The sequence below is a fragment of the Ruditapes philippinarum genome, unplaced genomic scaffold, assembly GCF_026571515.1.
Source record: "Ruditapes philippinarum isolate M1 unplaced genomic scaffold, ASM2657151v2 ctg1705_1_1_1_1, whole genome shotgun sequence".
NCBI classification, from domain to species: Eukaryota; Metazoa; Mollusca; class Bivalvia; order Venerida; family Veneridae; genus Ruditapes; species Ruditapes philippinarum.
In genome coordinates, this window is record NW_026860104.1 from 119,972 (window position 1) to 185,000 (window position 65,029).

General features: G+C 33.0%; 4 protein-coding genes and 2 long non-coding RNA genes across 6 annotated transcripts; 3 read left to right on the forward strand and 3 right to left on the reverse strand.

Annotated features, from left to right (window-relative positions):
• Window positions 1-7,273: 7,273 nt before the first annotated feature.
• On the reverse strand, window positions 7,274-9,296 carry LOC132758913 (uncharacterized). Its single transcript, XR_009629641.1, has 3 exons — window positions 8,553-9,296; window positions 7,938-8,133; window positions 7,274-7,427 (listed from the first exon to the last, which is right to left on the reverse strand). It is a non-coding gene; the product is annotated as an uncharacterized LOC132758913 (long non-coding RNA).
• Window positions 9,297-10,359: 1,063 nt separating this feature from the next.
• On the forward strand, window positions 10,360-23,090 carry LOC132758907 (eukaryotic translation initiation factor 3 subunit G-like). Its single transcript, XM_060750616.1, is given in 11 exon segments — window positions 10,360-10,391; window positions 10,479-10,525; window positions 13,120-13,214; window positions 15,220-15,279; window positions 16,246-16,323; window positions 16,325-16,354; window positions 16,849-16,985; window positions 18,754-18,911; window positions 20,829-20,962; window positions 21,712-21,818; window positions 22,975-23,090. Coding segments are annotated over 11 exon segments (882 nt in total). The 5' UTR covers window positions 10,360-10,374; the 3' UTR covers window positions 22,994-23,090.
• Window positions 23,091-28,948: 5,858 nt separating this feature from the next.
• On the forward strand, window positions 28,949-32,223 carry LOC132758914 (uncharacterized). Its single transcript, XM_060750619.1, has 2 exons — window positions 28,949-29,285; window positions 31,649-32,223. Exons 1-2 carry the CDS (start codon window positions 29,157-29,159, stop codon window positions 32,003-32,005), a joined length of 486 nt encoding a protein of 161 aa, XP_060606602.1. The 5' UTR covers window positions 28,949-29,156; the 3' UTR covers window positions 32,006-32,223.
• A 3,258-nt stretch (window positions 32,224-35,481) lies between these two features.
• On the forward strand, window positions 35,482-44,960 carry LOC132758915 (MATH and LRR domain-containing protein PFE0570w-like). Its single transcript, XM_060750620.1, has 5 exons — window positions 35,482-35,565; window positions 39,633-39,751; window positions 39,986-41,202; window positions 41,557-41,799; window positions 43,278-44,960. Exons 1-5 carry the CDS (start codon window positions 35,552-35,554, stop codon window positions 43,743-43,745), a joined length of 2,061 nt encoding a protein of 686 aa, XP_060606603.1. The 5' UTR covers window positions 35,482-35,551; the 3' UTR covers window positions 43,746-44,960.
• Window positions 44,961-48,849: 3,889 nt separating this feature from the next.
• LOC132758916 (glycosyltransferase family 92 protein F13G3.3-like) lies at window positions 48,850-51,890 on the reverse strand. The gene is made up of 2 exons (XM_060750622.1): window positions 51,750-51,890; window positions 48,850-50,120 (listed from the first exon to the last, which is right to left on the reverse strand). Exon 2 carries the CDS (start codon window positions 50,108-50,110, stop codon window positions 49,208-49,210), a length of 903 nt encoding a protein of 300 aa, XP_060606605.1. The 5' UTR covers window positions 50,111-50,120; window positions 51,750-51,890; the 3' UTR covers window positions 48,850-49,207.
• A 3,619-nt stretch (window positions 51,891-55,509) lies between these two features.
• LOC132758917 (uncharacterized) lies at window positions 55,510-58,621 on the reverse strand. The gene is made up of 3 exons (XR_009629642.1): window positions 58,213-58,621; window positions 57,114-57,193; window positions 55,510-55,926 (listed from the first exon to the last, which is right to left on the reverse strand). It is a non-coding gene; the product is annotated as an uncharacterized LOC132758917 (long non-coding RNA).
• Between the last annotated feature and the right edge of the window lie 6,408 nt (window positions 58,622-65,029).

The following is a 65,029-nucleotide window of genomic DNA, read 5'->3' on the forward strand; positions in this document are numbered from 1 at the left end:
GGTTATTCCAGCACATGTATAATTGCCTTAGATTATACATCAGATCTTCAAGATTTCTATAGATCTATAGATACATCCCCTACTACTGCATAGCCTGGGCTTTGGTCATTTCTAGACTCACAAAGTAATTATTTCTTACATTTCTCATTTAATTTATATGAGTATTTCTTGAATGTGACAATATTGAACATGGCTTCAAAAAAACTTTATAAACTTTAGTCTTTACTCATTGTAGTGTACTGTTTATATACAGTAAAATATCTACATGCATATCTGTCTTTAAAAAAATAAATTTTGGGTCAGGTGCTGTAATATATTTGACGAAAATGTATTGTTGGTCAAACGTTGGCCCAACATCTGTTTTAAAGTACATATTTATCGTTATTGGGCCAATGCAGAAATATCGCTGGCGTAAACTTATGGTTGGTTCGACGTTGGGCCAACAGCTGCATTTATAGTACATGTTAATTAGAGTTGGGCCAACCATGGCCCAACAATGATTTTCCTATGACGATTTTCCGTGGTTGGCCCAACCACTGCATGTTTACAGGGTAGTACGTCAGTCACCATTGGTCGATAATTGATGTTCCATCATTGCACCATATATTAGACTTCCTGTTGGCAAGGCAACTTGTTGCCACATCAACTTAGACGTAAACTAAAAGTACTATGTCATAAATGTTTGTGTTAGACATTTACAAACACATGTTCTGCACAAAAAGTTTTTTTTATTAATATAATTCATAATCTTGAAATAATGTATATAAATGCATTGTTTGCATATAAAAAACAACTTAATTTCCATTGATTACTTTTTATTTCATTTTATTTCAATTACGCGGAACTGTACATTTTTATATAAAGATTTCATATTTGAGTTATGGGTAAAGGGTTAATTCAGCATATATCTAAGAATATAAATTGTTTTACATTGTATTTTGAACATCGGACTTATTAACAAATGTCGTACAGTGTCGTAGAGAATCAGATTTTTCGATTATCATATGAAAACCTTATGAAACTTTACAAGATGTTGTACCATAAGTAGCAAAACGCAACTTCCAACTAAAAATTACACATGGTTTGCTGAATTTCAATTTATTTCTTTACTCTTTGATTATCGATGTTGTTTTTTTTACCGGTTTCACGAAATCGCTTCCTGTATAAACTTTGTTTTTGCAAATAAAGTCATTTTCTCACCCAATTTATTTCAAAGACTCCCAAATTTGCTAAAAATAGACATTATTGAAGAATTTAATGTGATTTGTGATTGAATGAAACTTCAGTTTTTGACATTATAGTTTAACATGGATCTTACGGCAGTTGCTATACAAACATCTTAGTATTTAGTACAAACCTATCCATTTTAAGTACATCAAACAGGAAATGGAAGCATTAAGATTCGTTCAAGTTTTTTTTATAACTCATTCCAAATTATGCATTTGATTACTAAATCGTCATACAGTATACACTTTGGCAATCTCTTTTCTGTTTTATAACAACCGCGCTGGTATATATTTTTCTGGCTTAAATTTTAGACATAATTTTATATCTCTCCCAGATTGATCCATAAAAATGATATTACATTTGTTTCATAAAAACTTTAAATTACTTGCCCTGTTACAGTTACCGAAACGTTATTCATTTACAATATAGCGGAACCATCTTTTGTCTATTTTGAATTATGGAATTAAGGGCATATTTTGTATAGAAAAAAAAACAAGAACAACTTCATTTTGCTTCCTTTTTGACAGACTATTTCATAAAATCGCTGTTTTCTTCATTTTTAACAAGTCGGCTCTAAATCCATAATCTAAAAGTTTGCCCTTTTTAAAAAAACAACAACAACAAATGTACTTATTTCTGAAAGGTGATGTACTTTTGAACAACTTCATAAATAATAGTTAAAGTTGGAATGTACTTGCGTTTAAGTTCGTGCACTCATTTCTACAACATAAAAGTGCATTTCTTGTCCGGTCTCCAATCTGTTACCAGAACACTTTTCGCATATGATATAATTATCTTATTTTATTATAAAACAAGCAATAAGAATATGCCAATGTAAATTCAACAATTTATTTATTTACAGAGCATTCTGTGTCTTTTATAACTATTGATACACTGTCCATTGACCAAATCTTCCATTTTCAATGGACGTACATGAATTTATATACTTATACATGTATATAACTAATCTCTATATATTAATTATTTAGAGATATTATAAAACACTTTATAAATGCTTTAGTCAGAGTTATACGTGCATCCATTTAAAGTGCACCACGTAACGTGAAGACAACAGGTCTTAAACAGTTCTTAAACACATGAACTGTGTAAAAACTGGACTTCATTAATTGTCAAAAATACCGTAGCACATAACATGTCAAAAATACCGGATCATATAACCTGACAAAAATACCGGATCATATAACCTTACAAAAATACTGGATCACATAACTTGACAAAAATACCGGATCACATAAACTGACAAAAATACCGGATCACATAACCTGACAAAATACCGGATCACATAACCTGACAAAAATACCGGATCACATAACCTGACAAAAATACCGGATCACCGGATCACATAACCTGACAAAAATACCGGATCACATAACCTGTCAAAAATACCGGATCACATAACCTGACAAAAAATACCAGATCACACAACCTGACAAAATACCGGACCACATGACCTGACACAAATATTGGATCACATAACCTGACAAAAATATCGGATCACATGACCTGTCAAAATTAAGGTTCTTATGACTAATTCGGTTTAGATCGAAAGGATACAATATTGATTGGTTCAATGTGATACTATTAAAAAACGCGATATAAAAATCAGCGTTATGTTTGCATGTTTGATAAGTAATTTCATAGTGTTGTTTTTCGGGCGACGTCTGTCTGTTATCAGTTTGACCTCCTGTAAAATTATTAGGGCAGGACTGAACACAAAAAGAATTTTCATTGGTCATTTTAGAATTGCAAACTGAAATCGGTGAATCTCATTGATCATTCTTAAATAAAAGTAAAGGATTGTTCTAACCATTCTAAAATAAAAAGAAAAGGGTAGTTCTTATCATTTTAAGATAAATTTTTAAGGACAGATCTATAATTTGTTAATGATTAAAAAAAATGTTAAGTCAAACGTAAAGCAAGTTTAAAAGACACCTAAAATAGAAAGTGTCCTTCTTTGAAAATTATCGATATAAATATGCTATAATTTAATTTCAATGTTTACAAAATAGGCATTTTCTTAGCTACAAGAAATAATTATTATGTCATTGTAGTATGTTTGTTTCACTGACAATTCAAATACTTTTGTTTTGTTTTTTGTTATTTGTCTGCAAATAATAATGTATTAAAATAAGTGTTAGTCTTAAAAACACTTCTTAATTCATAAACAAGGGTGTCTGTAATGGCTTTATCTCACCTCCTGTCTGGAGTGAACATTTAATATAATTTTAAATACATACAAATTTTATTGTATAAATATGATATATTCTAAATTACATAAATAAGTTGTTTCATCCCGATGTTTTGATAATCACTACAGACCAGTTCATCTATAAATCTAACCATGAGTGATAAATGATTTTGTAAAACCATTTTTTATATTGCGTGATAGTGCTTTTATTACAAAATTTAGTACTAGTATTTTACAGTATAATTTCTTATGGCAGTTTTAAAGTCAAGGTCAATAGAGGCTATCAAACTTTTAGAATGTAAAATGTCTATTATAATTTTGCAATTAAATGTCTCAAATGACTTTTAAAATAATGACAATGTGCAATTATGTCATCATATTGCAATTGATTCATATGATGTAAATTACGTAAATAAGGGAGGTAATTCTTCAGTACATATTATACATTTGTATGATATAGATATTTGTGGAGTTATCCCTCTGCTTTGGATTAATGTTCCTGATTTCGAGGTGTTACATGCTCAAATTTAATATTTGAAAATACAGATAACTGGCATACAGTTTTTTTAATTGTAAAATAACAATCTTTTGAGTACACACATAGCACATATGTTACATTGTAAACTTTACATAATTCATTATATGTACTATCTGTGAACACAGAATGAATACATGTATATTGCTCTCATTAAAATAGACTGGCCAGGGTTTTTTTAATTCTATTTTTATTTTTTATATTAAGAAACTTAATTGGCTTATTCTTTGAGAAAAAAAATGATGACCTTTTGAGGCCGTTCAATTAATTTTATTTTTTTTCTTTAATTACTTTGTAGGTTTCTATGAATTCCTATTTTGATTAATGTATAATGACATTCCGTCCGTATTTTCACGGTTGTCCTGTTATGTTATTTGTCCGGATTGGCTCCTTACCGGTGGTCTTGTGTTGAGGGATTCCCGCCCTTCCTTGTTGATCTTATTTTTCATATCTTTTATTATTACTAAACAAGACACTCAAACAAATTTAGTTGCCCGAATAGGGATTCGAACCCCGAACCTCTCACGTGATAATTGAGCGAGAGTTACTCCAGGACCATAGACTTCCAAAATAGTTAATAAGGAAAACGACATAAGCAAACCAAATGATTCTAATTATAGAATTTCCATCAGGGTTTGTAATCCTTTAATCTGGAAATTTATTAAATTCTTTGGAACATGTTCCAACTACAACTGACCAGGTCTTTAGAATATCTGAAAGCCATTTGAATAGCCACTTCAGACACACTTTGTAAGCCATGTAATGGTGTAAATCATTTAAATATTCTTGATTACAGTGCGAAACAATTCTACAGCATATACAACTGTTTTTATTCAGAATATAGTAAAATGTCTTCTATTTTAATGATCCACACACGTTGTAAGAAACATAAATGCGCATTGATGATGGAAACATACACTACTATGAAATAGAATTTCTCTCAAGAAAAGCTTGGTATACTGGTAGTTGTGAAAACTTTTGCTGCATATAAAAACAGAAAATGCATGCCGAGTCAGATTTCCTAGGTGTCATCTCGACAATGATGACATTGATCAAATGAATAATTCTTGATTGTTGATGAAATCAGTTGATATGATCATATTTGATCTCTGCTATAATACTGATAATATGAATGATGATAATGACAATGCTGCAACTGATTAATGGATTGCTGTTTACTGCTGTGCTAATTATTTTTGATAATATTTTTTATGTTAGTGTACAGGATGACAAATAAAAATATGTAAGTGTACAGGATGACAAATCAAGATATGTTAGTACTGACGATGGAGAAGCGAGATATGTAAGTACTGACGATGGAGAAGCGAGATATGTAAGTACTGACGATGGGAAAGCGAGCTATTTAACTGATGAGCATGACAAAGCAAGATATGTAAAAAAATAAAATTTATATATTTATTAGGCCTATTTTTGTGTTGTTTGGTATAGGTTTGCTTGTATTAACAAAGAACTCTACACCGATGTGCTGGTCCTTTTTAATAATTATGCGTTCATTTTATAATCAACCTGGGGAATAACTCGGGATCTGATCCTTAGAGAAGAATGAAATATATTCTGAAATAAGAACAAAATATTGAACTCTTCTATCCGATTTTAACTTTGTTTTCATATCGTGTTATCATGAAGTACAAAACATGTTATATATATTCTTAAGTAGTGCGAAATTCCTAAACATGTCAATACATTACAATATAGCACTAAATAATAATAAATTCAATGCTCTTTTCAAATATACGAACGTAAATTGTAAGTACAGTTTGTTCTATCATATAATTATGAAATTAAAATAAAAATTCGTTAGCAGAATATTTTTGAATAAATCATAACTATCCAAATACTAGTATTCTATGTACTTCTAAGAATATAAGGATACACAAAAATAATGAACACTATGGACAGATTTTTAATTTCCCCTGATAAGAAGAATTTTAGCTTACCTGAAATAAGAACAAGTATTGATCTCCGCTATCCGAACTGCGGTTTGCCAGATGCGGGCTCAATATGCGGTTTTCCGAATTTTAGTGAATTTGGGGGGAAACGTTGTGATGCTTGACCAATGATAAGGTACGTCCTGATGTTAGAAATGTAAACACTATCGTGGTTATTATGTCCGGTTTGTACATGTATGTCGATTTATTATTAGTAGAATCATGCATAGAATCATACTTTATGCAAAACATCAAATTATGTCTTCTAAACATTCATTCCAAAGATGTTCAAAATATTAAAGTTGAAGTTTAAAAAAAAGATATTTCAAGTGATAGTATGAAAGATTTTTTTTTGAAATTTCACAATATCTACTATGCTGCAAAGAATTATCAACCTTGTTTACATTAAAATATTCATTTTCTAATAAAATCATTCTAAAATGGAATCATCGTCCTATATTTTTCACACTTGGATGCAGCACTCATGGATTATGAGTTTGACCTCATTGCATCCAGTTTTAAATAAATGCATCATGGAGCTACAAGTGTGCCCATGCAGTTTAGCTGAAAATCTATCCTTAGTACTGCCCAACAAAAAAAAGATAGGAATGAATCAGTATAATAAATGATAAACAAATTTACCATTTATTCCCAATTTATTATAGATGGAAATGACATGCAAATGAGCCAATGCATTATGAATAAATTGTTAATAAATCAGTGAAATGAATTGGTAATGAATTGGGTCCATTTACCAACCTATTATGAATTGTTAATAAATCAGGTTAACAAATGGGTAATGAATTTGGTCCTTTTCTTGACTTAGTCAATGAATTATCAACAAATCAGGTTAATCAATTGGCAATAAATTAGGTTCGCTGACCAACTGATTCATTAATGAATTGCAAATAAATTGTTAATGAATCACTAATAGTAATAAATTGTATTTTTTCTTCTTCCATAAACCGAAATTCAATGTATTTTATGAATCATTAACAAATCAGGTTTGCCTGCTTATATTCATCTAATGGATTTTGAATAAATGCAGGTTCCAATGATGGTGTCAATTCCGGAGAAAAATATGAAAATAATAATAATAATAATAATAATAATAACATATCTTGATAAATTTTATTCATTTTTCTTTTATATTTTACAAACAAAAGCTGACTAGATTAATCAAGAACATACAACAATATTAAAATTTGTGAAAAAATCTATGCCACCACATCATAACATTGAAAACTCATAATGTACGTGCATAGCTAATTTCATAAATATCCCTGCAAATAAAACAGGTAATGTCAGGTAAACAAGTAAAGGGGAATAATTCTGGAAATATTCGTGCTTGTTTTATGAATATATTTCTAGTTTTAGAAACTAGGGCTTTATGTCAGTCTGAAAACATCTTTGCCTTCCTTTTCAGTGTCTGTCTGGAGCTACGCCTTTTTTATTCCTATAATCATTAAATGTTGAATCTCTATACTGAGGCAATGAATGGCATACTCTGAAATAGAAAATAAAATTCTCATAAAAAGTATCATATTTATAAATAAAATATCAAAAATTAAACTTAGACTTCTGACATATCACTCTGAAAAAAGTATAATATATTTTTGTTCTATTTGCAATACAATCTGAATTTGAATTTCAACTCGAGCCAAATACACTAAAGGACTCAACCACTTTGGACTGTACATGTTCTATTGAATAAAAACCAGCAGTATATTTCACAACGTCTGATGGTAGATAAATATTTTGTTGATAAAACAAACGGGTGAATGTTCGACATTTTCAACAAAGGAATGAACAAATATTTTGTAGCAAGTCCAGTTTTTTACCATTTGCTTCAATTAAATTTAAAACGAAATTGAAAGGCTATGACATTGAATTACTATATGTACATGAACAAAATTCAGATTGAAAAGCATTATTTTTTATCATTTACTAGTACTTAATATTTAAAAAGCACATTGTCGTTTTAAAATGATAAATATATATGTAGCCCTATACTTACGCTTCAAAGACTCATATATGTCATTTCCTTGGAATGCCCTCGTCCCATAACTAATAGCAAACTCTTCACGATCAAAGAAGCCGTCCATCTGCATTTTATTATCTCCCGTTCATCTGCTTTTTACCATCTCATCAGAGTTGCTGATTTTTACGTTCTGTCCTTTCTTTGCTGCTCTTTTCAGTTTTCTGCGAGATAACTAAGTAAAAGAAAAATAGTCTTCTGAAGTCACTTAAAATAAAAAAGAACATCATTTTTCATCGCATTCAAATGTGCAGATGAGCTCAGTGTGAAACAATGCAGATTTATGTTTTTAAAATGGGCTGTACATAGATATCCTCATAAACAATGCATGTACATGCGTGCATATTTTAAAACTTGTATCTTGTATCATAAATATTTTTCAATCCAAATCAAATGAATAAAAAAATGTTTAATTTAAGGTGGTGCCATTAGGGTGGGACGAATCGTCACTAAAATGGGGCGAGTCGTTATGGGGCGAATCGATCGTTATCCTAATCTGCACATTACTCCAGTAAATTTTATTTTTTGCCAACTTACATATATGATCTAGATCTATAGACGCTATGTAGAACGAAAAGAAAATTTTGAACTTACCGTCTATCAGTATACCATCTATCAGTAGTCTAAATGCCTTGATATTGTTTTTTATCCATATTTTTGTGTAACACCACAAGTTTTCATCCTCCAAAATAACCGCCTTTTTCCTATGCATAGAATTAATGCAAACGAAATGTTATTTCTAGCTACTATAGTATTGTATAAAGTTCCTAATTTTGCAGCTGCAATGACAAAATCTGTTGTAAGTTAGTTTGTTTCTGACATTAGTTATATCCAAAAGAAAGAAAACTGTTTGTATGGTAAGATATCTTTTTTCTGAAATGGCAAAAAAATTTCGTTTCCTATTAATCTTGTTCTGTTGTCGGCTGATAGGGGGCGCTCGGTAGGCTGCAGTTCCCTGCAAGATCTTATCGTTTAATCGTGCGGCTGGGAGCCATGCTGTTCAAAACAATAAACTAACAACAGATGTTAAGTCCGAGAGAATTAATTACGTCGCTTTTTTACGACATTTTATCTTTTTACGCATATACTTTAATCTATTCGACAGTTTTTTTACTGATAATGATAGATCTAATCATAAAAAGCCGTGGGTATGGATCAGATTGCGTATCAACAATAAGAAAGACAAAAACTGATCTTGATCACTCAAAAATAAAATCTACATGCAAATTAGTTAAACATATTTAACAGTAAAACGAGTTTGTATAATTGACTCTTTTTTTACGTTTTGCGCTGAGCATGGAATTAATAATATGGTGATGCTTAAACTAAGAGACTTGAAAAACCCATATAATATATATTTTCCAGTGACTGTTTAAAAACAAGTACGTACGGTAATGAGTAAAGGGAAATTAAAAAAAATATATTTGTATAGTTGAGAGGGGTTTAATTGTTATGAACAGTAAAACAAAAGGACCTACATCAATGAAAATTTCTGTTATAATTCAGCAAATTATGAACATCTGAAGTACAATGAATATGTTATGAATTGTATTGAATAAATCCTGGAAAATCTCTGATTTTAATTAATCATGAACAACTTGTGAATATCTCAGAACTTTAAAGTGTAATGAATTTGTAATAAATGGTATTAAATGCAGTCGGGAAAAGTTCTATTTCCAATAAATCATGAATAAATTGTATACATTCCAGTTCAAGTGTAATGAATTTGCAATAAATTGTATTGAATATATCTCATGTTTGTAATCAATGGTTAATAAATCTGTCTTTTGTAATGAATCTATAATAAATGGGGTCTTTTCTTTCCAGTAAAAGCACAATTTATTTATGATTCATTTAATGAATCATGAACAAATTGTATTAACAAATCAGGAAAACATGATTTATTCCAGATTTATTCACAATTTTGATATAATTTGTTGATGTATTTTTTTGTTTGGGATATATATATATGCATGAATGTTTATTTACGGAAAACTGATCTAACTTTTCAAATATCTTTTAAATTTAATGATATCACGATTTAATTTAATTAGTTGGTGAAACTCGTCCGTTTTTTTATATTTATTCAGCACCTTTTCCCTGTTTTGGCCACGTTTAAAATTGAAAGGAAATTAAAACTTTATAACAAAATTATGATTTGACAATTAATACAAATTCTTATACTATATTTCAGAGAAGGCTTATAAAAGTTCTTGACTGTGTGAAACTGAGATGGACTTCTCGTCTGTACAAATATTGGGTTTGGTTTAGAATGCATTTGATATGTTTTTCATGTTATATGTATCAGAAACAATGGGTTTAATTTGATAAATATTTGAACTAAATTCCTTTTGTTGTTTTGGTCGTTGTCGGCTATTGTAGGAAGTATTTTAAACCGTACCGGAAGTAGACAAACATGCCGACCATGGAAGAGTAAGTTAAGCGATGATTTTTACATTTTCTGTTACTTAAACTTTAAGATCTGGATTGAGATGTAAAATTTCTACTTTTTAATTTCAGAAATAAACCAATTAGCTGGGCGGAACAGGTTGAAGCTGGAGAAGATCGTAAGTAAACAATACAATATGGTTTACTTTTTATATTCGCACTCGATGAGGTTCGTAACTTAGCAAAAGTTAGGTGTTCGGCGCGTTGATTGGTCACTACCACCGTCCGCCCATTCTACAACTCTCCTACCTCTCTTAACCATGTAAACTGCAGTATTTTTCATGTGAAGCATTTTTTGATATAGGGTTTATGCTTTTAATTAATTTTCCTTCATTTCCCACAAAAAAAATTAAAAAATTGATAGACGTCTACATTTATATTTAGAAAAGGTATGCACCATTGATATCTGTCCAGACACACGGGACTGTAGTGTAGACAATTTATGTAATTTTGATACCTTCCTTGACGAGCCTCATAATTATATAAGTGTCAATAATATCAGAAATAAACAAACTAATTTGTTAGTGACATACATGTAAGTTAGGAGAAGAACCTAGCTGTATTATCACTGTGTCAAATTTTCATGTCTCTAGGTTTTAAATTATGAAATCTGCATGGAAAAATGTTCTAAAAGTGACCTACCAGTAAAGACTAAAGGTTTTATTTGTAAAACCTCTAAAGGTTTTATTTGTAAAACCTATGTGAGCCTCAGTAAGTGTACCATTTGAATTTCGTGACCTTTCAGTTTCAACCTGTTATGACACAGTGCCACCTATGAGCTTAAAATATATGCTTTACCATGAGTCGTGGGCATTTCTAAAAATAGACCAGTGACGTGTGATGACGTCACCTAAAGAAGCATGGAAATTACATGAAGATGTTTTACTATTTTTTTTGTGTACTGTGATGATCTTCTGTGCATCTCTTTTAAAAGACTTATTTCCGATTATCTAACTCAATCTACATGTATATAGGTACCATTTTGCATACACATGCATTTTGCTTTTCCTTGAGTCGTGGCTAACATGTATGTCAACAGTATTGAAAGAAAACATTTGTCATATCTCACTGAACTATTTCAAGTTACCTTATCAATTTATTAAACATCATTATATGGCTTGGGCCTCCTATCTTTAGCGATTTAGAGTATGATTTTATTAATTTATTCGTACTTAAAAGTCCTCAATAAGATCTATTAAAGTTTGTAATCAAACTAAAATTAAACACCAGGGCATCTTTCATTCTGCCTTCAAAATCTTTTATATATTAACAATATTGTAGCAGCAATTGCAAATGATATTTTAATTAAGCAATGTGGTTTCAAATGCCGATTACACATAATTTGCTTTTTTAACAAATATAACTGATTGCAAAAAGATGGAGATACAACAAATGATTTCAAAATTTCATTCAGATGAAACCCGTGGCCCAGTGCTAGTTTATATTTCAATTAATAGTTCAGTGAGATTTACTGGGGCCCAATTTTGGCGCAAAATTATGTCGCACCTGTTCCAAACACGGAAACCAGTCGGTTGTTGTTGTTTTCAAAAAATGTAAACAAACCCTTCATATGGCCAAATGATTTGATTATTACAATATTTACAACTTTTTAACAACAAATTATTATAAATACTAACTAACCAAATACATTTTTAACCATACAACCTACCCATGACTCGAGGAAAACCCACGACTTAAGGAAAAGCAGCCATATACCAGGGATTATCTTAAAGTTATTTTGTACTGTCAAAAAAGTATGTAGACATTGATCCAATGTTCTTAAAGATCCTGTAACTCAATTTTTTATGGTTTAATCATAATGATCAAATGAAGATTTATCAATATTGTAAGTTCCGTTAAGGGAGGTAATTAGAAATTTATTTTCTATAAAGTCTAAGTAAAATTTTTAAATAAGAAATGAATGCATATATTTTAATGCTTACATATAATGTGGACAAATATTTGCAGTACATGTTTTACATATTCTTCGATGTTTGAAATTTGTTGTAGAAGCATGATTATATACATATATAAAATTTCACTCTGATGTTTATTCTCGCCCATATGGTCTCTTTCCGGTGGCGAGGGTAAACAAATCCAAACACACACACATGGTAACAACCTTTGTTACTACATAAAAGATCTTTAAAAGATTTCCAAATAGAAATTATACATTATGATCTTAAGCCTACCTTAGTTGCCAATATTTGTTACTAATATTTGTATGTTGTAATTGTTGCCTTAAATAAGTTTGCATTGAAATCTCATGTGTCTTTATTGGCATTCACATATCACAAAGAAAAAACGAACTAAACACAAAGGCATGGGAAGTACAGTAAAGATTTTATGAGCCATTACAGGGCCAAAAAACCCTTCTTTGTAGAGGTCGAATATAGGCTGCTTCCCCAACCAAACTAGCCTCTTTTTTTCCCCAGTTTGGTCCTCAAAATTCCCTAGTCTTGAAATTTCTCATAGAATGTAGAACAAAATAAAATGATGGTGTTGAATTAATGTCTTTTACTGCCTTATTAGTATTTCCCAGTGTTTTTTGCTTTCCTATTTTGAAGAAAGTTTGTGTTAAATTTGAGACCCCTTATCCAAAAGTATGTCAAAATTACGAATATTTTCCCCAAGATAAAGGCTGAGGCCCCTTCCCCAAAAATGGTGTTTTGGCCCTGCATTATGTTTATATAAAATAATGTTTGTTTTAAAGGTTCACTGCCACCAGCCTCTGAAGATTTTGATGAGCAGAATAGTATTAAAACTATCACAGAATACAAGTTCAATGATGATGGTAAAATAGTCAAGGTATTTTGTATTCTTACCTTCTTGTCTTTTTATGGTTGCAAGTAGTAGTACCTAAATTTAATTTCTAACAGCCTTACTGATATCATTTTATAATTGTTAAACAAAATTTATGTAAATTGGTGTGTGCATTATACTATAAACATTAAGTTAAAAGTTTATCTGTGTTAAAAAATAAATTTCCTTTTTGACTTGTGAAATCCTTTTTATATGCCCGAAAGAATTTCGGACATATTATGTTATACCCCCTGGCGTCCGTCCGTCCGTCCGTCCGTCTGTTAGCAATTTGGTTTCCGGAGCATAACTTAAGTTCCATTTGGCCCACAATATTCAAACTTCATAGGATGATTGCCCATATTGGGTAGAAGACCCCTATTGATTTTGGGGTCATAAGGTCAAAGGTCAAGGTCACTATGACCTTAAAACTGAAAACAGTTTCCGGAGAATAACTTAAGTTCCATTTGGCCTACAGTGTTCAAACTTCATAGGATGATTGTCCATATTGGGTAGAAGACCTCTATTGATTTTGGGGTCACAAGGTCAAATATCAAGGTCACTATAACCTTGAAACTGTAAACAGTTTCCGGAACATAACTTAAGTTCCATTTGGCCCACAGTGTTCAAACTTCATAGGATGATTGTCCATATTGGGTAGAAGACCCCTATTGATTTTGGGGTCACAGGTTCAAAGGTCAAGGTCACTATTACCTTAGAACTGAAAACAGTTTCTGGAGCATAACTTAAGTTCCATTTGGCCCACAGTGTTCAAACTTCATAGGCTGATTGTTCATCTTTGGTAGAAGACCCCTATTGATTTTGGGGTCACAGGGTCAAAGGTCAAGGTCACTATTACTGAGAAATTGAAAAAACAGTTTCTGGAGCATAACTTAAGTTCCATTTGGCCCACAGTGTTCAAACTTCATTGGATGATTGTCCATATTTGGTAGAAGACCCCTATTGATTTTGGGGTCACAAGGTCAAGGTTAATATTACCTTTGAATTGAAAATAGTTTTTGGGGCATAACTTAAGTTCCATTTGGACCACAATATTGAAACTTCAAAGGAGGACTGTTATTTGAAGGAGGTAATACTTTGTCTTACAAATGCTTCATCTTAAAAAAAAAATCACTTTCGGGCATATAATGCTCCGCCTAGCGGTGCTCTTGTTGAATATTAAAGTTTCAATTAAAGAGACTCCACTGAGGTTTTTTGAAATGATGGAACTGAAAATTTTTTTCCAGATAATGTGCCATTTGATGTAGGTTTAGACCACTAATCTTTGTGCACAATTTCAGGTCATTCGCGCACTTCGTTTTTTCCAGAACAATTATTCAAATTGTAAATATATGACCAAAAATGAAAAGCGTTTAAACGCTTTTTACACAAATCGAGCTAAGAAAAGCATTCAAATACGATTTTCAATTTATTTCGAAGTATATTTCTTGACTATCTTTGCATATATTTCAGTTTAAAGTGCCCCAGCTCATTTATGTACGAAAATTCAAATTTTATGTTCTTTGGCTTTTAAACCTCAGTGGAGTCGCTTTAAGCCTGTATTTTCATTAGACATACAGTCAAACCTCGATTATTTGAATTGCTTGGGATAGAAAATTTACTGGTTTGAATAATCAAAATCCTAATATATATGTATATATAGTGATAGATGACAACTATTTAATTTTGCTTGGCATAAGCAATCATAGCAATGGTAGCATTAATAATAAATTAATCAATCAAGAAAAATAAATAAGCAACAAAGGATGTGCAAACAAAATTTTTTATTGGTAATGAAGACATATAAATTTTACATTTGTAATTTAATTTAACATGTACATAAGGTTACCTGTAGATCATTTTAGGTATATGTACAGAAATGAAACAGTGGAATGAAAAAGTTCCACATAAAAATCTTGCATACAGATATGCATGCTCTTGTTTACGAGCACATCTGCACAGTGGGGGCATCCGTGTTCTTTGGACACAGTTCTAGTTTAAAATAATATTGCAGGTGGTAAAGACCTACAAAGTTGAAAAAAGAAGGGCTGCAAAGACAATTGCAAGAAGAAAGGTATGGTTTTATTTTATTGTTTTTCTTTTGTTTGATGATAAAATATTTTGAAGTTGGCCAGTCATCAAATTTAGCACTGGCCTGGTGGGCCATGGCCAATGAAAATTAGTTCGGGAGAGTGAAAATTTTAAGAAATTATAGTTAAATATATAGTAGAATAAATTCAAAACTGGAATTCGGGCTATTAAATTCAAAATCTTAAATTCATTGACTGGTTAACAAAAATTTATATTGTTCATGACTCAAATGGATTCTAGAAGATTATTTATGGAAATTACTAATGGTCCATGTAGACACATCCTAGAAGCCAGGGCTGTGCTAGTGCTTGTGAAGAATCTGAAATCTTAAGTTCATATTTTTATTGCAAGGAAAAAAGTTTTTTCAAGTTTAATTTTTTTTTTGTCACACTTCCATTCTTTGAAAGTTGTAAGTGGGTATACTGGTTTGAGGCTGTCTATCTGTCTGGTTGTCTTGCCATATTTGTTGGCCTTCTGTAAAACTGCTCAACAAAATTTTCAAAATTAAATTTCTATAAAAATTTGCAAAATCTTTTTTATTAATGAATGGATTTATTCTTATTACGCTATAAGAACGTGTTGGACCTTCATGCGATGTAACACAAACCTTCTGCAACCATTATTTTTCTTGACCATACATGTATAAGAAGACTTATCTAAAGTAAAAAATTAATTGATCCTTAAGGTTTGGTTTTTTGACTTCTTGAAAATTTGCTACAATTTTCTTATGTTTTAGGAATAAAAGCTGTTGTGTGTGTGTGGGAGGGGTGTTATGAACATTCATTTATAGTTCTAGTTTTTACTGAAACGTCAATTCAAAACTTTATAATTTTTTCTAGTTATAATGCTTCTTTTTTTTGTAAAAGAATTAATTATCGTGTTATTTAAAAACTTTCCTTTAAGATATCGTATTTTTAGCACCTCAATTTTTTTTTTATATTTCTCATAGAATTGGAGGAAGTTTGGTGCTGCTGAAAATGATCCACCAGGTCCGAATCCTGCCAACACCATCGTACAGGTGGAGGAAAATCAATATGCAGATCATTCTAAACAAAGAGGTACATATATATATATAATATCTTAAAGTGATATTAATATGCCAAGGGTATATAATTATGTGTAAACAGGTGATAGTCGAAATAAGTTTACATTTTGCCATAATAAAATTCTTTAAAAATTTTATGATTTAATTTGCATGAACAATAAAATAACTCACAGAGCCAAAAAAAAATTTTTGTAAATAATATCTAGCAAACTAACCTGTAACTTTATAAAAGGAACGGGACTTTTCCTTTTTATTTTAGGCAGATTTATATATTTTTTTATCATAAACATAAATTTTTTACATATTCCACCATTATAACTGAAATCTGTTTGAAATACATAGTCAATTCAGCTCAACTTGACCATGAATAAAAAAATTCAAGCAGTTTCTTGGCAACTGTTTGTTTACGTAGAAGTATTAACTAATTTCCAGTACATTGCAATTGGTAATCTATTTAATACTTGTTTGGTTTTCTTTTTGCAATAAATTCTTGTTCCATTAATGTAGAATAAAAACCAGGAACCAGAAGAAGATCCCCTGGCTAAACTGAAGACACAGAAGTTGGTATCCTGTCGTATTTGTAAAGGCGACCATTGGACCACAAAATGTCCCTACAAGGATACCCTAGCACCAACTACAGGTAAATAAACCATTATTCTACTTAAAGATACTGGCCCAGTTGTTCAAAACTTTTGTTAAATATTTAATAATGAAATCACTGTAAAATTAACAAACGATTGTTAATTTCTGTGTGAAATTTTTGTTGTAAAGCAATCTTGTTGTTCAAACATTGTTAACGCTAAATATGTGTTAAATTAATAAAGTGTTGTTAATTACTTTGTTAAATATGTTTGTTAAAAAAATCAGTTGTTAAGAAGAAATTAGTGTTATTTTTTTTGTTAAAACATAAAAAATGTAACATGGAACAATAAACACCTTTAATGATGGGCTTTAATAAGTGTGTGTCAGTTACGATAAGTGCGAAAGTCCAATAATTCTATCATCGCATTAGCTCATTGATTGTTGCACGTGTGTGTCATGCGTTATATTTCATTTTTCCTTCTCTCAGAAAGAAAAATCTTGTCTGTGCATTATCTAATTACATACAAATCTTTTTTTCATGAAAGATCTTATTTCATATGGACATTATTTTCATATAGATCCATATTTCGTATCATTCTGATACAAATATTATTTTAATAGAAATACATTTGTATTATTTCGGTATAGATCTTAATTCCATAAGGATATTATTATCATGCAACTTTCATATTCTCAGATCTTATATTTGTACAAATCTTAGTAGTCGAAAACAGACATTATTTTTATACAGATCTTATTTTCGTATACGACATGTACAAGTAGATCTTATTTTTGTGCAGATGCATCAATTCATACAGGTATTATTTTCTTACAGGTCTTATTTTCATATAGATCACATTTTGAATAAAATCTTATTTTCGTACAAATATCAATTAACACAGGTTTTAATTGTTTATAGATTTTAATTTGGTATATTTTGTTTTGTCAGAGTTATGGCCCTTGACTTAATAAAAATTTGCAATTTTCAACTTGTGTTGCAGGTAGCTCAAAAAGTATTTGACATAGGGTCATGATACTTTACAGGAATGTTGATCAACATGTGAAGTTTAGCATCTGGGATTTTGCTTGTGAATTAATATGTTTTTTCAGAGTTATTGTCCTTGACTAAGTGAAAATTTGCAATTTTCAATTTGTGTCATGCGTAACTGAAAATGTATTTAACCTAGAGTCATGAAATTTAATAGGAATGTTGGTCAGCATATGTAGTTTTGCACCTTAGATTTTGCTTGTGGATTTATCCAGTATTACCCTTGACTTAGTATAAATTTGCAATTTTCAACTTGTTCATGCATAGCTCAAAAAGTATTTGACCTGTAGGCTTGAAAGTGTACAAGAATGTTGGTCAGCATGTGTACTTATGCGCCATGGGGTTCACTTGTGGATTTATTCAGTATCTGTGAAGTTCTTGCCCTTTACTTAGAAAAAAAGATTTTTAGTTTTCAACTTGTGGCACATGCAGCCCAAAAAAATATTTGACCTAGAGTCATAAGATTAAACAGTAGAGTGTGGGGGCACCCGTGTCCTGGACACTTTTCTAGTTTTACTTGTCATGCATCAAGTTCCCTTAAATCCTGATTGTAATTACGAGCAGATGAGTGGAATTTTCGATCTCTGCTTGCTTAGAGAGGCTCTAATGAGCTAATAAGAACACTCCACCAGGAAAGCTAGAAAGAGCCTGAACATTGCCAGTGTGACTTAACAACCTCCCTTCTCCTGCCCCAAACAAAAGAGACAAAGCTATGACAGGTTATAATTTCAAGTTTACTTTAAATACCATTGATATACTAGCTCTTGGTTATTTTAGGAAACATTGGAAGGTGATAAGAAGAAACCAGAAGAGCCCGGTGCTCCAGTGCAGGCACCGTCCACACCTGCGGCAACCAAGCAAACAGGTAGTAAATATGTGCCTCCCAGTATGAGAGATGGGGCAAATAAAGGTCGTGGTGAAACGATGAAGTCTAGCAGAGGTAATTTTATATTTTGCTGATTTTTTTCAGATGCTTTATAATTGGTAAACTTTGCAGTGTTGATATGTTGGCGATTATAGTTGGTAAAAGTAGAAAAATAATATGAGGAAGTGAAAAATTAAATCAGCCCCAGTACTTAAGTCTTTCAGTAACCAGATGGATATCTATAACAAGTTATTTACAGGACAATTTTGTTGGTAGTAATCTAACTTGAGGAAATCTGACTTTATATCCTTGTCACCTGGGTTTTGGGGGGGGGGGGCGGCTTATTTTATAGCCGTTATTTAGTCATATTCCCAATTTTAAAAATAGTATATTATTTTTCCAATCCAAAGAAAAAAAGTCCCAATTGAAAGTTACAAAATAGAAATATTGAAAAAAAAATCTAAAATCTTTGCAAACAAGGGCTTCTTCACTGTAATAGTGCTTAAATGTGTGAAGATGCCATCATAGACAGTAATTGTTTGCACCCATTTAAATACTGCAAAATTTCAGTCATGCATTTTTCCCAATTTTTAACAAAACACGGCTGAAATTCCCAATTCGATGTGTATAGGTCATGTTTCCCAAATCCTGAGAAAGAATCCCTGGTCACAGATACCTGGCTTTCTAAAAGTGGTACTTATTGGAATACGCATTATTTGTACTAGGAACCACAATGTCATCTTATGAAAGCTGCAAAATTCAGCTTGCCCTGATGTCACACTGGCATCAAGTTTTATGCGTTTACAGTACATTTATGGAGCTCATATTTCATCAGTGATTTTTTTACAAACTCATCGGTGTGGGTCCTAGGACTCACTGGGCTATAAATCTATGAGTCCCAAAATTTAGCCAACAAATCCAAGTTACAAGGCTTACTATTGCTTGAGTGATATGAAAGGTATATTAACAATGGAATGAAGAAAAAATGAATTTGATTTCCATATTAATTACAATGCTTCTGATACTGAAATTATTCAAAACTGTCAAATAAATTTGATAAGTCTATTTCCATGAATTTAGTTTGAGATTAAGCAAAACTTCATTTTCCTTAATATTGTTTTGCTTATCTATAGTATAGCACATTATTATTTCTAATCTGTAGAAGAATTAGACCTAGAATATAATTGACATAACTTGAACACAATTTGGTATTTACAATGTATTACCAAATTCCTGTCGGACAGGACTTCCTACTCAGAAAAAGTATGCATCCAAAAGATGCACATTATTTGAAACTTTGCATCCACAGCAAATTCAATGAGTTCTGGACTCAGGATGCAGAGGTAAAAAAATCACTGTTTCATATATTAATATTTTTGTTTTGAGAACAGGAAGTTGGCTTTTCCACCATCAGGATATACCATTAACTATACTATGATGTTTAAATTTTATCAAAGAAGCATTAGCACAGTATATAAACAAGTCTACGTCCTGTTGTCATGAGAAAGGTTCAAGTTGAAATATATAGGCTCCCAAGAAAGGTACAGTGATCGAAATAACATGTGCTTGTAATCGCAAGACAGGGTATGCATTGAACTGTATAGGCTTGCAAGACAGGGTACAGCGATTTTGTTTATATACTGTGATAAGGATGCATCAAATGGTGTTAGGGGTATTCTTCTTGTTAATTGCTTATTTGCTTTATTTCAAATTAATATGTTATATATAATTGAGCCGTGTCACGACAAAACCAACATAGTGCGTTTGCGACCAGCATGGATCCAGACCAGCCTGCGCATCCGCGCAGTCTGATCAGGATCCATGCTATTCGCTAATAAACCCTATAACAAGTAAAAAAACTGATAGCGAACAGCATGGATCCTGATCAGACTGCGCGGAAGGGCAGGCTGGTCTGGATCCATGCTGGCCGCAAACCCATTATGTTGGTTTTGTCGTGACACGGCTCATATTTGCATTGTGTCATCATTTCAGATGAGTCAGCAACTATCAGAGTGACCAACTTGTCTGAAGATACACGAGAGTCAGATCTGCAAGAATTGTTCCGACCTTTCGGACCTATACAGAGAATATACCTGGCAAAAGATAAAAATACTGGTCAATCAAAGGTTTGTCAAGTGATATTTCATACTTGTAAAGAAAAGAGAATAATTTTTTACTTGTTTGTCTGTTTTGAAGACTTCAAACCACTTGCCTCTCACTGCTGAAGGTTTGGAAGGTTTGGACCTTGCCAGCTAGCTTAACCCATTACTTCATATAGATGACTTTTCACCTTCCCCCCCCCCCCCTTTTGAGGTCTAAAAATATTGAAAAAATGCCCTAGTTATACCCCAAACACTTGTTTGTGTGAGAGATGGTGTTTAAAAAAGTGATGACTTTTTCGGGGCCATCCCCTGTCAAATAGATACATCAAGGTGGTGCCAGAGGGGGGATGTGCCCCCTTCTGCTAAGAAATACTTTGTTCTATCAACAACTGATTTGCACATGTTTGTAATGTCCATATGTTTTGCATCTGAAATATACCTTTACCAATGTTGCTGAAATAATATTATTAATGTCAAAACTTAAAAATTATACCAATAATAGGCCTTTCCCATCATTTTGATGCTTCCGCCAATGTTTGTTGCAAATCTCCTATTTGATAATGTTTGCCATTTAGAATATCTTGGTGTTTGGAATGTCTTCTTTAATTGACTTGCTAGACATTATGTATATAAAGTCTTGATATAAATAAGCTCATTATTTCATTGCCATGTCGTAATAATATTTGGCTTGGTTGATGTGCGATCAATTTATTTGCATGGCCTTTTTCTTTTATATATTTAGATGTATAACAAACATTAATGTTTTATTTCAGGGTTTTGCTTTTATCAATTTTCACAGAAGGGAAGATGCAGCACGTGCTATAGCTGGCGTGTCAGGGTTTGGATATGATCATTTAATTCTCAATGTTGAATGGGCCAAGTAAGTGAAATTATCTTTATTATATATTATTATACGCAAGCATGGAAGAATATACTGGTTTGAGGCTGGTTGTCTGGCTGTTTGTGTGAGTGAACTTCTCACCAATTCTAATGATATTTGAAGGAATAATTATCATGATATCTTCATGCATCTGTCACAATAATTTAACATTCACTCATAAGTGACTTTGACTTGACCTAAATTTGCTTAAATTGGCCCCTCGCCATAAACCATGCCACTTTTCCTGTAAAAGTGGGGAAAAAATAACACTAAGCGGATGTCTTCACACACAACACCTGGGTCAAGGTTATACTTGGAGAGAAAAAAAAGTCATGTTGTGGGAGCATCCATGTTCTATGAACACATTTCTAGTTTGAATTGAAAACCCTTGTCTTGACAGTGACTTTGTAAAAATTTCCCCTGCCCTCCAAATACCTCTGATCTGGGGGTTTGACATTATCCCTGTAGTGTACTTGACCACCACTGTAACTAGGTAGTGAGGGGGACAGTTGGAAGGTGAAAACCATTTTCCCTGTCTGTTCCCGTTACTGGTTATCCACCCACCAGCTGCCCTCTGAATAGTAAACCACTGTTACAGAAATGAACCACGTCATGACAAAACCAACATAGTGCGTTTGCGACCAGCATGGATCCAGACCAGCCTGCGCATCCACGTAGTCTGATCAGGATCCATACTGTTCGCTATCAGTTTCTCTACTTGTTATAGAGTTGGTAAGAGAACAGCATGGATCCTGATCAGACTGCGCGAATGTGCAGGCTGGTCTGGATCCATGCTGGTCGCAAACCCATTATGTTGGTTTTGTCATGACGTGGCTCAAAAGTGTTAATTAAATATTTTTGTGTGTTCAAGTTGGATATTAATTCTAATGATATAATATATAGTTAAAAACATAATTTATTGTGGTGTGTGGAAGATACATCATAAAGTTTTAAATGAAAATTGTAATGTATTATAAACCTGAATAAGAATTTGGAAGAATCTCTTCCATTTCAATGCTGGTTTGTAAGGAGATATTAGAAATGCTTTGAATATTTTGTGTAAATTTTTTTTAACGTATTTATATTAATAATAGTTATATTTATTCTGAGAAATGAAATCCAGACTTACATTTGTCTTTTGTTATTTTCTTTTCAGACCATCTGGCACAGCCTAGTAAAAGTCTGGGAGAGACAACATTGTGTATTTATGATTATTAAACAATGTCGGAAATTAACTTAATATTAAATAAAATTACAGTGAAGAGAGAAAAATTTTGTTAATTGTTTCTTATTCAATGGATTTTTAAATTTGTGTTTTCTCTGATGTTTTGTCAGTTATAACACATCTTTTTTTAGATATATCATGATGGTTGATCAATGTTGTAATGATGCTATTAAGCTCACCTGAGCATGCTCAGGGTGAGCTTTTAGGATCGATGATTGTTCGTCGTCCGTCCGTTCACATTTTGTTGTTACACTCTAGCGGTCACATTTTTGCCTCAAGCATCATCAAACTTGGTCAGGATGCTTATCTTGTTGATACCTCGGATGAGTTTGAACATGGGTCATCTCGGATGAAAAACTAGGTCACAAGAGCTAAAAATAGAAAAACCTTGTTAACACTCTAGAGGTCACATTTTTGCCTCAATCATCATCAAACTTTGTCAGGATGTTTGTCTAGGTGATAGCTCGGATGAGTTCAAACATGGGTCATCTCGGATGAAAAAGTAGGTCACCGGAGCTAAAAATAGAAAAACCTTGTTAACACTCCAGTGGTTACATTTTTGCCTCAATCATCATCAAACTTGGTCAAGATGCTTCTCTAGTTGATAGCTAGGATGAGTTAGAACATGGGTCATCTCGGATGAAAAACTAGGTCACAAGAGCTAAAAATAGAAAAAACTTGTTAACACTTTAGCGGTCAAAATTTTGCCTCTATCATCATCAAACTTGGTCAGGATGTTTGTCTAGGTGATAGCTTGGATGAGTTCAAACATGGGTCATCTCAGATGAAAAAGTAGGTCACCGGAGCTAAAAATAGAAAAACCTTGTTAACACTCTAGCGGTCACATTTAAGCATCAATTCTTATCAAACTTTACATCAGGAAGCTTGTCTAGGTGATAGCTCGGATGAGTTCGAACATGGGTCATCTCTGATGAAAAAGTAGGTCACTGGAGCTAAAAATAAAAAAACCTTGTCAACACTCTAGCGGTCACATTTTTGCATCAATCATCATCAAACTTGGTCAGGATGCTTATCTAGGTGATAGCTTGCATAAGTTCGAACATGGGTCATCTCAGATGAAAAACTAGGTCACAAGAGCTAAAAATAGAAAAACCTTGTTAACACTCCAGCGGTCACATTTTTGCCTCAATCATCATCAAACTTGGTCAGGATGCTTATCTATTTGATAGCTCACATGAGTTCGAACATGGGTCATCTCGAATGAAAAACTAGGTCACAAGAGCTGAAAATAGAAAAACCTTGTTAACACTCTAGTGGTCACAATTTTGCCTCAATCATCATCAAACTTGGTCAGGATGTTTGTCTAGGTAATTGCTCGGATGAGTTCGAAATCGCATGTGAAACTAGGTCACCGGAGCTAAAAATAGAAAAATCTTGTTAACACTCTAGTTGCTACTGTTTTGATCCAAGTATCCTGGAAATTGGTCTGAAAGTTTGTTTTGATGATTTCTAGGTCAAGTTTGAATATTGGTCACCTGGGTAAAAAACTAGGTCATACTGCTTAAATATGGATAATCCTTGGTCACATTTTTGACTCACCTGTCATGAGACTTGGTCAGAATGCTTGTCTAGATAATTGTTTGGATGAGTTTGATGGGTCAGGTGAGCGATCTAGGGCCATCATGGCCCTCTTGTTTGAATAACCAACTAATATTTAATTTCTTGGCATGTGACCTACTAATTGTCAGGGAGTAATTATCATATGCTTTACCAGAAGATGGAGGTAACTAATCCAATGCTGTTCTGATTGAGCCAAGAGAATGTACAGTTAGTGAACATGGCTGACTAAGAATGACTTGTTCTTTGCTATTACAAGTTCAAATCTTCCTAAACACCTGAATTTTATCATGTTAGAAGGCTTTCATGCTTTCTAAAGGAAGGTTAGTGGTTCTACTTTAGTGCCAGCTTGTAAACAAAAGAATGTAAAGAGGGGAACCCTAGGTCTTCTTCCACCAGTTTAGCTTAAAAGCTGCCATATGGCATTACAATATCCTTTTGACTGGAACAGCCAAATTAAAAGAAAGAAATTTCTGTAATATTTACAAGAAGAACAGCCACTATGTAATGAGCTATTCAGTAATATTGTTTATTTAGCATATGATGATAGGTCATTGCAACAATTTTAAGATTAGTCGTAAAAATGACTATAATACATCACATTTAAATGATTTTTCTGTCTCAAATCAATTTATAATTTTTATGCTTCCAAGGACAGGTATAGAATGATTGGAATGTATGTATGATCTTTCATAATATTAAACTTTCAAGATAAATTAGACAATTGCACAAAGGCAAAGAACAAAATATTTGCAAATTTCATGACTGACATCCGTGTTTTCCACTGTTACAGTATCAAGGGAAACAATCCTAGCACAGTAAATACTGTATATTTGTTACAGTTATAGAACATTTATCCATAGAGACCTCTATGCACGTTGTTGAGAGGCACAGGCCATTGGCAGAGATTAGAAGAACTCGAGATGCCGACAATAGATAAATAAACACCGATTCCCTGACAGAAGCCAGGGGAGTTGCCCTACAAAGTAGACATGGACGAAGAGGAAGGGGCTATAGCAACAACAGCCCATATAAGGGCTACCTCATTTTCACATTGTCTCGGGTCACTGTAAATTAAGGTGCTCATTGACCGCTGAACAGTGACCTACTTTCGATTTTGCTGAATACTCCTAAGAAATTGCAGGAATGTAAATTATCGCCATTTTGTGCTTCAAAATTAACCCTTTAAGTGCCTGCCTATCGACATGTCCGGTGTCCATACTCAATGGCGAAAGCTGCTCTTTGTACCTTAATGTGCGGATGGAACCTCATTAGGCATAGACTGCACACAAACGATCCTTGTAGAACCGTCCGGTTAGCTCAAGAGGTAAAGCGTTGAATTGTGATTCTCGGACCGTGCACGTCACTTCCGTTGTGAAAGATCACGTCTACGGTCATTCGCATTGAACCCTTGCGAAAGTGAAGGCAACTAGTAAGGGTTAACTGTTTCATCGCCTGCCTAGGAGCCACTAAGTGGCTGAACTGTTCTCTGGTGCATTCAAAGTGACCTACTGTCGTGATCCGGGGTGTAAACTACCACCACCACCAAACAAATTCTTGGACCGGTGACACCAGGTATTTTGTGCAATAAACGTGCAGCTTAAATCTGTCTTTATTCTTAAATTTACACGCAACTAAAGCCAACAAAATAACACTGAGTTATCCCCTGTACCCTGTATAGTTGCCTAAATTTCTCTTTTGCGCTTAAAATTGGTAAGGCAAATTGGTATCATTATATGTAACTAGAACTTATAGCTTTGCTCTATGTATATCAAGTACAAATCCATCGAGTTCTTCAAAGTTTGAGGTTTATTTTTTCTAATTTCCTAAGGGTTTCTCTGGCAAGTTAGATGTAATATAACAAATGTATATTTTTATACGCCCGTTTGAAAAACGGGTTGTATTATTATTTCCCTCCTGGCGAGCGGCTGGGCGTGCGGCGTTCATTTTTTGTCTGACCCCATGGAGGAATTTTAATGAAACTTCATAGATTGTTCACCACTATGAGAAGCCGTGTCGCGCGCATGAACCAGGTTTCTAGGTCAAAGGTCAAGGTCGCACTTAGAGGTCATTGAAAAGTGCTTGTCCGGAGCAAAACTCATATACATGCATAGAGGGATTTCAATATTACTTGGCACAAATGTTCACAATTGTGAGGCGGAGTATCGTGTGCAAAATTTAGGTCTCTGCGGCCAAGGTCAATATTGAGGAACTGAAAACACAAATGGTCATTATCATGAGTACTGTTGTAAAAGATGTCTTTAGGTTTATATATGCAAGGTCAAGTCATTAAAGATGATAGTCAATGTCACTAAAGATGATAAAATATCATGACTACAAGTGTGACACATGTGAATTAGATTAATATTTTCAAGGTCAAGGTCACTAGAGATGATAAATATCCAGATATTTTCCGGAAATTGCCCAGAACATATCTCCTATATGCGTATAAATGTATCTTTTATGCCCACATCTCTGTCAAAAGCAATTTGTGACGGGCGTATTTTGCGACAATTCTGCCCTTGTTTACATTTATAATAATACACCAAAGGTCATATTCTAAACAACTCTTCCGTGATTTCTCATTGACAATTTATCCCGGACATTGAGTTAAATGGTAATTTTTCTCGCCGTTTTTGTCGTCGGTCTCTTGCAGAAAAATTAGTAAGGTCAGGAAAACCGGTAAAGTTAAGCCGCCAAGCTACTGACCATAAACTGTGTTAAAATCACCATGAAATAAAGAAAAAAAGTCAAATTACAAGCTAGTAATTGCGACTTCTATTATTCCCGGTGATCTCCTTTTTTTCTAAATTTGAAAGTTCTTTTTCGGCAAGTTTGGTAATGTTCATATTGACGGTGTACACGTATTGTATTTTGTAACAAACGCTAGTATACAAAAAGAGATGAAAACACCCAAAAAGGAACAATGTAAGATAACTATAGCGCAGTAAAGTCATACAAAGATTTGGTAGAAAAGTTGGAGTGACGAAAGTGACTGTTTAGATATTTGAATAATATGTTTCCGTCAGATTTAATATCTCATTTTGTAGTACCGAGGCAATAACCAAGCAGTCGTATTTAACATGGCAAATGTTGTCCTGTGAAAGTTAAAGTTATAATTTTTTTTTGCTTAAGGTCAAACATAAGGATGGAACAGAAATATGAGGTTTTAGAATAATTCGGGTTTTACAAATATTAACCACGGTACATATCCTTCAGTGTACAGTTCGTCACATGTGGTAAGAGAATAAACAGATATCGTACTTCGTCGTATTATTTCATATTTTCCCCCATCTTCATAGTTTTGAAACAGAATAGATAAATATATCTTATACATACAATCACATTTATTATAGTAAAAGGAGAGTTGCTCGTTTGGGTTTATTGCGCATGTGTTCAAGAGAAGAGATTCCAGCATGGCGTCAAATTTGGGATTTGAAAGGTTATGCATGTCCTGTAAAATGTTAACGAAAGAATTGAGTTGATCAAAAAAGTGTGATCCTGGCCTCGTGTTCACAAAGAAAAGATCAGGATCAAGTGATCCTGATTTTATTTTCATTGTTTAATAAAACTAAAATTGATTGTATTATGCTAGAATAAATAATTGCTTATTTGCAAAGAAACAAATCTATTTTGGGATAAAATTAACTAATAACTAAACAAATACAAAAATAATCAGATCAAAATGAGGATCAATTTTAGGATCAAGATCTAAATTTGGATCAACTATAAAATGCCCATTTCTTGTAAAAATAACAATAAATTTAATCTAAGCTTTCATAAACATGCTATTTTAGTCCAGTTCTATCAGTTTAATATTAATTATTTAATCTATGAGGATAATTGATGGAGAATATTTGAGTTTTTAAATTTGATCTTGATCCTGATCCTTAAATCTTTGTGAACACGGGACCTAAGCATTACGTGTGCGTAATTCATAAGCTTAAGCCTAAATTGTAGCTACATATCTGCTAGCCCAACTGTGTAGATTTTGATGTGCTAATGAAGAGGCTTGTGATTAACTTAAGTCCATTTCCTCTTGTTTTTTTTTTTTTTTTTTTTTTTTTTTTTTTCTTAATTAAAAAACTGCAAACATTACTTTTTTTGATATCCGATACCTTTAAATTCCTGTAGTAAATAAAAATCTCTTGCCTATTTTAATGTCCTTGATCTCCCAAACAGGACAGTTCTTAATGTCTTTTTATTGTTGTTGACCCAAAACGAGGACATTTCTAAAATTATATACTTTCAATAGATTGAAATTAGAACAGATTAAGCACGGATTAAAAGATTAGCGGTAAATGATAAAGCTTAATTTTTAAGATCATAAAACAAATCTTGCATTCAGTTAAAGTTTGGAATATATGCAGGCTTTATAAAGTTACTGTACATAGATTTTTTTTATATAATCATACCTTATTTAATGTAAAAATATGCTTATCAAAATGGAGGTATTTATCCGAAATAACTATCATATACGAACATAGTGTTAACAAAATTGCGAGCATCATCGGGGGACTATTCTAATATCAGCCATGTCAGTATCTGATGTAAACGTAAGCTGGTCGACGCGATCCAGTATTGTGCGAAGCGACAAAAGTACGGAGCGCTCCGTGTTCCTTACCAGTTGCTCTAAACACGGAGCAGATGATTCCAAAAAGCCAGTAAGTAATTATGGTATATAGTGATGACAGAGAAATCTTTGTTTAGAGTTTACTGACAAGTCTTTTCAGACATTGTTTTCTCTAACGCAGAACATATGAGCCGCGTCACGACAAAACCAACATAGTGCGCATTGCGACCAGCATGGATCCAGACCAGCCTGCTCATCCGCGCAGTCTGATCAGGGCTTACAAACCCTATTACAAGTAGAGAAACTGATAGCGAACAGCATGGATCCTGATCAGACTGCGTGGATGCGCAGGCTGGTCTGGATCCATGCTGGTCGCAAACCCATTATGTTGGTTTTGTCATGACGCGGCTCAAATATGATATGTTATTTCAAATTATAATAGAATTATATGAATAGCTTAAGATAACTTGTCATGCTAATTGAAGTTTTTATTTGCTGTAATTAAACCCTGAGTGTGAGAGTCCCGAGTTGTTTAATACTTAGCGCATTACATACATATATATATATATATATATATGTATAATATATATATATATATATATATATATATATATATATATATATATATATATATATATATATATATATATATATATATATATATATATATCTCATGAATAAAAATATATATTTCGTTGATATCTTTTTCTGGCATAGGATTATTGTGATTATGTACTTTAAATAATAAAAAACAAATAAAGGAAACATGAATACTTGTCAGTTGTACAAATTGTACAAAACTGGCATGGCTCCTAACAAAGCACGCATACAAACGCACATGTTGAAATATTCTTATTTCCTTACATTTGAAATATTCGAATTTCCTTTCTTTTGAAATATTGGAATTTCCTTTCTTTTGAAATATTCGAATTCCCTTTCTTTTGAAATATTCGAATTTAAAATTATACATTGTCTTGAGGGGTTTGTTTGAGTAAGTAAATCACTTTCATGATGTGTTGGTGCTTTTACCAACCAGATCATATCGATCGGTCTTGAAACTATAGTTTGTAAAACTGGTATAAAATGGTATAAAATTATACCTCGAGATTACTACTAGATCGGAAGGATCGAGATTAAATTTACTGTAGATCTACATTGTACTTTTATTCACCGATTTTTAGCTCGACTATTCGATAAGAATAAGTAGAGCTATTGCAGTCACCCGAGCGTCGGCGTCGGCGTCGGCGTAACCACTTATGTAAAAGTTTTTGTAATAGTTAAAATATTTTCAAAGTCCATTGACATATGGCTTTGAAACTTTGCACACTTGTTCACCATCATGACCCCAATCTGTAGACAGGAGGAGGTAACTCTATCAAGCATTTTGACAGAATTATGCCCCTTTTTCGACTTAGAATTTACGTTAAAGTTTTTGTAATAGTTAAAATATTTTCAAAGTCCATTGACATATGGCTTTGAAACTTTGCACACTTGTTCACCATCATGACCCCAACCTGTAGACAGGAGGAGGTAACTCTATCAAGCATTTTGACAGAATTATGCCCCTTTTTCGACTTAGAATTTACATTAAAGTTTTTGTAATAGTTCAAATATTTTCCAAGTCCATTGACATATGGCTTTGAAACTTTGCACACTTGTTTACCATCATGACCCCAATCTGTAGACAGGAGGAGGTAACTTATCAAGCATTTTGACAGAATTATGCCCCTTTTTCGACTTAGAATTTACGTTAAAGTTTTTGTAATAGTTAAAATATTTTCAAAGTCCATTGACATATGGCTTTGAAACTTTGCACACTTGTTCACCATCATGACCCCAACCTGTACACAGGAGGAGATAACTCTATCAAGCATTTTGACAGAATTATGCCCCTTTTCGACTTAGAATTTACGTTAAAGTTTTTGTAATAGTTAAAATATTTTCAAAGTCCATTGTCATATGGCTTTGAAACTTTGCACACTTGTTCACCATCATGATCCCAACCTGTAGACAGGAGGAGGTAACTCTATCAAGCATTTTGACAGAATTATGCCCCTTTTTCGACTTAGAATTTACGTTAAAGTTTTTGTAATAGTTAAAATATTTTCAAAGTCCATTGACATATGGCTTTGAAACTTTGCACACTTGTTCACCATCATTACCCCAACCTGTAAACAGGAGGAGGTAACTGTATCAAGCATTTTTTTACTATCAGGCACTTAGAATAGTCGAGCGTTGCTGTCCTACCGACAGCTCTTGTTTAAATAATTGCCATGAAGATTATTATTATTATTATTATTATTATTATTATATTATTATTATTATTATTATTATTATTATTATTATTATTATTATTATAACTGTCGAAGTTATATGACTATAGTTTTCCAGAGTTACGTGTTGTAAGGTATCAGCTGTTATATCTTTATATTATAAACAAGCTGTATGTTTCAGAAATGTGTGTCAGCGAAACATTCAGGGATGCGATTTCAAGGATGGCGGGAACCGAAGCCACTCAGGTCTAGATGCAGCTCCGCGGTAAATACCGAAGACTTAGATAAAAATAACGCGGAGCGGCTAAAATCAGCTAAAAAGTCAGTGCGGGACTCTGTAGACGAGCAAAAAGAGACACTGACAAGATTGTCACAACCAACCACGGCGAGCAGATGGAAAAGTGCCAGAACTAGGGAAGTCGGAACAGACATGAACTATTATTCTTGGGCAAAAATGAATGTTTATAAAGATTATCAAAAGGTTATGTACGGAGCAAACGGGACTGCAAAAAAGCCAAACAGAATAAAAGAAAGATGAAAATGAATTTTCATCCCTATATTAAACTGCTTGTATTTAAAGGACCTTTATGTTACAGAAATGCTTTCAGTTTTAGTTCTCAAAATATTTTATTTTTAGTGATCTGATATAATTTTCCAAGAAGTTACTCATTGGCCAATTACCTGAAACATATTTTGCCTCTTTCGCTTAGATATGGTATTTATTACAGTTAAAGTTATTTAGTATTTTATATGTAAGTCAAAAGACCACTTTGTTAACATTTTGTTCCTTTTATGTGATAAACCTATAACATAATCATTATCTTAAATGTTAGAAATCTCATGGTTGCCCTTTCTAAAAAATCGTTTCTAAGTAATAAATTGACAAACATGTTATGGACAATATACAATGAAATGGTCATAGTAATTACATCAGGTAATAGATATTGGCTGGAGTCAAATAGAAGGTCCCGAAATTAGTTTGTTCAGTCATTTTTATAAATACTTAGGTCTGTAAATACATTAAAGACATATTGCATGGTTTCCTACAGATTCTTCTTTTCTCTCACATTTTTTAAATTTTCATTTCATTTTACATAACTTTGTATTTTAAATGTTAGTAGAATTTTTAAATGGAAGTCAGTATGTTTTTTTTTAACAAGCTTAAAGCTGCATGCCTCCAGATGAGCCGAACTATTTCAAGAAAATTAAACTTGAGAATAGCGTAAAAAGTTTTTTAAAAAGAATGTTAAAAGATTCAAGATTCAATTGATAATGTACATGTTAAGTGCGATAAATGAATTCTTATACTGTATTTCTAACTGTATTTGAGCCGCGTCATGACAAAACCAACATAATGGGTTTGTGACCAGCATGGATCCAGACCAGCTTGCGCGTCCGCGCAGTCTGATCAGGATCCATGCTGTTCACTATCAGTTTTTCTACTTGTTATAGAGTTTGTAAGCGAACAGCATGGATCCTGATCAGACTGCGCGGATGAGCAGGCTGGTCTGGATCCATGCTGGTCGCAAACCCATTATGTTGGTTTTGTCATGACGCGGCAAATTCAATTGCGCAATAAGATGTATTTGTTTTGCATATTGTGGCCTAGTTATTTTCCATAATTTATGTGGATTGTAAGCACCGTTGCAATTTGTAAATTCCTTTCTTTGTTCACTTCACAATATAATGTATTTTACCATTAAATACATTTTTCACGAATCTGGAGGCATTCTGCTTTAAAACTGACATTGTTGGCGTTGGCTTAGCATTATGACGCTGAAAACGTCAACGTGGCGACTTTCGCGTTTTTGATTGGGAGAACGTCTCGTGTGCCCCTCTGTGCATTATTTTAGTCATACATGGGTACCTTAGTAGATCCAAATTCGTTCTGTGCTTATCTGACTCAATACTGCCCCGTTAAACATAATTATAATTATATTTATGTAATCAGGTAAAGCACTTCATTATAATGCTGATTATTTTTCTGCTTGTATTATGTTTTGTTTTTCAGTAAGAATATAATGATTCTCTAATAACAAACAATGTGTATCCAAACATGCCTGAATGATAGTAATATACTAAAGAAGGAATGGAACAAATTTTAAAGAAATTGTATAATTATTTAACATACGATGAGTGTTGCTAAAGGCCCATTATGCCTAAGAAATGATATTATTTTTATTTTTAAAAAACTTTTTATTCTTGGTATATTGTTACAGTTTCAAAAGAAAAAATACACATCTGCCCAGTATATGAACTATCTTTTGCTTTCTTTGCTCGGTTTGTAATTGGTATGATTATAATGAATAAGTATTTTGTATTGAAGTCAAATATTACTTTGTTTACATTTTGCTACCTTTATGACATTTTACTTAACATTCAGCGCTACGTTCTTCAATTGTAAAACCGCTTTAAGGCTCAAAATATATTATTTAAACATTATTAAACATTTGTTTAACATTTCAAAACAAGTAAAAAAAAATATGGATTCCTGAGGCTTAATATGCCTTTAAGGTAGATAAAACAGTTGACATGATCTTCAGAAGTTCAAAACTGATAATAGCTATGGTCGTATAAAAATTTGTTGCGAAATTAAGTTTGTAAAGCTATTTGCTTATCTTTGTGTTATTTTGTCCTCTAATCGAAACGTTTATCTACTTGTTGCTGTTAAAACAATTATTTTTATTTGATTTTTTTCCTCCCTAAACGGTTTATGTTAAATGTATCGCAAAAAAATACGTTATTTTTTATTGTTTTGAATAATGAATTATAGGTATTAGCCCTTCTTATGGCACCGGATGTTGCAAAAGTTCCAAACGATAGAGGACCCTTAAACTTATTGGGGAATTGGCAGAATTTCCTTATCAGCACATTTTGATTATCGCAAATTCGTATGAATTTTGAAAACCCATCACTCTCTACTTATTTAGGTAATGTTTTTAACTGATACAACAAATGTATGTATAAAAGAAAATCTAAATAAATTGTAATCAGATTTGGGTTTATGGAAATGTATGGAACAATTTTGTTGTTTCTATCATACAATAAAAGGATATCATAAAGAATAATTTACGGCAAAATAATTGAAATAATAGAGCTCTTAGTTCAAATAGTTTCTCAATACAATTAATATAAAAGAATTAAACTGTGGCAAAAAGGTTATTGCTAAACGAATGTATTGTAATAATTATGTTATATACGCTACGGTAACTTTGCTATGAACATGTATGTTGTTTTTATTCGTTGTTGTTGTTGTTTTTTGCCAATAAATATATTTCATCTTTGACTCCAATTGAAATAAACTACTTGCGTTAACTTAACCAAAACCGTCAAAGGATGGGTGACCTCGATTGGTGCGATTAGAATTATGGCCTCCACCTAATACAAAGAAGATATATTTTTCTCACTGAAATGTATAGTCGATTAAAAAAAGTTGTTAATTTTTCTCAAAAGTGGACATAAGAAATAAAATATGTTCCCCAAAAGTTAAAAAAAAAGAACAAAACAAATGACAATGGAAAAGGAAATGAAAACAGAGACAAAATTTGCTTGTTGAAAAGAAAATAATTTATAAATTTCATGTCGTGCCACATGTATAGAGGATATTGAATGGGTGTAAGTTCAATACTGAATTTATTGAACGAGTGGAATAAAATTATATAATGCAAGACTCAGGTATATTGATATTAAATTAAACAAAACTTCTCATTACATAATCAATGCACACTCAACTGATTTTCATGCCTGATAATAAAAAATAAACGTGGTCATTTCTATTCATATCATAAAATATGATTTTTCCATCTTTGTTTAGTGTTTCGCTATCTATTTTGAACAAATTGGTTTATATATCATAAAAACAATTTGTGTACACATCCTAATTAAGATGTCTCTACAGATAAATGATAACAATTTCAATAAAATTAAATAATGAATTTTGCCAAAGGCACATTCAGTTCGCTACAGTTGGAAGTTAGTAGTCCTACAATAAGCGGTGTGCGTAATATTTCTCGGTTATAATTTTGGCAGTAACCGGTGCACATTATATTTCACAGAAGTATTTTTCTTAAAGGAGACCAGTTCCATGACAGATATGAGGTAGGTGATTTCAGACATTATATTTAAACAATTTCAATCTGTTTGGTTTTTATGAAACGACAAGTCTTCAGATATTTAAATTAATTTTTGTATAATTGTTAATATTAGATAAATGACATAACAAAGAGTCAGAATAGTTTTAAAAAGATATATAATACGCGAAAGGAACGACATTATAATACGTAGTGTTTGGCAAATGATAATTGGATGTATTGTATATATTTTTACAGTATTATTTTCTATGATATCTATATTTTCACCTAATTTAAACAACACACTATCATGATACAATATGATTATTGTATGAGTATCTTGAAATGGAATTTTTATTTTGCTTGATTGGATTTTTGTATGCTAGGATCATGTGAGAAACTGTGGCGGTCAGTGTGGTCCGTTCTGGTAGAGTCTATTAAAGTCAAATTCATTTATAGATCACGCTAACATGACTGTGACCCTTAAAGAATATACGTCATTTTCGCTATAGGCCCAGTACATTAAAGTGGTATCGGCTATATCCAAATCAGTTTGTCGTGTATGTTCGTCCATCTACATTTTTTGACGGCTTAATCAGCTCTGATACGAACCCATAGCTTTTTTGTTCTTCAAACATGGTTCAAATGCTGTGTAAATCGCTTTGCTGCGTGACCCTTTGAGGTCAAATGTCACATAATATTGTTCCTGCACTATAAATTCCATACTTATCGAAAGACTTTCTCCAATCTTAGCTGAAATGTACTCCTTCAAAACTTAAACTAAATCGACATATATATCAAATTGTCTCATAAAGTTGGTGGAGTGTTTGACAACTGTTAATTTGACTAAAACATAATTCCATCACATATGAATATATTAAGAATTTGATTTCATTAGGGTCTTTATGTTTACGCAAGGAATATGTTCAGGTATATAATTCAGAATTTTATAACAGTATACAACAGTATAATTACAAAAAAATAACCATTTTATATAGATCATAATCAAGACTGTTTCCGTTAAAGGAACCCAGCCTAAAATATGAAATTACCTGTACTAACTATTACTTGAAATAGAAATATATGCAAACGATAATTAAGAAATATACTCAGATATGAATTTAAAATCGTATTTTGCGCTATTCTTAGACTGATTTTAGTGCGCTTTTCAATTTTAGGACGTTTCCCCCAATTAGAATAGGTTAAACAAGAGCTGTCACAGGAGACAGCGAAGCTCGACTAATAAAATACTGGACGCAGTAAGGAGGACAAAACTATGAAAGAAAAATCAATTATGTATAATTATGTATTAAGTTATAGTAAAAAAATAACATTTGTTAACATAAATTCCAAGATCAAGGGGAATAATTCTAGAAATAGTCATGCTAGAGTTATGGACATTGCCACACAACATTTGTGTAATGATAAGAAATATATATTTGAAGTTTGAAGTAGATACCTTAAAAAGTAAAGAAGTTATTATATTTCTTAAAGAAAATCCTAAGTTCAAAGAGAGATAAATCTGTAAATATTGCTTCAAGAGTTATGAACATTGTCACATAAAATGTAATTGATGATAAGGAATAAGTATTAGAAGTTAGAGGTAGATACCTTTAAAAACTAGAAATGTGTCATCATGCCACGGATGCCCCCGCATGCAGCCAAAATTTCAGATGGTCCATTAATTTTTTTTTTCATTTTAAGTTCAAAGCCCTTAAAACTTTTCAATGTTAACACAAACCATTTTCATACACTGTTCAAGGCACTGAAATTATTCAGTCTTAACCTTTTAAAAATAGCATATTGCATATTTGTAGCCAAAATAATTGCAAAAAGTATGAGTGCTGAAACTGAAAGTTCAAAATTTTTCCTACATTCAGGAAAGATAAGTTTGTCTAAAATCATTGAACCACAACCAAATTCAAACTTAAACTGCTTATTCCTAAGATGTATCTATATTATTTTCAAAGTGAAAGGGACATAACTCTGCCAAAAAATCATCAAACCATGACCAAATTCCAACTTGACCTGCCCATTCCTTTGACATATCTATATGTCAAATTTAAGTTGAATATGTAACACTGTTGGGTAGAAATGAACAGAAACTGTAAATTTCATATTATTTTCAAAGTGAAAGGGGCATTAGTCTGCCAAAAATCATTGAACCATGACCATATTCGAACTTGGCTTGGGCATTCCAAAAACATATCCATATGTCAAATTTGAGTTGAATGTGTTGTACCATTGGGGAGATAATAAACGGAAACTGAAAATTTCATATTACTTTCAAAGTGAAAGGGGCATAACTCTGCCAAAAATCATTGAACCATGACCAAATTTGAACTTGACCTGCGCATTCCTTTGACGCATCCGTATGTCAAGTTTGAGTTGAATGTGTTGTACCGTTGGGGAGATAATGAACGGAAACTGAAAATTTCATATTATTTTCAAAGTAAAAGGGGCATAACTCTGCCAAAAATCATCAAACCATGACCAAATTTGAACTTGACCTGTATTTTCTCATGACATATCCATATGTCAAGGTTGAGTTGAATGTGTTGTACCGTTGGGGAGAATTTGAAAGGAAGCTGAAAATTTCATATTATTTTCAAAGTAAAAGGGGCATAACTCTGCCAAAAATCATCGAATTATGACCAAATTCGAACTTGACCTGTATTTTCTCAAGACATATCCATATGTCAAGTTTGAGTTGAATGTGTTGTACCGTTTGGGAGATAATGAAGGGAAACTGAAAATTTCATATTATTTTCAAAGTAAAAGGGGCATAACTCTGCCAAAAATCATCGAACCATGACCAAATTCGAACTTGACCTGTATTTTCTCATGACATATCCATATGTCAAGTTTGAGTTGAATGTGTTGTACCGTTGGGGAGATAATGAACGGAAACTGATATTTCATATTATTTTCAAAGCAAAAGGGGCATAACTCTGCCAAAAATCATCGAACCATGACCAAATTCGAACTTGACCTGTATTTTCTCATGATATATCCATATGTCAAATTTGAGTTGAATGTGTGCAACCGTTCTTAAGATAATGAACGGAAACTGATGATGACGGAATGACAGAATGACGGAAGGACGGAAAGGACGGAAGGACGGAAGGATGGAAGGACGGAAGGACGGAATGACGGAACAGGATAACACTATATGCCCCGGCCATTACATGGCGGGGGCATAATAAAAAAAGTTATAATAAAAAATAACATTTTTCTAGTAAAAAAATCTAAGTTGATGGGGAGATAATTCTTGCAATATTGGTGCTAGAGTTATGAACCTTGTCACATAAGATGCGGATGATGATAACGTAAATATATTTGAAGTATGAAGTTGATCCCTTTAGAAATAAATAAGTATCAGTAAAAAATAATATTTTTTATGGAAAATTCTAAGTTCAAGGGGAGATAAATCTGAAAATATTGGTGCTAGAGTTATGAACCTTGTCACATAAGATGGGGATGATGATAAGGTACATATATTTGAAGTATGAGGTTGATCCCTTAAGAAATAAAGAAGTAACAGTAAAAAATAATATTTTTTAAGGAAAATTCTTAGTTCAAGGGGAGATAAATCTGAAAATATTGGTGCTAGAGTTATGAACCTTGTCACATAAGATGTGGTTGATGATAAGGAACATATATTTGAAGTTTGAAGTTGATACCTTAAGAAATGACAAAGTTATAGTGAAAAATATTTTACTGCACCAAAACTTTAATCTAAAATCTGGACGCGGACGCCGACGCCGACGCCGGGGCGAGTAGGACAGCTCTCCATATACTTCGTATAGTCGAGCTAAAAACGGAAAGGGGGCATTTAGTTTAGAACTACATTTAATTAAACATTAATCTCGAAAACAACATTTCCAGTCCCGTCATGTCAAAAAGCTTCAGTGGAGTCCCTTTATATAACGTCTTACGCTCAACTGGCATATTTACAACGTTCCATGTAATAAGTTTGATATTAATAGTGATAATTTTGCTTCCTAACGTTGGCAGATTTTTAAATATACGGGTAGTTATCAACAGCAGCTTAATATTTCCGGCTAAAAAGATTATCAATGTTTATTTTTTAAGGTCCAGGGCCTTATGGACCCGTGTACAGACTATGCGAACGTCGACAATGGTGGCTGTAGGTATTCTCGTCGTTCTAATGGTACTATTCTACATAAAGGATTCAAATTATAGGGAAAGAGGTAGGTACTTAAATGTATTATATGTTATATACTTCTTGATTGCATTTGGTATTTTACAGTATTTATCTTAGTATCGAAATATGTGTGTACTTGCCAAAACGTAAAGAAATATTCTAGATTTGTACTAGATATTTAATTACATAGTTTTTTCTTCTTACCAAAACAATGTTTGAATTGAATTGTAAAAAAGTATCAGTCATGTAAATTTGTCAAGAATTTGATCTAATTCTTCAGTTTCCCAGGAGACTCATGGTCGTATCAGAAAACTTGAGGCTGGTTCCTTAGTAAGTCAAAAAGGTGCGAAATCATTAGATAAGAAAACTAAGGTTAAAGTCGCCCAGAGTAATGATGTTGACGGTGATCAGGATACTTTCTCTGACAAAGCAGTCACGTCGACGACAACGCAGAACCCCGGTTCATACACAACTCTTGATTACGACTCTGATGACGGAAAGCGCGAAGAGCTAGATATATTGAAATACAAAAAGCTTACAAAGGATAAGAAAATTGCACAAGTAATATTTAATGAAGATGAAAATGTTGATGGTGATGATGATGACGATGCTACAACAACCTCGGCAACTCCGACAACAACCCAGGTAGCTACTACCACGGAGAAAACAATTGATGATGATGATGGTGCTGATGATGCTGACGACGACGATGGTGATATCAATGCAAATCCTAAGAAGGAAGATGAAATTAGTATTAAAAAGATTGATAATAGTAAAATTGGAAAAGAAAACTTCGAAGGAAAACAGGAGTCAAATACCGTTCCAGATAAAAATAAGGAAAGCATTAAACCAAAAGAGGATGTGCAAAACAAAAAAGTTCTAATAGATATCCTTGGAGCTGAAACTAAAAGGATGAAAGAAAAAAATGAACTAGTCATTAAACAGCTCCCAGTTGATTCCAAAACGGATAAACCTGAAAATCCATCAAAAAGTTTACCTTTGCTAAAAATAGAATTACCCGAAAAATCCGTTATGCTTCCCGACGATAGAACTGACAAGAATGGAGACAGTGGCAGTCAAACTGAACAACAAAGTTCAAATGAAAATCAAGAATCAGAAGGCCAAAAAGAAGTTCGGGACTTGAATCAAGCTAAAATTGAAAGCCCACTTCCACATCCAGAACAGGTCATTAAGAAAAAAACTGAATACGAAATGCACGAACCAGTAACACCAAAAGATGACAATGTTGACAATAACGATATGGCCGCCCAGATCAAAATGCTTGCCCTAAAGTATTCCATCACTTTAAATGAGACAGATCTTCCGCGGCAGAGTGAAAGCTATACAAAGAGACTGCGGAATAAACTGATTCAGACGGGGCGATTTGACTTGCTTGAGAGCAAGAACTGTAAGAAGAGGCTGCCTAAATGTATCATTATTGGTGTAATGAAAGCCGGCACAGAAGCATTCTCAACTTTCCTAGGAGTCCATCCACAGGTGAGATTTTATAATTTGTTCGGTCATAGATGTAATCATACATGTATAACTTTCAATGAGATTCTTTTGTGGACTTTCTATATATATGTATTCTTCGCTGACATTGCTTAGACACTCTTGTCGAGTGGTTTTTGCAAAGATTTTAATTCATATTCAAGGATAATGTACTAATCGCAGCGCAAATTGTATTATATGTTTCCCCAAACGTAGTTTCAAACATTTGAAATACACGTTACATATTTATATTTCTTGTTAATAATGATAGCTTTTTATTCGAGATTTTTTATAAAAAAAATGTTTTTGATTAATAACAGCCGTCGATAATTCATATTTTGTCTTATCACTCTCATTCAGGTAGCTATGCAATTTGGATATGCAGCAATGGTGTTTTTCAGCAGTTCCCAATACGATAATGGACTCGAATGGTACAGGGAACGAATGATGTGTAGTACGAAAGATCAGATTACGATGGAGAAATCACCGCAATATTTCTCGTCCGCACTTGCGCCAAAAAGAATCCATTCAATGGACCCTAATATGAAACTTATTCTTTTAGTTCGAGATCCAATATCCCGAGCTCTTTCACACTTTTTACAAGTAAGTGTACATTTAGAATACTGTTAAAGTCTTTTGAAAATGCGATATAGTTCAGCGCCTCTCATGTTATATGCAGATCACATTATTATCGTCATTATGAGCAGTCACACTAAAGCCTCAGTCTTACTTACTCCCGGCAGAGCCCAGGATCATCCCGGTAAGATACCGGGATGATCCGGGACGATCCGGGGTGAAATTATTGTTGCGGTCACACTTACCCAGGCAGCACTACGGTAGTTCTCAACTAACCACCCAGGATGCGCTCCGGATCATCCAGGCAGAGCCCAGGTGCAGCTACGGTTCATGCCGGTGCTTCCCCGGTCGTTCCCGGATGACGCCGGAAGAGCCCCGGTTGACCCAGGCAGAGCCCCGGTCGATCCAGGCAGAGCCCCGGCAGAGCCCAGGACGATCCCGGCAGAGCCCCGGTAGAACCCCGGTGAGGATTGAAAACGCCCGAAAATGATAACATTGATACATAAAATTTTATTTAATATAATATCTATTGTTCCAGAATAGTTATTCCATGATGATTTTCTGAAAAATCCTGATGCCATACTGGATAGAAGGGAAATGAGAGGGGTTTTTAATACCCAGCAAGTGCAGATCATTCGCAAATTGTCGTTATTCTTTTGAAATGATCCGGGCTTTGCCGGGGCTCTACCGGGACCAACCGTAGCTCTACCTTTATCATCGGGGCTCTGCCTGTAGTTGCCGGGGCTCTGCCGCATTTCCGGGGCTCTACCGTAGCTCTACGTAGCTCTACCGGCTATATCATACCCCGGATCATCCCCGGTTTGTGCCGGCAGAGCTACGGTGCTTCCCCGGTATAACCCCCGGTCGTTCCCGGCAGAGCTAAGGATGAAGCCGGCAAAGCTATACCCTTCCCGGATCATCCCGGACCACCCCGGTGATATTAAATATTTTATTCCATCCGGGATCGAATGCCGGATGTTCCCGGATCATCCCGGATAATCCAGGACGTTGCCGGCAGAGTTACGGATGTACTCCGGTTGTTCCCGGTCGTACCCCGGTCGTTCCCGGATCACCTCGGACGTCTACCTGGGCTCTGCCGGGGCTCTGCCGGGATGCAAGTGAGACTAAGAAGTATTATGATTAAAAGCTCATTATACGGAAAGTATCGAAGAATGACAATCTTATAGACAACCATTATTCTGAGATACTATTTATCTCGGTTTTAATTATGTTTAAATTACAATGAGTAAAATTACGTCTGGAACAAGTCGAATGGATATAATTTATTTTACCTAATAATACAATACTAAACCTTTAGTCTGCTGTCCACCCATGCGACCATTAGCTGGCACTGTCGTGTCGCCTGGTCATAGTATTCGGTCACTGCATATTCAGAAAATTTCCCTAAAATGGCGATTGATTTTGTCCAGATTGAAGGGTGGAAATACTTATTTATCAGACATAATAATTTTGTAAACGTTTATCTATGTTTTCTTTATTTGCAGCAAAAAAGTGCCAACCCAGATCGCCTTAAAGCACAAACATTTGAAGACTGTGTTTATGATAAGAAAACAAAAACAGTAATATCAAGCAGTCCTTATATTCAACAGTCAACATATAGTGTTATATTAAAACGTTGGCTACATTATTTCTCCTTCAAACAAATTCTTATCGTGGACGGTGACACGTTCAAGAAGAACCCCATTCGCAGTTTACACAAAGCAGAAACTTTCTTAGATATTGACCACTCTATAAGTAAAGACAGACTCTATTTCAATAAAGAGAAAGGATTTTATTGTTTAAAGATAAATTCAACAGCGAAAGAGGATTTAGAAATGTCCTGCTTCGGCAGTGAAAAAGGACGGATTCACCCTTCCATAAATCCGGAAGTAGAGAAGGCCTTGCAAAGATACTTCCGGCCGTATAATGAAGAATTTATGAAAATGACGAGCATGAAAATGAAATGGAAGTAACATTTACATAGATTTATAGAAATGTTGTTTGTTAGATGAGCTGGATTTATGTGAATAAACAATCATTTTACAAGAAAACATATTATGTAAACAATGTAACATGGATATTATTGAAGATGAATTTCATTTTATAATACTAGACTAAAGTATGGTAGCTATCGTTAACAGTTTAAAACTACATGTATATTTTAACCGTTGCCCTACTATTTAGAAAAGAGAAAAATTAAAGCCATTATGAAAAAAAGAAAAGAAGAAAAGGAACTACATGATTTGTCGAAATATATTTTCTGGTATGTTTTATTTCAAAAGACATTTTGTGTTTTATACTGCGGCATTAAAATACATTTTGTTAACAACACCTTTGGAAATATTTTGTATAAAATAAGGGCCTCCACTGAGGTTAAAAAGCCAAACATAGCATTTGAATTTCTTACATTAATGAGCTGGGGTACTTTAACAGCAATATATGCAAAGATAGTTAAGAATTATACTTTTTGAAATTAATTTTTAAGTTTTTTTAGCACGATTTGAGTGAAAAGCGTTTAAACACTTTTCATTTTTTGCCATTTTTTTACAATTTGAATTATTATTCTGGAAAAAAGAAGTGCGCGAATGATCTGAAAATTTTCACGAAGATTAGTGTTCTAAACCTACATCATATGGTACATTTATCTGGAAAAAATATTTTCAGTCCCATCATTTCAAAAAACCTCAGTGGAGTCCCTTTAACACGAACAATACAATTGATTACAGAAATAATTTACATTTTACTTACATAATAATGTAATATACTAAGTATTACTTGCTGTACACGGGAAATATACTCGTATACACGTTTATCGAGTTATACATGAACACTTCAATTTCTAGATTTCCTTTGCTTAGATAGAAATAAATTCATTAAAACGTTACTATGTCCTAGAAATGTACAGTATTTTAGTACTTTTGAATTGTGTCTTGTTTTCAATTTATTTTAGTTTGATTAAATGCAACAAATAATTACGAATAACCTTGAAATATCTCAGTTGAAGCATGACACAAACCAGGCTATTGGATTGTGATGTTTGGTGAATTAATTACTCATTATTTGTTTGGGTACCTTATTAATATCATGGATTTACATATATTCGTATGTGACGTTTTTATTTCATTACAAAATATTTATTACATAATTTATTGAAGCCAAATATCGATTTTAATAAAGATTTGAAATTACTCAGTCTTGTAATTCTATATAGCCTATAAAAACACTCTTTCAGCCATAACGCTTCCTTATACCCTGTTTGTGGAATTTTGCGTTTGTTGAAAATATTAAAAAAATGCCTCAAGGGGCAGGACGTGAAGTGGTTGACAAAATGGCTACTGAGTCTATTTTATTTTTGCGAATAAAAATAATCCCTTAATGTCGTCCCAGCCAGTTTTATATCTTCGTAACTAACTCATTTCACATACTATAACTATTACTTATCAGATTAGTGGATGCAATAAATATTACACCCAACATATTTGTTAACCATGTCAATGTTTTTGGTTTTATCTATTGCAATTCAAATTAAAGATCTATTAATTTAATTGTGCAAAATTACTATGGCTAAGACTCTTTAAAGTTGTGTCAGAATTTAATAATCCCAAATATTACATTGTATACACATGCATCTATATGATTTTTATGAAATGTTTGTTCAATGGTGACTGTACTTATGGGTTTATGATCACATCCGTGTTATTTGTGCCGTATGGCGGCTGTAAAAAGTCGCCCCGTACATTTAATCAGTGATGTTATATTTTCGATCCTTGAAGATCGTTCAGCACGACATTATTGTTGTGCTTGTGGTGTTTTTGGTTTCAACTTTTCGGCATTTTCTAGTCGGGTGGTTCCAATATTCCTACTTGAATAATGTTGAATCACCCTTAGGATATGTTGCCTGCTTTTTAAATTTGTCTTTTGACGTCTTATCTGTGATACGCAGGCTTCATAACCACTGATCCCCTTTCAAAATTCCATTTTATTTAGTTCCGCCCATTGTTTTCTCGTTTAGGGCACACGCTTTTTATTACTTGGGGACCATACGCCGCTTTTCATGGAATGGCACGGAAGTGTCACATTGAAGGTTCCATGATAACCGCCGTATGAACACATCTAAGGATGTTTCTAAATTCAAAATTTTACTATTTCACGTTTAAATGTTGAATTCTGCTTAAGCCGGTGCTAGGGGGCGTGGACGGTAACTTGCACTTTCCAGTACCGTCCATGAACAGGCTCAATCAAACCGAGCCTGCAACATTTTCAATTTTGCCGTGTTGGGCTCTCTGTAGGGATTCTTTATTTATCTATTTTTTGATTAACTTATATGCAAAATTTGAAATGGCAAGTATTAGTATTAAAGCGTCAACATATACATTTGTATTTACATTTTTCTTTTTATTACACACATTACTAAATTTAATTAATATAAGATATTATTCTTTCCTTTTTCATCCTTCTGCTCATTTTCTAAAATGGCTATAATTCTGATATAATACCTGACTAAAAACATAACAAAATAAATTCATTTTTACATATCAATGTAAATGCTAAAGTTATCATGGTTTGTATTCTTAAATAAACGGGCCTTAAACGTGGTTCCAAAAAAAAATAATAAAGCTTTCTTAAGTATAAACGATTGTAGGTATATATGACCCGCTTCTTTCTTCGCAATGGTTATATTGAAACCAACCTTTTATACCAGGCCACATATATAGTCTTTACAACAAAGTTCTTGTAAATAATAATAAATAATGACTAAATTTTGAAACCAAAAGATAAACAAAATGGCGGCATCATGTGACTAAAGTAGTTCCAGAATGTCGTTTATTATGTCAGAGGTCTAATGCCAAGCATTATATAGTCGAGGATATTAGACATCAATTGTAGAAATAGCCAAAAGGTTATACCCGTTGAAGATCTCAACGATAAGTATAGATACATTGTTATAACCACTTTCATTGTTCCAAATGAACATTTAGTTCAAACATATCGAAATAGAGAAGTTGAAAGAAATAAGAGCTATTCTAAAGAAAGTTTTTTTTTCCAAGCACCTGACCATAGTTAAGAACCAGTTTTCGAAATCATGTGGTTAACTCTGTTGACGTTAGGATAGAGTGAAATATGAATATGCTTTTGGACTATTTTGGACTTGGAAAATGAAAACGAGGCTAGAGGGAGTAAAATATGCATTTGATACTGAATTTTTGGACTCGATATATAAAATGAGACTAGATTTAAATTATTGGAACCAATAATGATTTGTAAAAGGGACATCATGTCAGACAAATGCTGGAATGTTTATGGTCTCATTTTTTTAATGTATGAAATAAATTTTTTAATGCTATAGGGCTATATCTTATAAAATATTTAGATAAAATTTGCAAACAGTACTTTGTTGTTTCTATATTTTTATGTTTGATTTCCGAATGAGTCCGAATGTAGTATGTCTTTGTTTTTTTAACATATATAAATATCGTGCGTAAACAAAAAGTTATACTGCTATTTTGAGTCAGGTTTTAAGTTTTAACAATTTGCCAATGATTTTATGCATGCTCCATTCACACTGAAGGAAATATGATCATATAAACTTATACAACAGGAATTTTGGAAGTATTCCTTTTCAAAATTTGAGCAACATTTTTATTAATTACAGGGAACAGATATACAGTTTTGTACATTTTATATACATTTGTACATGTACCCGATATGGCAGTTAATGATGTCACATAAAAAACAAGTCACACGTACCTTTACTTAATTTCCAGTTATTTTGAAAGGATGATAATAATATTTCTTAAACAGTCCGGCAATGATAATAAGTCAGTTTCATCATTTTGTACTCAATTGTTATTGTTTTACCTTTAGCTGTTTGTCAACTTTGGTTGTATATAAATGACTTATAACAATATAAAACAGAACATCGAGTATTTGAAAGAGCCCATCAAAACATATAAAATTCATTTTCTAAATACTTAAGTACATAACATAAAGATGATCGGCTAGAACAACTTTAATCAGATATGCGATTTTAAAGTTTAAAAAGAAAAACAAAATATTTTTGATTTTTGGACACCGGTAAGGTCACTTTACCAGTGGATACACAATAACAGCAATTTTATCTTTCCCGTTAACACATATATTTCATCGAATTCCATAAGATTCATAATTTAGATAAAATCAAAGGGCTGCATGCTCTGTGGTATTTTCTGATCTTTCCTGTATAAGTTTATTTTATATACATGTACTATTATTCATCTTACGCAGCGACTGCGTTTAACAGTTTGTGATTGATACATTTGAAATTTTGCATGCTTAGAGTTGCATCAAAAATCATTTTTCATTTTTTATTACAGCCACACTTTATCCTTGCATATCGTGGCAACTTCCTTTAAAAAGACACTTCAAAAAAAATGTTGCCTCGACAAGAATTTTAACCTCAGGCCTCTCACACCCTAAACGAACCCTACCTCTGCACCACAGTGAAGTAATACGTACGTAGCGTGAATAAAAACAAATATATTGTAATTCTAAAATTGAGAATTTTCATTTCGTATTTGTAATCCTTATTTATTTCGAGGTACTTTGTTCACGATAAACCTGTTGTTAAACACTGATGAAAATAATTTAGCGAAAATCTTCTCGCCAAAACAGTCCGACATGTATATATTCCATTACTCGACAGTAAGATTTATTTGGAGTATTCGGTAATCGACATAGCTAAAAATAGCATTTTCATTGATTAAGCTTTATTGGGTAAAAAAGATATTCATCCGCGAAATTTGTGATTGAAACTTCATATTTCTATTGACTAATGTAAACTTTTAATGCACTGTAATTCGTTCAATGCCTACATTAAAAATTATTATTTCTTTAAATTGCTGGTTTTAAGCAGTTTTGAGTGAGAACTACTTTGCGTTGTTAGGTCTGTGAGGAAATTTTGTGTTTGACCGTGGATGTTAGCTATGTATTTACTGATCTTGCGATCAGAAAATACAAAAAGCGTATATTTTTAATGTATTGAAGCCAAATGCAAACACATATCAGTTAATTAATATTTTATACGCATGGTCATTAAAACAAATCACTAAAATAAAATATACACTTGTATATGGTTATTCTTTACTTTTTAGGAAAAACATAGCCGATGTGACAGTGGTGGTGTTGGTAGTTTTCACTCCGGATCACGGCAGTGCAAGGGCACAGTTTAGCCACCGCACCGTTCCCGGACAGGCTGTCAAGCAGTTTACCAGTACTAGTTGCATTCACTGTTGCAAGAAACTGAAACTTCTGTATATACCAGAGCAGAGGTACAGCGCGAATAACTGTAGAAAGGATTTCATGAGCAATCACAAAAACAATTGTCCTCCACCGTCCGTGAATCGAACCAAGGTCGCCCAGTTCACAGCTCTACTAGTGAGACTAAAACGTGGTGTAATTATCCATGACCGGTACTGTTATAAAATATTTCAACTGTCACATTTTTTATGTTTCTCTTAAGATTGGCACTGTATTTACTAGCAACTGTGTGTATTATTTTCATTGGTTCTTTTGTCGTATAACGTGTATTTATTTTCCTATAATGATGCACTAACGCCATTTCCGGTTTTACAGTGTATTCACTTCCGGTGTGTAGTTCCCAGGTGAAATGAATTCCCATCACAGTAAGTTCACTTGTTTTTGCGATATATTTTGACCTTTTGTGTGTTGGTAGAATAATATTATCGCGTAAATTGAACGTGTCTATTGTTATTCCATTTTTACAGCTTCCGTGTTTGGTACATGCTTGATTTTTCCTAAAGAAAGAACTTCGAACTATATAGGCGCTGTTTGCCGGAAGTTCAGATATCATGTCCGACAAAGTGCGATGGTTTAGTTTTTGAGGAATAATAAATTCATCTAAGTCCGTTGAGGATATAAAAACACTTCTGCCCTTGTACCTATACAAGCAGTCATTTAGGGCTGCAAGTTGTCCGTAGTAATGAACTTCACTTCCGTGATAGGCCATATATTTTGGAATGTTCCATGGCAACAAACTTAACAGACCATTGCGTTCGTAATACTCTAAAACTTGTAATACTTTTTGCGAAATATGGTGAATATAGAATATGAATTTTTCTATCCCAAGAAGACGATTAAGCTCAATCCATTCTATAAGTTGTGTTGAATCACTAAACATAGAGTGCAAAGGTGACACACATGCGATAAATTTATGCTGATGGGTATGTTGAGTGATTTTCACGACTTTTATAGCGTGAGGAAGATGTCGTGCAGAATTCCTGTCGTAGAAGGAGACTGTATCCGGAGCCACTTTCCCAGTCATATTACATATGATAAACATTGCCGTGTACCTAATAAGACAAAATATTCATATTTAGACATACATGTAGGAATAAGAAATAATCACTCCATTCTTTTAATACAAAATATTTTGTACCACGTGTCACAAGAAATTTAACACAAGCACTGATATCTGAATGAATATTTAAATGAGCCGCGCCACGACAAAACCAACATAATGGGTTTGCGACCAGCGGTCCGCGCAGTTTGCGCCTCCGCGCAGTCTGATCAGGATCCATGCTGTTCGCTATCAGTTTCTCTACTTTTAATAGAGTTGGTAAGTGAACAGCAAGGATCCAGATCAGACTGCGCGGATGCGCAGGCTGGTCTGGATCCCTGCTGGTCGCAAACCCATTATGTTGGTTTTGTCATGACGCGGCTCAAATAAAGAATTACTATTTGAATATCATATAAATGTTATTTATATAACTATCTAAACATATCATAAATTATATTACTTCATAAATATCTTACAATTTCTAAAATCCACATGTTACCATTAAGCCAACAAAAAAGACCTTTAGAGGAGGACCCTAGATAATGTTGTTATACTTGTTGGTCAACCCTTTTGTATGTACAAATGCACATTATATTTATGCTTAAGATAATGATTATAAAATGTGTAAATTTATCATGTACAAAATATACAATATCATCCCATTCTTCCCCAAGTTTTGTTTCGTTTTGCAACAATACTTACTTTTTTCATTATTATTAAGATTATTATTATTCTTATATTTTGTAACAGAGAAACATATTTTTTAAACGATCTTCTTTTCAAAGATTTTTACATTTTTACAAACTACAAGATAAGACGTAACTAGGGTCTATGTTGATCTACAGATAAATTTATACATGTATATTTATTTATCTTTTGACAAGTTTATCAGGTTGAATTTTCTGAAATATGCTAAGACAAGGCAATCATACATTTTTGCTACAAATGTCTAATTAATGTAGGCAGTTATCATATGTTATTGTATTAAGTTTTACATCTGTGCATCGTATTTAAATACAAAAATGATACATGTGTATCTTAATATTACTTCTGATGAATTATGAAAGATAGTAATGTATTATGTTCAAAACTGCTGATTTTTTCTTTGTATCTTTATATTAAAACAATTTTATGTTGCTATGATGCTTATCTTTAAATAAGTTTGTCGTCACGGGTCTTAGACTCTCTGGATTTTACATGAATAAGATCTATATCTATCAAATAGAAAGCAATAGAATCCATTACAAATGTCTTAAAAGTCAAAATAAAAATGTATTGCAGGCTTTGTATAATTGAGCCTGTTAACGGACGGTACTTCAAAGTGCAAGCTACGGTCCACGCCCCCGAGCACTGGCTAATTTAACATGAGATGGTAAAATATTTTAATTTTGATACATCAGCAGATGTTTTCATACAGTTGTTATCATGGAACCTTCAATGTACTACTTTAATGCCATTCTAACTCACCATGGCAATGGTGTTGAATGTGCAAGGCTCTATTATTATGATATTCTTTTCATTTCATAGTTAACATTTCATATTTTGGAATCTTACTTAATTCGGGGTTAAGATTTACACATAGATTTGACGTCATATGGAGATGGGCTCGGCTTATAAATAATTGTTATAAATATGTATTTACCTTGCATGGTGGCCCTCCGGTATGTGCCTGATATAGCCGTTTGTGAACTCTGTTGTTTTTGGTCTCAGTTTGTAATGCAGGATACACCTTACATATGAGTTGTTCCTCAATTTTGTTAAACCAATCACCCTCAAATTATAAGGTCTAAAAGAAGAAGAAAGCAACAACAACAACAAAAAAAAAGCAAACAAAAACAGATAAAATACAATTTGTTTAGTAAAACTGCAATGTCAACATTTTCAATGTAATTCCACCGTTTAGATACCCACTCTACAAGATGTGCTTTTACTAATATACTGTTTTAAGGTATGATCACCCTGAACTGAATTATTGAAAACAGAGATCAGTTATACAGCATAAAACATATGCAAGCACAATTTAACAAAACTTATGAGCGGTTCACAAATTGTGAACAAGTTTGAATAGCAGAAGGGCTCTTTGGAACTCTAAATTATCTATAATGTCATCCTTATGAAATGCATTTTTCTATTGATAATAATTAAGAAATAAATGATAACATTCATGTTACAAGCGACAAAAGCATTTTTTTTTCTCATAATGTTTGAAAATATATGTATGTATAAAATGTTAGCCTACCCAACAAATTTTAAACACTTCTTTTATCATTTTACTGCTTAGAAAGCCTAATTCAATATATCCCTAAAATTAACGCAATTGGGGGGTTGTTTTTGTCTGAAGTACGAGGGTTGTTCAAAAAGTAATTGGACTGGGAGTCTTGCGTATTCAAATTTCATTCAATTTAGAATATTTTCATATGTACAGCAATAGTAAAATGTTTTCTACAAATCAAACATAAGTTTTTTAATCTATTGTGCTAAACGCGCTTTTCCTTTGCTATTGAATAACCATGGTAACACGCACCCGGCGCAGCACATAAATATAGTTATTGGAGCTAAGGTCTACTTCTAATTTATTCATAAATAACTATTTGTTTTCCCCTGTATTCCATCAATACGTTGCAATATATTAATGTGACATTATGTCCAAATTTGACGTCATTCGAACATGAAATGGCCTATTAATTAAGTTTTGAACAGCAGCGGTCATAGCGTTAGATGTAGAAATATGACATTTGTTAACAAACAGAAAATGTGTGCCATCGTTAAATTTTGCCAACAGATTGACTATAATCATTCAGATACACACAAAATGATTAAATAAACAAAGGACAATTATCCTGCCACCAGGACACTTGTTTTCAGCTGGCAAAAGCAATTCAAAAACTGCAAATACAAGATCACGAACGAGAAAGGGCGAGGATGAAAGTTGAAAATTGACGGGACGTTAGTGACGTCAATTGCAAAAGCGCTACAAAAGAATCCACGGTAAACGGTACGCGAACTGTTTATCGTTGTTTGTATCTGCTTCGGGTCTACTTATTCAGTTTTAACCAAAGGATTGTAAATAAGACATTTGTTATAAACACTATTTTATTGTATTTAACTAGATATACGCGTAATCAATGAATTAATGTAATAGTTAACGGTAATAATTAGTAGTGTTTTCGAAAACTTGTTTTTATAAACGATAGACTGTGCTAAGTAGAAAAGGATACTTTTCAATTGAGAAATATCTTTATTGTTCTGTATATAATCATATTGTTTTAAAAACATACAATGAGTAAATTAATAAAATAAATTGCTTTTGCTTTAAACATTTTCAGTCCTATTGAGTTCCAAGGTTACTAAAAAAACACGAGAAAACCCGGAGAATGGCCGGCTATCGGGCATTTATTTATTTATTTATTTTTTGAAACAGTGGATCGAGAATGTGATCGCTTTTTTCTTGCTTCATCTCCACATATGAGGCAAAGTAAAAGATACGTGACTCATACACCTAGAGACTAGGGAGACTACTTTCAGACAGAATGACGCTTATTACAATTTCGATTTATTTTACGACGTCATGAACGTCAATAATTGTATTGTTAGCGTGCGCCGCGTTTCGAACCCCTTGTCATTTGAAAACTTCAGAGAAATTTCATTTGTTTACATTTTGTTTTGATTTTTTCACTGTATATAGAGAACATGTTCCGATATTTGTCTCATGTAAAATTTTGTACGTAAATTTAAAAATGTGAACAGTAGAGCTGTAGTCCTATTACTTTTTGAACAACCCTCGTATATCGATTGATCTTGTCAAATTGAAAATACATTTACCATGTAGTTTTAATTTTATAAGACGTTGAAAATATCAGGTACCAAATTTGTAAATAACCAAATAAATACCTATAATGATTATACAATCAAGATTAAACACTTTCGTTTCTTTCAAAAATGAATCTGAATGATACAAAAAATGATGATAAAAGAATAGAAAGAAAGAAAAAGAAAGTTGACCCTACTGGGGTTTGAATTCACAACCCTTGATTTCAAAGCAGTTGCCAGAATTTGTAGCCAAGCTAAATACTCTTCAAGGTGGAGTTTATGCATTTGGATGGTAACACCTTCAGACATTCATTTAATGTATGTGTAATGGCAATTGATGGGTTTTTGATGGTGGAAATGAGGGTAAAACATCCATATAATAAGTGCATATCGACAAATTAAATAGTGAACTGCGTTTTCCATTTTCTTTTTATTAAAACGGCAGTAATGAGATTTGAGAGTTTAAACATACCTTTTGTTCATCATTCATGTTTATAAAATCAGCATTGATATCCTTGACTTTATCAAATAAAACATTTCTAAGAAGTTGGTAAGCAGGACATTGTGTTAACACATGTATTTGTGTTTCAACATTTTGTTTACAAATTAGACAGATCCTGTTGTTAATATCTAAATTCTCACATCTCCCTGTTTCCAGACGTAAGGGTACAACTCCACATCTAAATTTTGCTATTGTTAAGTATACATATATTTTAGTTTCATACCGATATTCAAACAGTTGATATGTCCGAAATTTGTTTCTGGTATTACCAACAAAACCAGTTGGACTAGATATACGTTGGTTCCATTCATTCAAATTCATACTATTTTGCCCAACCATAACACAAAATTTCCTAGATGACAAAACTTTACATATATCTTATATGTGATAAATTTGTCAATTTTAGATGTTCTACAAAATATGCGCTCCATATGCACAATACAGTATGCGCTCCATATACACAATTCAGAAACAATTTTAAATTAAAAACAGATCACCAGTTCATGACACAAAACCAGTGTGTGAAATATGCAAAATGTTAAATTTTACCTACCTTTCCTCAAGATACGCCGAGTAAATTAAAATTGCACTATCCGACGCAACTTTTTTAAATAAGTTTTCAAAATCTTTTTCATCTGAATAAGGTAAGTCTTTTTCATTTGAATAAGGTAAGTCTTTTTCATTTGAATAAGCTAAGTCTTTGTTATTTGAATAAGCTAAAACCTTTTCATTTGAATGTTCTAAGTCTTTTTTAGTCGAATTAAGTATCTTAACACTGTCTTTTTTCATACTATTTACAATTGTATCATTTCTATTGATTACAAATGTTCGTGAAGTATTATCCAAAGATACATCTGCAAATTTAGTCTTTTTAATATCCGAACAGATAAAAATTCTGTACACTATTATAACATATAAAACTAACTTAAAAACTGCTTTAGTCTTCATATTTAATTTAAAGACAAATTATAAAAATATATAAAAGAAAACTTATGAAAAAATGCAATAGCTTAAGGGCAAACAATAAATTTGTAGATATTTTGATACTAAAGTTGATAATAATGGATCAATAATTAATTGTTTTAAGACACGTACGTGTCCTCATAAAAGGCAACTATTTTGATTTGTCAATGTACAGGAATATTTACACATTGCATTAAAACATTTTCCGAATACAGTTTGATATTCATTAGCAGATAGACTGAACGTATGGACCTCTATATGCACATAGATCAGTTATAACTGCCACTAGCGTTCACGTGTTTTTAATAAAAAATTCCAGAACATTTGTATCAACGCTATATGTCGCAACGCCGCTATATGTCGCAACTAACGCTAAATGTTGCAACGCTGACGCTTTATGTCGCAATCAACGCTATATGTCTCAATCGCCTACCGCTAAATGTCGCAACGTTGCCGCTATATGTCGCACAAAAATCGATTGCCGCTTAATGTCGCAACCCCTTGACGCTAAATGTCGCACTTGGTAGGAAAGTAACAGATGGAACTGAAACAAAAAGTAAGTGTTAAAAAATTCAAAGTTTATACTATTTACACATGAAAACATATCCTAGTAACCAAACAAAGGTTTAATTTCGCGGTCTATGGCAAAAACCTTATATGGCCATAGAAACTGTTTTTGATAAAAGGGATGGATTTGGTTTTCAACCACGGACCAGGTGTGAGATCAAACTTTCTCTTTGAAGATGTCTTTCTCACAAAATGCATCAACAAAAACATTTGGATATACATGTATATTTGTAAATATATTATTTGACATAACTTTTTATATTTATCTCAATATTTCTTTGGGAACATTAATGAATCAATATACTATGGAATTGACAAATGTTGACTGCCTACTGCTTACTGTCAACTGCCTACTGTCAACTGCTTACGGCTTACTACTTATTATTCACTGCTTATAGCATTAAAATAAAAATGGACGGCCTATTACAACTGTATTGGTCAAACAATTATTCAGTTGCCGATAAAGTTGCCGTTCTGGAGGTCATGCACAATATAGTGCAGTGGTATATAGGCCACTTCCAACAGCCTTGCTGTTGGGTAAACCCTTTGGCGATGTGGTTGAGGTGTCCGCCTACGGACCAAGAGGTCTGTTGTGTCAGAAGTGTTTGACGGACTCATGCGGTAAGCAGGGAGTGACATTCAGGAGAACTGGCTAGCTCTGAAAAGTAAAGAGGGGAGAAGTGTAGTGGTTGTAGGTATATAGGCAACTTCCATCAGCCTTGCTGTTAGATTAACCCTTTAACGACGTGGTTGAGGTTTCCGTCTACGGACCATGAGGTCTGTGGTTCAAAACCCGGTAGGACCCTTGGTATTTTTCTGCCTCCTAATTTACCTAAATGTTGTTAGCTCTGAAAAGTAAAGAAGGGAGAAGTGTAGTGGTTGTAGGTATATAGGCAACTTCCATCAGCCTTGCTGTTAGATTAACCCTTTAACGACGTGGTTGAAGTTTCCGTCTACGGACCATGAGGTCTGTGGTTCAAAACCCGGTTGGACCCTTGGTATTTTCTGCCTCCTAATTTACTTTAATAGTTTACAGGTACACACATATTCTTAGAACAACATTTAAAGGAATTCACTGATAAATTAATAAATGCATGGACTGTAACATGTAATTCCATAAACGACAGCCAACTGTTGACTGCTTACTGTCTACTTCTGACTTACTACTGCCTACTGTTAACTGCCTACTGCTTACTGTCAACTGCTTACTGCCAATTGCATACTGTCAACAACTTACTCCCCTACTAGAAAACAAGAACAACAACAACAATTAGATAAATAAGTAAATACAAAAATGAATAAAAATAAATAAATACAGGTATTCTTTTATCCGTTTACATACAAAGGTTATAGGCTGACCCATGAAAAAATAGAGAAACTAAAAATCAAGCCAAAAAAGAAATTGTTTTATTTAATTTTACCCATGAAATATGGTGCTATATCAGTCAAATATATTTCATACTTTTTAAAAATAAATATGAAATATAAATATGAAAGTGGGCGGAGTCAAAACTCATATTTATTTCAAGGGACTTCTTTCGCCATTTTGTTTGAAAAATCTTATAAATACAAACAACTTTTTGTTGAATTTTGTTTGGAAAACTATCTAGAATGATAGAAAATGGTCTAACTAAGAAAATAAATCCGAACACCAATATCTTTCATTCAGTCATTAACGCTGTACAGACGTAAATATAACTGCCGTCCCGGCTCGTGAAAATATGTGGCATTTTATCATGTTTCGTGAAAATATATTCCATATTTCACTCAAACGAAAAAATATCCTCTTATTATTATATACTTATAAGTGAAATATTGAGAAATACTGATGAAATAAAATATTTTCAATTTTAGTATTTTCACTGTAAAAAGCTATTTTTCACTGTAGTGAAATATATTTTTCCGTATTTTCACTGCTGTCTTGCCGGACAACTTTCTTATAAATTCAGACAATACACATAATTTAAGGAGAATTCTTTCAAATTGTAATGTCAAAAAAAGAGAAGAGAAATCTATATGATAAACAGACAATTCAAGTTTGTTTCTATAAATACAGGATTTATTATCATCTTGTGGTATGGAAATTATCATATTTCATTCATGGCTACCGCCACTCATAAAATAATTATTGTCTTGCCACTAGATGAAAATAAATCCTGTATTTATAGAAAACACTTGAATATCCTCCATGAATTATGTCATAATATGTTCAAATGATGATAAGACAACAACTTAATACATGTAAATGTGAACATAATATTACCATTCACAAACGCATTCGTTTTCTGATGAAAACGTGACTTAAACAAACCCTGTTTCGATGAAAGCGATGCTACGCAAACTTAGAGCTGAAAACGAGGCGACAGTAAGAAAACGTCCCAAACGTATCTATGAAACAGTGAAAATGAGGCTAAAGAAAAAAACGTCCCAAACGCAACCGTGTAACGACGAAAACGAGGCAACAATAAGAAAACGTCACAAACGTAACCATGTCAGTTTTAAAACGAGGCTACAATATCAAAACGTCAAAAACGTGAGCATGTTTCAATTACAATAAAAACGAGGCTACAATAAGAAAACGTCACAAACGTATATATGTAACATTGAAAATGAAACTACGGGAAGAAGATGTTACAAACGTAACTATGTTATGATAATAACAAGAAAACAACAAGGAAACTTCACAAACGGCATGTTACAATACAAACGAGACTACAATGACAAAACGTAACTAGAATCTATAAGACTTTAACAAAACGCGTAACAAACATATCTATGTAACGATGAAAACAAAACTTATAAGAAAAATATAATTTAGTCCATTCGCTTTAGTATAGTTGGCTCAGAAAGTAGGTCCAAAACCGCACTGACATACTGGTATGTTAACATTTTGGAAATGAATAATTTTGCGATTTATGTCGCCAGAATAAGGCCACTGCCTCCAAACTGACAGAGGTCCAAACAGGAATGTTTCTACCACATATTAAAATTATATTAAAATCACTTTCAATTTTTTGTTTGCATCTGCGTGATGACATAATCTGCATACTTGGACATGACAAAAGTTCCAATAAAAATGATGATAAAATTTATCATATCTTTACAACGTGCTTCTATTTGTGCATTTTATCTATGGTCTTATATTTAAAGTCAAAGTGTTAAAAAATTGTTACGTTTTGACAAGATTCTTGTCATTCAGCATATTGCAGATGTGATATATGTGAGGAACGAACAACTCTGCTTCGAAATAATTTAGAAACATCAAAAATGAAACCATGGTGAAGTTAAAATGAGACTATGATACATTAAGTTAACAAATGTATCAGTGTTACGAGGAAAAAGAGGATGAAACTTATAGTGAAGGGAGAATATGAGATAATAATTTAATGTCATTTACGTGTTCGTGTTCATGTAAATCAGATAATAGAGTAACCATTCACAAACGTGTCCTTGTTTTGATCAAAACGAGAATAAACATGTAATAAGAAAATGTCACAAACGTAACCATATTGCAATACAAACGAGGCATCGTAAAGGAAACGTGACAAATGTAACTATGAAAACGAGGCTACAGTAAATAAACGTCACAAACGAATCCATGTAATAGTGAAAATGTGCTTTATAGGGAGAAAACGTCATGAACGTTACCATGTTACGATAAGAACGAGGCTAAAGAAGGTAAACGTCACAAACGTAACCATAACGAGGCTACAGTAACGAAACGTCACAAACGTAACCATTTAACAATGAAAACGAGGCTACATTAAAGAAACGTCACAAACGTAACCATGTAACAATGAAAACGAGGCTACAGTAAAGAAACGTCACAAACGTAACCATATAACAATGAAAACGAGGCTACAATAAAGAAACGTCACAAACGTAACCATGTAACAATGAAAACGAGGCTACATTAAAGAAATGTCATAAAACGTAACCATGTAACAATGGAAACGAGGCTACAGAAACAAACGTCACAAACGTAACCATGTAACAATGAAAAGAAGGCTACAGTAAGGAAACGTCACAAACGTATCTGCGTTACAGTGACAACGAGGAAAAAGTAAGGAAACGTCACAAACGTATCCGCGTAACAGGGAAAACGAAGCCACAGTAAGGAAACGTCACAAACGTAACCGCGTTACAGTGAAAACGAGGCAACAGTAAGGAAACGTCACAAACGTATCCGCGTTACAGTGAAAACGAGGCAACAGTAAGGAAACGTCACAAACATATCCGCGTTACAATGTAAACAAGGCAACAGTATGGAAACGTTACAAACGTATTCGCGTTTCAGATAAAACGCAGGAAAAGAGACTATAGTAACCCTATTATAATGAAAACGAGGCTACAATAAGGAAATGTGACACTGAAAACCAGGCTGCAATAAGGAAAACTTTACAAAAGTATTTCATGTAATGGTAAAACAAGGCAAATGTATCATTATAAAAATGAAAATGATACTTCATTTTAAAAACGCCACAAACGAAACCATGTTGAAGTAAATGAAGCTACAATATCAAACCATTACAAAAGTATCCATGTAACGGAGTAAAAACGAGGCTTAAACAAAGCACAGTATAATATGAGAAATTGGACACAGCACTTCGGATATCAAAATATTGTTGTATCCGGAAAGAGAACACACTGATGTTTCACATTTTATTACTCAATACATAAGTATATATCTGCTCTGAATTCAAATTACATAGACTGGGCTATTCGACCACTATTTATAATGACAGCTATAAACATTAAATGTTAAGATATAGTTCCCCCTTAGCAATAACAAGTTGTTTGCTCAGTTATGTCAAGTAATATAACAAATATACATGTATACCCAAATGTTTTTGTTGATGCATTTTGTGAGAAAGACATCCTAAAAGAGAAAGTTTGATCTCATACCTGGTCCGTGGTTGAGAACCAAATCCATCCCTTTAATCAAAAACTGTTTCTATGACCATACAAGGCTTTTGCCATAGACCGCGAAATACAACTTTTGTTTGGTTACCAGGATATGTTTTCATGTGTAAATGGTATAAACTTAAAATGTTTTAACACTTACTTTTTGATTCAGTTCCATCTGTTACTTTCCTACCAAGTGCGACATTTAGCGTCAAGGGATTGCGACATTTAGCGGCAATCAATTTTTGTGCGACATTTAGCGGTAGGCGATTGCGACTTATAGCGTTGATTACGACATATAGCGTCAGCGTTGCGACATTTAGCGTTAGTAGCGACATATAGCGGCGATGTGACATACAGCGTTGCTACATCATTCAATGCAATTTTCATCAGCAAATAAAGGGGCACAATTTTTGCTCGATTTCTGGATATATTTCTATATATTTTCCAAAATCAACCGCTGAAAACAGTCAACTGCATATCAATTGAACTTTTGTTCCAATATCATGGTATGCACACAAACTAGTTTGTTGAAAAATCATTTTTCAATATTTGTTTAATGCATTGCATAGAACAAATATGATAGATAAGAAGCTCGATATTGATAAATATACACCTAAACAACAACAACAACAACAACAACAACAAGAGATTACCTAACGGCGCAGGTCACTTTCGTTGTGATTGATCATGATATCCTTTCTATGTACCTCTGCCCATGCAGAAGTACAGCACTTAACCTTGCAAGAGTGAAGGCAACTATTAGCTGTAAGCTGCTTGACAGTATGCCCAGGGCTCTGATTTATTGAATGTCGCTTTCTGTCGTGATCCGGAGTGAAAACTATCAACGTGGCTTAACCATATGATCCGAATTCTTTGTAGATTGGACCATGGTATAGCTTGGACCCCCCTCTTTTGCAACATATAACACAGGGTCATATTTACGGCTTTTTAAGAAACAAGGTCGCAAAATGCCAAAATGAAAAAGGCCCTAGCCCGTATGCCATTTTTTTCTGCTACTATAAAGGCTGTACAAATACACAATATTGTGTATGTACTCTATTGCATTTTAGTCCGAGACACTTGCAAACCCATGTGGGGGTTCATGTTGCTTTGCATTTTCCTAAAATTAAACAGTATTCAAAATCGCTCATCGCTAAGAACCCAATCTGCTAAGAATGAAACTGTTCAGTAATGCTATTTTTTTATTCTTTTACTAAACTGATCAAATACACATGCCGTTTTTCGCGACTCTGTAAATATGGTAATGCACGACCGTGAATATTATTATTTTGACGTGACGTCATTTGCGATTTATAAACATAGCGTTAGGACGTTACACTATAGGCTCATGAATGAAAAAAGGCTCTTTTTCAATTCAATGGTCTTTATTTTTGGTATGTGATGAAAAGTATATTAAATTCCTGTAAGTTCATTACTTAATTAATTGAATTCTTAGGTAAAATATTATTATGCTTATAAGAGGCTCGCATATTATAACTTTTATTCAAATTTTTCAACAAATTCAGTATTAAACTTAGACTCATTCAATACCCTCTATTTTTACTTTAATGTTATGAAATACATTAAAATTATTTACCATTTCGTCTCCTTTATATTATTCTAATATTTATGTCAAAAGACAATGAATTCTGTTTTGTTCAAGATAGTTATGTTAAGAGAATATTGATTTTATAATTATAATTTGTCATGACTCTGATCTGCTTATTTGTGATTAATTGTATTCATGTATTGTATTACATGTATAAGTCGGTTATCGTTGTTTCAGGTGTTTATGAAGCTGTATTGTTTACATAGAGTGCTACAAAAATAAACAAACAAAAACAAAAAAAAAAAAAACAACAACAAAAAAACAAAAAACAAAAAAAAAAAACCGAGTGACTTGACAGTGAAGAGTTTTCGATTATTGCGATAAAGTAAAGCAAAAGTCTCGAACCTGCATCGACTGACGACAGGCTTCGACTTTATAAAACTGCACCGTACATGGGCAGTTAAATCAATTGCAGTTATTGAACCTTAAGCGAACACTTTCTGTTGCTTAAAGAAACATTGCCACCAGATGCCAGCAATCAATGGCGACATATTGTTCTTGAACTTTTTAAGTAATAAACCGTGACTCTAAGACGGTCCGATTGTGTTACGGATTGGCAAGTCAGTAGCTTTAATGTTTCCCTGTTTACAGCAATCTTGGGCACTTGGTTCTGACCCAAGAAAAGGTGACCGTTGCAAAATGTCCGTAGATTATCGGCCCTTGTTCTGTGTCGAGTTCGTTATATAAATGAAATTACGTATTTTCGTAAAAACACACCATATGTAATCTGCTGTATTTGATTTTGAGGAAAAATTGCTTGTGCAATAAGTTCCAATTAGCGGTCATACAATTAGTTTTCTGACAGCTCTAAATACAAAAATATGACCCAGTCAGTAAGCACGTGAAATTATAGACCTGCTTATATACAGTTCTAAAATAAAATAAAAAAGAGAGTAGTGATGAATTATTACACGAGAAATAAAGTTTAAACACTTGACCTGTTAATTACACTACCATTCCTACTGGAAGTATGAGGAGAAGGGTTGAGGTCATCACCTGGCACGTGGCGAGTTCACACGTTATTAAAAAATTGACTATATAATGTCATTTTAGGTTACGTAATCGTAAACATTTACCAAAAATATCCACCAGTAAATGTTTTGTAAACGCTCCAACGCCATACTTATAAACAATTACATTTTTGGTAAGAGCAACACATTTGCTTATGCTTCCATAATTTGGTAAAGAATAAACTAGACTCATAAATTAAATCGTTTAGTAATTTTAAATTGGTATCGCTACTTGTCACATCACTATTTCTCAGCTCAATTAGGTCGTCATGTCGTGACATTGCTTTCAATCACAACCAGTTTAAAATTCCGGGGTTTTCTAAACTGCAGGTGTATATATCGGTATAAAAATAATTCATTAACCGGGATATTATTCATAGATGGCGCTATAATAAATATATTTAGTCATAAAGATTGTAGGCAGGTTATATGGCCCTATATAAGCGGCTATTTGTAAATATAACCCTAGCCGGTAGACTTATAACGAAATTATAATAAAGCAAGCAACACTTTTGAGAGAAAAGTGGGATGTCGTCATGAATCGAGAGAAGACGTGTATATAAAACTTTATAATACTGCACGTTTGTAACGTCATTTTTCATTGGATAATCGAGACGTTTATATTATTAGTGATGAAGATCGTTGACAGGTTATATGGCCCTATATAAACGACTATTTGTAAATATAACGGCGAGGGTTATATTGCAAACAGCCGTTTATATACGGCCATATAACCTGTCAAAAATCTTTATTGGCGTATTTGTGGATATGAAATGTCTATTAGTGCTGAGAAGAAACATGCTTCATAGATTATCTTTAAATTTCAATAATTATAAGGTTTGTTTATCGAAACCGGATACAGAAGTACTGTTTCAAATGTAATAATTTCTCTCAGTGCTGTTGAAAACATCCACACCAACCTCGCCAGCTGACCTATCTATAAATGATTGCTTTATTGCTGATACAGAGAATCGGTTGGAGCATAACTGTAATCACATATTTCCTCATATGATACCAGTACTGGTTAGTTCCAAGCATGCGTACCAAAGATTGGTTCAAATAGCTTTAAAGCTTTCGTCACAATTGGGCTAAAGTAAACATGTTTAAACAAAGAACTAAAGTCGTTAACATAGATAAAAATGTTCTGGTTAGAATATTCATACAAAATAACAGCACTACTTTAAAAGCTCTATTCCTCTAAATGTACACATTTGTCGTATTTTACAAGGCTATATACTAGTATATTACTAATACCGTTCTTTATTTGCAAATATTATCAAACAGCTGGTAAAGTTTATGTATAAACATTGTTGTTTATTTTGTTTAATTACTGAATCATACGAAATTATTTTGTGACACAGTTGTCGTTTATTGATATGGCGATGCAACAGTAACATATCGCTTAAGCAAAACAGAAAATGCGAATTGGAACGTTTCATAGTTTAATAAAATACTGTATCGTCCATTCCATTTTAATTGATAAAGTAGTAATTGTTATGTCCCAAACAGTACACCGTTAATGTAAAATCGTTTGTTAACCTATTTTACGAAGG

What these genes read in the sequence shown, in the direction of transcription:
- LOC132758914 (XM_060750619.1), top strand. Translation starts at nt 29,157, where the DNA reads ATGTCAGTATCTGATGTAAACGTAAGCTGGTCGACGCGATCCAGTATT. An exon ending in CAGATGATTCCAAAAAGCCA is followed by an intron (nt 29,286 to 31,648) that starts GTAAGTAATTAT and finishes TGTATGTTTCAG; the next exon opens with AAATGTGTGTCAGCGAAACA.
- LOC132758915 (XM_060750620.1), top strand. An exon ending in TTCAAATTATAGGGAAAGAG is followed by an intron (nt 39,752 to 39,985) that starts GTAGGTACTTAA and finishes CTAATTCTTCAG; the next exon opens with TTTCCCAGGAGACTCATGGT. An exon ending in CTCTTTCACACTTTTTACAA is followed by an intron (nt 41,800 to 43,277) that starts GTAAGTGTACAT and finishes CTTTATTTGCAG; the next exon opens with CAAAAAAGTGCCAACCCAGA.
- LOC132758916 (XM_060750622.1), bottom strand. Translation starts at nt 50,110, where the DNA reads ATGTTTATCATATGTAATATGACTGGGAAAGTGGCTCCGGATACAGTC.